Source organism: Choloepus didactylus, chromosome 3 (genome assembly GCF_015220235.1).
Source record: "Choloepus didactylus isolate mChoDid1 chromosome 3, mChoDid1.pri, whole genome shotgun sequence".
Classification (NCBI taxonomy): domain Eukaryota; kingdom Metazoa; phylum Chordata; class Mammalia; order Pilosa; family Megalonychidae; genus Choloepus; species Choloepus didactylus.
The window spans coordinates 50513694-50585782 of NC_051309.1; the positions used below are offsets into that span (position 1 = coordinate 50513694).

A 72089-nucleotide genomic window follows, 5' to 3' on the forward strand; every position below is an offset into this window, starting at 1 on the left:
TGCAAGTATTCACAGATCTGAGGAGTGAAGTCGACGGTTCTGCATTAATCATAGGAGATTTCAATATACACATTCAATAATGGATAGAACATCTAGACAGAAGATCAAAAAGGAAACAGAAGACTTGAATGATACTATAAACCAACTAGACCCTACAGAAATATATATAATACTGCATCTGGCAGCAGGAGGATACACATTCTTTATTTGTGCACATGGGTCATGCTCCAGAAGAGACAATATATTAGATAACAAAAAAAAATTCAATAAGTTTAAACACCTTGAAATCATTCAATGTGACTTCTATGGCCACAGTGAAATAAAGCTAAAACCCAGTAACAGATCAGTGGAAATTAAGCAGTGCACTCTTACAACTAATGGTTCAAAGAAAACATCACAAAGGAAATTAGGAAATATCTTGAGGTGATTGAAAATGAAAACACAATGTATCAAAACTTATGGGATGCAGCAAAAACAGTGTTGGGAGGGAAATTTATAGCTTAAAATGTTTGTATTAAAAGAGAAGAAAGAAATACCTGGAAAATTGAGAAAAATGAAGAGCAAACTAAACCCAATTCAAGCAGATGCAGGAACCAACAAAGATTAGAGCAGAGATAAATGAAATAGAGAACACAAAGAACAATAGAGAGAATCAATGAAACAAAAATTTGGTTCCTTGAAAAGATCATAAACTTGACAAACCTTTAGATAGATGAACAAAAGAAAAAAAGAGAGAGGATGCAAATAACAAAAATCCGAAATGAATGAGGGGACATTATTACCAACCCTAGAGAAATAAGAAGAATTATAAAACATCCTAGGAACAAGTGTAAGCCAACAAACTAGATAATCTAGATGAAATGGACAAATTCTTAGAAACACACTAACCAACTACAATTGACTCAAGAAGAAATAGAATATATCCACAAACCAACTACTAGTAAAGCAATTGAATCAGTAATCAAAAACCAACCAACAAAGAAAAGCCCAAGATCAGATGGCTTCACAGGGAAATTCTACCAAACAGTCCAAGAAGACTTACCTCTAATTCTGCTCAAACTTTTCTAAACATTGAAGAGGCTAGAACACTCCCTAACTCATCCTACAAGGACAACATCACCCTCATATCAAAGTAGAATACACACCACAAGAAAAGAAAACTACAGACGAATATCTCTCATGATCACAGATGCAAAAATTCTCAATAAAATACTAGCAAACTGAATCCAACAGCATATTAAAAGAATTATACAACATGATCAAGTGGGATCTATCCCTGGTATGCAAGGTTGGTTCAACATAAGAAAGTCAATTAATGTAATACACCACATTAACAGAATGAAGGGAAAAAAACCTACATGATCTGACTCCCAAGGATGTAAATCTCCCTAAAAATGTGGGATATGACTCCCAGGGATGAGCCTGGACCCAGCATCGTGGGATTGAGAAAGCCTTCTTGACCTAAAGGGAGAAGAGAAATGAAACAAAGTAAAGTTTCAGTGGCTGAGAGATTTCAAATGGAGTCAAGAGGTCATCCTGGAGATTATTCTTATATATCATTATATAGATATCCCTTTTTAGCTTTTAGTGTATGAGAATAGCTAGAAGTAAATACCTGAAACTGAAGAACTGCAAACCAGTAGCCTTGATTCTTGAAGAAGAGTGTGTAACTATCTAGCTTATATGCTGTTGTCATGTAATTGTGAAAACCTTGTGATTCACACTCTCTTTATCCAATATATGGACAGACAAGTAGAGAAATGGGGACAAAAAAGTAAATGAATAATAAGGGAGAATGGGGGGATGAGATGTTTAGGGTGTTCTTTTTTTTAATTTTTATCCTTATTTTTATTTTTATTACTTTTTTTAGAGAAATGAAAACGTTCAAAAATTGATTGTGGTGATGAATGCACAACTACATGATGACACTGTGAACAACTGATTGTACTCTTCGGATGACTGTATGGTATGTGACTATATATCAATCAAATTGTAAGAACAAAACTACGTGATTGTCTCAGTTGATGCAGAAAGGGCATTTGTCAAAATACGGCATCCTTGATTGATAAAAAACTTAGATCACTAGGAATAGAGGGAAACTTTCTCCACATGATAAAGGGCTCATATGAAAAGCCCACAGCTCATGTCCTACTTAATGGTGAAAGATTTAAAGCCCTTCTCAGTTACTCAGTGTAATAGTTTGAAGCTGTATGTACCCCTAAAAAACATGTTCTTAAAGTTAATCCAGTCCTGTGGGGACGAACCCATTGTAAGTAGGACTTTTTGATGAGGTTAATTCTGTTAAGGTGTGGCCCACCTCAGGATGGGTCTTAATCCTATTAGTAGAATCCTTTATAAGCAGAATGAAATGCAGACAGAGAGAGGGAAAGCCACAGGAAGCAAGAAGTGAATATCAATGGAATCCTGAAGAGAAAGCAAGACCAGGAGACATCAGCATGTGCCTTGCCATGTGACAAGCTAAGGAACAAGGACTGCCAGCAGCCAGCCCCAGAATGCCACAGTCTGAGGGTAGAAAGCATTGCTTTGATGATGCCTTGATTGAATTTTCCCTCCCTCAAAACCATGAGCAAATAAATTACCATTGTTTAAGCCGAACCACTGCATGGTATTTGCTTGAACAGTCAAGGAAACTAAAACACTCAGTCTCTCTTGGATGGCTTATAGTCCTGATATATATGGCCTGTGATTCCCTTCTATTCTCCCTCTGGCTATCTCACCTGTAGCTGAGAACATCGAGACACGAGGATTTCAACAATTTGAGCTGGTAAGAGGATTTGGAAACGTGGTTTCCACATTGAGGAAATGGCATGAGCAAACACCCAGGCAAGAAAAGCAAAGGGCAAAGCTGTAGAAAAGAATATAGATAGAACAAAGAATCAGATAGAATAGCCTCATATTTCATGGTTTAATACGTTTGATATCGTAAGTCACTTGTATTCAGCCCTCTTATATTTAAATCAATGTAAATGGAACCAGATGTTAGACATTACCTAATACCTTAAAATAGAATTGTGAAACCAATTGTATTTCTACAACAGACAATAAAAACATTATACATAACTAAGATCATTCAAGGCAAATGTTACCTTTTGAGAGTTTTTGTGATATTAATGTGTCCTTGAAAAGACTGACATTGTTAAACACATTATTTTTTAATGGTGGAGGTCGTTTCCCAGTTAAAAATCCTGCCAAATGAAATAACCATTTGTATGGAGTAAGAAAGTTAAAATTAAGAAGCAAAAAATAAAAAGTCTCTAGCCAGCATGGCCCAAATGGTGATATTTGGAATCCTTAGAATCACCAGGATTTGATAAAAACACATGAATCTTGCTGTGTAAAAGAAAATGACATATATTCATAAATATACATAAATATATGCATGCATACACATATAATAAAACTTACTAAAACATGTTAGAAAGAGAGAAATGTGATCGAAGCAAAACTAGTAGTAAACTCACTTGCATGCTAATGAAATGCTGCAGAAAAAAAAATGATGAATGCATGGAAATCCTGATTTTACCTATTCTTCTCCATGCAGAAACCTGTGTTGATTTAAGTCAGCCCACATTCATTCATCTATTCAATGACTGATCCATGGAACAAAATCATTTATCTTCAGTATTGTAAAGAGACTTGGGTGTGGAGGCTACCATTTCTACCAAGCACAATGCTGACTCAGGTCAAGTTTCTCTAAATATCTGCTTGTTCTATTTTGTAGTTTGGACCATAAGTCACTGCTGGTATATTCTCTAACTTAGTATTTGGTTTCCAAAGTTCATAAACTTGGGCAAGCTTTTTACTGAACAGCAAATTAAATTCAGGTTTAGTCGGGAAAACCTTTATAGGACTCTATTTCATGGCCTGTGAATTCAATCAACACTCAGAAATTAGGAAGTTGATTAGCTAGTATATGGATTATCAAGGTCATTTACTTCTCTTCTTTTGGCTGCCTCTCCTTTGACTATTCAATCGTCCATTTTCAATTCTACCAGCCAAGATGCCAAGTAGAGGAAAATCCAAAATAAACATATAAACAAGGTCATGGAATCACAGAAATAACAGATCAACAGTGTGCCTCTCCAAATTTGCTATTTATTACTATTGGTTAAAAATAACCATACAGTTCCCTCATCCTCTAAAAGATGAGAGAGAGAGAGAGAGAGAGAATAAAAAAAGAAAAAAAAATTTTCTGTATTTTCAAGACAGAAAATAGACAAAAAATTTGTTGTACAGTGTGGCAGTTTGGATCTATATGTACTCCAGAGAAACATGTTCTTAATCCATTCCTGTGGATGTGAACCCATTGTAAGTAGGACTTTTTGATGAGGTTACTTCAGATAAGGTGTGGTGTAGCCCACCTTCATCAGAATGGATCTTAAGCCTACTACTGGAGTCCTTTATAAGCAGAATGAAATACAGACAGAAAGAAAGCAAGCCACGGGAAGCTAGAATGGAACCCAGAAGAGAAGAGAGAGGTCAGGAGAGGCTGATATATGCTTTGCAATGAGACAGAGGTGCCCAGGACAAAGAAACAGCAGCAGCTAGCCCCAGAAGGCCAGTCTTCTAGAAGAAAGCATCACCTTGATTACACCTTGATTTGGACTTTGCCCTAATCTCAAAACCATGTGTTAATAAATTCATATTGTTTAAGCCAACCCATTGCATGGTACTTGCTTGGGCAGCCAAGGAAACTAAAACATCTAGGAATGTTGAAATTATTTACTGAATGAAAAGATCTTTTTGGGTTATCTGTCAACTTCATTGACAGAACATTGCTCACCATTACTATGGTGATCTGGAATCAGCAATTCCCAGTGGGCATATTACTATTTATGGTATTAACAATGTCATGGTCCTGGAACACTGGGGAAAAAACTACCCATAGTGAAATAGGATGATATGTTTTCTCCAACCCAAGAAAAACAAATATGAATTGTTATCCAGGTGAGTCGCTGAAGGTTCATTTCTAAGATTTTCCTTTGAATATGAAGATGAACAGGGAAGACTTGTAGTTTTTCAGTTTCTTTTTTTTCCCCTCTGTAAATCATGAATTGGTTTCTGTAGACTGGTCAAAGGTACATTCTTTGGGGAATTACTTTTACAGATGTGATTTAAGTGTATCCTGCCAGCATCCTGAAAGTTCAGGTTTAGCAAAAGTTTTCAATGTAGGTGACATCTCTTGAGATTTTAAAAACAGCATGATAAAAGTGAAAGCCTCTCTGGAATTTGCCATTTAATAACTAGAGGAAATACAGGTTATTTTACACTTTCAATCAAAAAACCATTTTTATAGATTTGTTAAAAACACAGCAAAAAAAATGTTTCTTTTAGACAACATCTTAAAATCAAGTACATTTTAGACTATGACATCTTTAAATCAAGTACATTTTATGTGAAAAGGTATAAGTCTCTAATTTCTACATCTGTCATCTAAGCACATCCTTACAACACATGTCTACCTAGAGACAAGAAACAGCAGAGAAATTTGAAGCAGAAATGGAGTAAGCAATTTATCTGTCTTAAGTGTCTTCTTTCGAATTCTATTAATTTATACTCAAGAAATTTTTTTATTAAGCCCTAACCTATGGCTAGATTCTGTAGATAATTAATAGTTTACCCCCTGAATTGATTTGGTTTTATTTCATGTGAAGGAATAACTAAATAGCTCCTGAAGAGCCAGACTTTTGTGTCTTTTATTAACGTATATAATGTTTGCAGCATTTTAAACCACACTGTCTTTATCAGTAAGTTTGGGCACTTCATTATCAAAACTCAAGCTTATTTACACAGGAAATTTATTATATCATTATCGCTATGTTTGTTTTATTGTTGCTCCCTTTTCCTTATCTCTCCCAGTTCAGGACCTTACTGTTTCAGACAAAGACAATTAAAGCCACCCAAAACTAGATTCCCCTGCCTTTGGTATCCTCACCTTCCAATTCATTTTAATTATTGCAAGCCAGTAAATTTTCAATCACTCATCTTCTTGCATTTCCAAGCTCTGCCTCTTACTATTCCTGAGACAAATATGGCCAGAGCAAGCAATATGAAAGCAGCCTCAGTGAGGTCTGCTGAGGTAAAGCCTACTGAATGAGCCCTGGGCACATGCTTGACCATCATTTTGAAAACATCTATTAATCTCCTACTCTGTTGGTATCTAATTGTTCAAGAATCAAAACCTAGGATTATTTCTAGTTTTCTGTATTTGTTCTCCACTTTCCCAGCAGAGATGTACTTCTATTCTCAACTTGAGCACTTTCACTAGGGGTCTTTGGGTTAGTCCCAGCTACTGCCTGGAGTCATGATACTAAGTACTAATCACCCAGGTTTTGTAAGAGAAATATCACAAAATACAAATGCCATTTGTTTCAGTTTGCTAAAGCTGATGAAATGTAATATACCAGAAATGGGTTGGCTTTTTCAATGGGGTTTTATGAGGTTGCAAATTTATACTTCTAAGGCCATGAAAATGTCCAAATTAAGGCATCAACAGGATGATACCTTCTCTGAAGAAAGGCTGATGTCACATGGGAAGGTACACGAGAATGTCTGCTGATCCTTCTCTCCAACCTTCTGGTTTCAATGCCTGTCTCCAAATGCCTCTGGGCATTTCTCTCTTGGCTTCTCTAAGCTATCTGAGTTTCATCTGTCTTTTACCCTCTCATTAGAGAACTCCATCAAGGGAATTAAGACCCACTTGAATGGAGTGGATCACATCTCCATGGAAATAACCTAATCAAATGTGTCATCCACAATTGGTCTGTCCCCACAAGAATAGATTAAAAGAGCATAGTCTTTTCTGGGGTACATAACAGTTTCAAACCAGCATAGCATTTTATAATGATGATGATGTAAACAAAATATTATTTTGAACAAATGACTGTTTTTAAACAGATTTTTGGTGAATCCTGAATGATGTTGGACAGAACAACCTGGTTGGTGAACTTGGAACTTCCTCCAGACTGTTTGGCAGTTAGTTAACTGGGATCCAGTACTCCCCTCCTCCCAAACTCTACTTCTCAAGGAACCAGGAGCTTCTAAGGTGTCTAAGTACTGGACAGCTGGTTTCCTATCACTCCACCAAATGGCTGGCACCCAAGCACAAACTGTCCATTTCCTCCCATGCAAGATTGCTCTCACACTTGCCCTGTGAAAAGACACCAACAAGATTTGGAGATCCTCTTCAGGAACTTGTATGAATATAAGCATTCCTGTACATAGGACACTGAAAGAAGTGGTGGGGGATGTGTACCTGCTCACACTTCTGCCTGTGAATTCCAACTTGCACACAATAATGCTTATGCTGAGATTCACTTTAAGATGACATTACTTGCGCAACTATTTTCAAGTCTGCCTTTAGTATCTATTGGTGGAATAAAACAAAATAGTCCAAAATGAATACAGAGCCAAAGAGAATCTTAAATTCACCAAAAATTTCAGTTATTACCAAGATTCAGATGAAACATGTCTGATTAATTTAGACAAGTGGGTTTCAACATCTGTGGTAGGAATCCCTGTGTGTCCTTGATACATCAGGAGTCCTGCAGGATGACAAATATTTTGTCTTGCATCTTGATCTGCAGATGCTTCAACAAGCAATTCTGAAAACTGACCAAGACGAGACATCATTGAAATTATTTCTACATCATTTTAACCAGCTATTCTTGCAAGATATTCTCAAGGTTAATTATTCCACTTCCATTCCAGGAAGTCAAGGAGAACATGATTTATTAGGTACTGCCACTTGCCAATGGCATCACATAACCCCAAATAAAGTACTTGAGCATTGAAATCACCCAGATCAGGTTTGAAATTTTTTCTAAATTTATTACTTTCCCACATTTCAATGAGTTAAAGTCACCTTGGAAATTTAGTTTAGTGGATTTCCTGGCCCTTCTCACTCTAGCTGACCCAGTAGATCAAGACTAAGTATGAGATAGTAGAGGACAGTCCAGGCCCCATATTAATGGTACCTCTGAGCTCCCCATTCATCTTTTTTACACAGAAGTACTGGGACCATTGCCAGAGAGATCAAAGGACAGACACAAGTCCTGCCTCAATTGCCTTTTAATGTATCCCTTGCATGTATAGGTGTTTAAATCTTAGAGCAGATATACTTACTCTCAGTAAAATGAGCTCCAGACACAGTATCAATGAATAGTAGAGATAGCCTATTCTTGGAGATAGGTCATTCCTGCTTTATGAAGATGCTTTTATAATGACAGTTCAGTCTGAGATGCAGTTTTCATTCATGTAATCAGAACAAACCAGGCAAGTGTATCAGCCTAAAGGGCCAGTGCTTAGGTGAGAAGTTGAATATTGGATTAAGTGTGTGGGCTGCATATATCATGGGCAGATTCACTAGTATAAAAGAGATATGCAGGACTAGACAAGGCATCAGGTTGACTATGTCTGAAGTATACTGGAAGGACTCTTCTCAATAGGGCAAGTCCTTGCTTGTTTTCTATTTTTATGGCTTCTTTCACTTAATGTCAAGTGAATGATAGTTTTATGCAAATGCTGATATTGGGGAATTCATACAAAATAAAGAATTTTGCAGTTCTAAAAAGATACTTGCTCTTTCATTTTTAGGCTCACAGCTCTAATTTGAAGTCAACTAATCCCTCCCCCTCCCCAGCAACTTTACTGTCATTTGAAAAAAGTTATTCAAGCAGCAAAGAACAAATGACAATGCAATCCATTTGAGGGATTCTTACTTTGAGATACTTCTCTAAAGGTTAGCCACAAGATTATCTAACCACAGGAGAGGCTGAAAACTAGGCTGTCACATTTGCAAAGTGTCTCACGCTTCGGTTATTTTGTAAGAGAACTTGTGGGAAAGGACACTGGAGGGATGTGGGCTCAAATTATCCCCACAACCATCTGTAGTGAAGGTAGTGGGACCTCAGGGATTGATGAGCTGATAAACTGACTCCTATAAAACTGTGAAGGGATTATACCTGAGGGGAATTCTGGCAAAATAGAATTTCTGAGCTACAAGGTACCTAGAGAAGTCCTATATTGTCCTCCCACGTGCATAAGAAGCATTACCTTTAGATGAACCTGAATGACCTAAAAAAAGAAATGGAGATTCCATACTTCTTGAGCAACCAGTATCTGTGGCAAACAACTTTCTATTTCATTATGTTCTGTCTTAGAGAAGCTAAATTCTCCATTTTACTATAAAATTAGGGAATTGCTCAGGTGTCACATAGGAGTTCATTTCAGTCCTGTGATTTTAAGGTTTCTAGCATTTAATAATCTTGGCAAAGTCCCTGAAGTCAAGTCTCAGAGTAGTTTTGGGACTTTCTGGTGATTTTTTATTCTCTATTTCTTACAATCCCAGGGGAAAAAGCAAAAATTAAGCCAGGGGTCCATTGGAAAAAAAATAATTCCATGTTCCATGGCATCCTGACCAACTCTTTTCTTATTACAATTACAGATAAAATTCCCTGCTTTTGTATTTAGTACTTTTCTCAAATGATAACTCAGTATTCTGGGCTCTAACTGTTATTCTTTTGTGATTCTCTGTGGTTAACTAACCCTCCTTTCATTTTTTCTCTGGGTCCTTTATTAAATATCTGATTTCAATCAGAGCTCCCCATCTGGTAACCATGGTTTCTCTAGATGCTTCCCACTTCCCCATCAAATGTTTCATTTTATTAGAGTCATCTGTCCTAAGCCAATGTTCCTTTATAAGTCTCAACAACAATTTTACCCTTATGTTTTCTCCCACTTCACCATGCTCAAATATACTTTAACACTTATAAATATAGTACATGTATTCCTGCTTAGATCATTTGGCCACTTTCTTTCCATGTTCCCAGTGTTTTCATATCACAACTATTGTTGTCTTTGGTCAAATTTACTTTATTGCATACATGTTCAATTCCCAATAGCATACTAAAGGTAAGATTGCTGAAATACAAGGTTACATGAATAACAAATAACAGATACAGGGGATGAACCTAGGTATTTTTAAATTTCAAAACTGTTGTTTATAATAATGTCACTTTTGCTTCCCTTCTTCAAATCCTTTTTGGTTCTCCATTTATCTTCACATGACTGGCTCCCACTCTATGTTTCCAGCCACTCTGTAGATTTTCATAGATCAATATGATCTTTGATGTACTTTTACACCTTTCTGCTTCTAATAGATATTGCTTTAAAAAATAAAAAGTTAAGTAAAATGAATACCCTTCCATGTCCTCATATAACCTCTAAATATTTGAAGGGATGAGCAATACAAGTGGTTTACTAGAAGATGTCTTAAATACCCTTATAATTTGATCACCTGGAGTCCAGATCTTTTTCTTCTTCGTTTATCTTCCTAATCCCTGGCAGAGGATGTATGCCTAATATGAACCGCACACACACACACACACACACACGCACACACACACACCTCAGAGGCACTGTCTGTGGCTTTGTAATTTGCCTCATAGGAAATGCTTGTTTGATTCAAATTCCATCTTCTTGCTATTATTACACACTCATCTCTTTGCTGCTATTATTTGTTACATGAATTTATGCTGGTACTTTAGTGTATTGCTCTGAATATGCCCTTACAATCTTCCTTCATTATTCATGTGTCTGGTAACAGTTATATGTGCCTAAATATGTATTTCAATATTTCATGTTCCCATAACCAACAATGCCAAAGGACAGTAAGCCTGGCTTAGGGTCTCTAAATGGAAAGGCATAATCACAATGCCAATGATTGACTTTCCATATGATGAAAAACTTAATATTTTAATAAATGTGGACTTAAGCTGAATGGATCCTCATTTTCAGTATTGAATCAAGACTGAATTCTGTAAAATGATTATAATAAACATTGTATTAGCTAGGAAAGGCTGATGGCTACAACATATACACTTCAAAATGTTGTATGAGACAAGCACAGTAAAGACAATTTCTTGCTCACCCAACAACATTAGGCAGGTGAACAGTTTTAGAGGGACTGACCCTACACCCCATCATTAAAAGATGGAGTCTCAAATCAAGGTAGCTGGAAAGGGCAATAATCATGGAAGCATATGCATGAGGAGTTTTGTTTCATATTCAGGCCTGTAAGTTGCATGCATCACTTGTGTGCTCTCATTTCTTTGGCTAGCACTCATTAATATTGTCATGCATATTTGTAAAAGACAGCTTGGGGAATGTCTAATTCTGCAACTAGGAAGAAGAACATGGATTTTAGTAGGCAAACTATGGCCTCAGTAGCAATACTGTTAGCTTGATCTGAATTTTAATGTCAATTTGATGATACCTCTTTAGTCATATGACAAACATGTTTAATACCTATTTGCCATAATCTTGTTCTGTCATTGGATACCAAACTTGTAGCAGTTGCAGATTTCAGAACTAGACTTTCATTTTTATCTTTCCAATTCAGTAGAGAAGTTGCCTGTGCAAGGTGTTACATAATTCTGCTTTCCTTTATGGGGATCATTAATGCACAATGGTGTACAAATCAGGAAAAAGTGAGCTGAAATGTATCTCCTTAAGTATATCCTTCCTGGATGTAATCATCTTCCTACAGAAATTACTAAATGCCTAGCCAATCTACAGGAGAATTATAAAGCAAAATGTTTCCTTTAGGAAATTAACTGATACTACAGCTAATTTAAATAAAGGCATCTTAGAAAAAGCTCCCTTCTTTCATGACAAGTGTATATAAAATGAGCTATAACTCATACAAAGTAATAATAAATTTTGATAAAGTTACAAGCAATGAATGATTTCTTGGATTATGTTGCACAGAATAACTATTTTACATGTCAGTATATTACCTGAGGTGTCTGCCATTGGACATTTTTGTTGAAAAGATATCAGCATTAGTTATGATCTCTTATGGTAGTTATAATGTAAGGCCATTTTATATATTAGGGAATTTGTTTAAAAATATCAATTCTATCAACATTTATTTCCTTAATATATTCCAAAAAATTAGGTTAGGTTTAAGGAAATGTCACTTCAGAAGCATGCAAATTACTCAGATTGCAAATGAAAATTAGTCTCTTTAATTGGAGTTGAAGATAAGACTCTTCTTTAAAATAATTGAGTTAGTATCAATTTTATAGGGTAAGTTTGAACAAATCTATGGGTCTATTAAATTCACAGTGCAGCCTTGTCATTTTTACATTTACATTTTAAGCATTTTTAATCTGTCTTCCCCACTCCTCTCCTCAGTATTTACCAGTGAAATTCCAGAGCTTAATCTGGGAAATTAAAGGCTGGCTTAACAGCTAGTAAAAGAAATCTCAGCAAATTAAGAAGGAGAGTATCTTCTGCTTTCACCTAAAGCTGCAGAAATGCAGATACAATTTTGCCGAACTCATGAATTGAGAACTTAAAAACAGTATCATTCTTACTTTCGTGTCCAGGTTGGGGAAAATGTATAATCCCTTTATTTTCTATTATTAAAACTGTCCTTGGAAGTGTTATTTGAACAAGGCATTTTTATGATTCCAGGGCTTCAGATGCAATGCCCTGTGAAAGTAAGATTTAACTCCTAAAATGTCTGTTACACAAATTAGTTGTCTTAATAGATAACATTTTGTTTCTCTGGTAATAATATCTAATTTGACTTTTCTATTTCAGAGAGGTAGAAAATAAATACTTGCAAGATTTCTTTGCTGAAACACAAAAGGTTTATTGATGCTTTTCTCTTCTCCCTCATGCATGGGAATAAAGTGAGATTCTTGACTGCTGAAGTTCTGATATGAATAAAAAGTCTGAAAGTTTATCTCATTGAAAATAAAAACAATGACAAGGATACTTAGGCTCTTCCTAAGTTCTCCCCTATTGTTGCCCATGTTCAGTCAGTCCACTGGACAATAATATATATATATATACTGAATACAACACAGAGATTATATCCTACAATTGCAACAACATGTGAAATTGTTGTATTCCTGAATATATGTGAGTGGAACAAATTATAGGTTGGTATTCATTACTGTCAATGGTGTACTCATACCTTAACTCATGTTCTTCTGTTTAAGCCTCATGCAAATTGAATTTCTTTGCCATTGTTAATACATGCTTCATCCTTTTTGATCAAGTTGTTCCCCTTCAGCCTAGAAAGCTCTTTCTTTTCTCTACTTCTCTTTCCATACTTTCTGTAATTTAATGGCCAGCTAAAATGCCACTATATTTCAAATTCTGTCTATCCTTACACCTAAACTGAAGCATTTGTATTATTCTCTGAAATCTCACTGTACTTTGTTAGAAACTCTTAAAATGATCTACGCTGTTCTAAAATTATTTAATTTCTATCTTATCTGGCACTATATTGTAATCACTTTGAAAGCACGTTTCATATCTGAATCTTTTTTAATCCTCTACAATTCCTACCAAAATGTCTTGTACATAGTGGGTTCTCAAATGTTGAAAATATGATTTAATTTCAAAATAATATCCTGTGTGCATTAGGATGTGTTTCCACAGGCAGAAAAATAATCTGCTGCATGATAGTAAAGAAATCATAAAGTCTCATAACATTAACTTGAAGAAGAATATTGCATATTTCACTGATTTGTTTTCACTGTAATCCTGGCTGTCTATGGACTAGAACTAGAACTAAGTAAGAGACTTAAGTGAGTGGTGGTTGGGCTGTCACAACTTATTAACTGAGATTCTACTTTGAATGCCTTGTAGCTTATTGAGAGGATGTGCCTCAGAGAGGGAATGAGAAAGGAGTAGCTAAATTGCAAATGGATTTTTTTTTTTGTACAAAATTCAAGATGTTGCTTAATTTTGCCTTTTAGATTTAATGTATGGAAAGAAAGTGATTTGACCTCAGCTCATTGTTCTCAACTGGCAGCTCCTGCTACAGATCAGATAGTTAAAAAAACAGGGAGGGGGGCATACCAGAAGAAAAGGGTAGAGAGGTAAATGAGAAGCAAGTGAAATTTTAACCTCAATTATGCAGTTTAAAAGTGGTTAACTGATGGTATGTTACTGTTCTTTGCTGTAGTCTATCTCATTTGACCTGTATATAGATGGATAAGAATTAGAAAGGAACACTTATTAAATACTTACCAAGAGGCAAGCACTCTGCTAAGTGATTCACTTAGATTGTTGTATTCCACTCTAAGAAGAACAATTTGTGATATAGGTAGAATTATTCTCTTTCTGTTGTTGAGGAAATCAAGGCCAGTGTCCACACTTCAGTCCATCAGTCCCCCAATTCTATGACCTCACCACTATAACATACTGAACAAACTCAAGTAGGATCTAAATATTAACATTTTCACCATATCTTTTTTTCCTTCTTACTTTTCTGACATTCTTTGATTGGACTACTTTGATCAGTTATCTAACTATAGTCACTAAGAATTCTGAATAATGACAATAATGTCATAATCATAGGTGACAGAGTAAATAGCATTTTCTCAAATACTTTCCCCTCTTAAGAAACTATGATAAAGTTAAAGCAAAAATAATACAAAGAGGCTTATAGTCTGATTGCAGAGACAGGTTCAATGAAATTTAAAGAAAATCAGGTGATGGGGATGAAACTCCAAACCTGCAGCTGAAAGAAGGCTAGATTCCCTCATTGTTTCAGTGATTTAGAGGTTTGCTATTGAGAAGAGTCAGAGGGTCACCCAATAGAGACTGTCTTCAAACATGTTTTCTCCCCAGCTTCAGAACTAGCTTTCTATATGAGCTGTTTGAATAACTCTTTGAACCTACACATTTTTTCAGTAGAAAAAAGAAAAGAAACTGATTAGAAATTTAAATTTCAGGAACATTCAACATTACAAAAGAGAGATTTCTTCCCAGCATACTGTGCAGAAGCTGCCAGTGAGGCTTAATATGGATAATGTCAAGGGTAATGGCCCTGACATCTACACCAGGATGGACCATTTGAAAACATCCAGAATGGCTGGACAGCTCAGAGTGAGTAAAGAGAAAATTTATACATCAATTCTCAATTATTCAATGTCCTTGTAGACAGTCAGTGACTTTTACTAAATTAGTTGCACATCCAATAGAAGGTGGGAAGAGTCATTTTGCCAGTGATTTTTTATTTGAGGCCCATTGTGTTCAGAGTATGGCAGTGAACTCTGGAAAGAATACATGAGCACTGAAGACAGTCCTAGAACTCATGCATCTTTCAATGAAATAGAAAAAAAATTAAGTGCACAGAAATGTGCCCATTATTACAATCAGTGCCTTTTGCCATGGAACACATGAGAGTCATCATCTGTAAATAACTATTTCTGAATGAATGACAGAATAAAAGAGTAAACTGTTTTCAGAGTTAATTTGGCATGTTCACAATCACCCGAAATTTTGCCCTTTAGAAAAACAAAGCCTTTTTTTAAAAATATGACATTAGCTTCTCTTGCTTGAAAGGTGATAGAATTTCTTGCATAATAGGACTTCTTAAATGACATTTTTTCACAGAAAAATTTGTAAAAATAATGTAAATTTGATTTGGAGAACTTCCAAATCAATCCTTGTGCTGGTTTGAAGCTGTAATGCACCCTATAAAAGGCCATGTTCTCTTAATCCGTCTATGTGAGGGCAGACCTATTGTTGAGTGGGAACTTTTGATTAGGTTGTTTTCATGGAGATGTGACCCAGCCCATTCAAGGTGGGTTTTAATTCCCTTGTTGGAGTCCTCTATGAGAAGATAAAAGACAGATGAAACATAGAGCTTGGAGAAGCTAAGAGAGAAATGCTCCAACACATTTTGGGGAGAAGGCCATTGTATTAGTCAGGGTTCTCTAGGGAAACAGAACCAACAAGAGATATCTGTAAATATAAGATTTTATAATAGTGTCTCAAGCAACCGTGGGGATGCACAAGTCCAAATTCCATAGGGCAGGATGCACGAGTCCAAATTCTGTAGGGCAGGCAGCAAACTGGCAACTCCAATGAAGGTGTTTGATGCAACCCTCAGGAAATGCTTTGCTGGCTAGCCAATGAAGAAGTGAAGGCCTTCTCTCTTTCTCCCTTAAAAGTCTTAAACTGTTGGGTTAAATCAGCTGATTGGACTCTCTCATTGCAGAAGACATGCCCTTCATTGATGTAATCAGTCACAGGTGCAGTCTATTGACTGATGATTTAATAAACCAGCCACAAGTGTCCTTGCAGTAACATTTAGGCCAGTGCTTGCTTGACCAGATACCTGGACACCATCACCTGGCCAAATTGACACATTAACCTAACCATCACAGCCATTTAAACCAGAGTCCAGGAGAGAAGGATCAGCATAAGTCACCATGTGCCTTCCCATGTGACAGAGGAACCCCAGAGACCAGCAGCCTTTCCTCGGAGAAGGTATCTTCCTCTTGATGCCTTAATTTGGATATTTTCATGACCTTAGAACTGTAAATTTGTAACTCAATAAAACCCCATTGAAAAAGCCAACACATTTCTGGTATATTGTATTCCAACAGCTTTAGCAAACTGAAACAAACTTCATTCATCAAAAGCCTCTTTTCTTGTCCACAGGGCTATACCTCATTCATCTTTCTACATATGTATATTACACACCTGTGCCAAGACTAGTGCTAGAGTAGCAAAATGACACCTCACATTAGGGAGCTTAACAGTCCAGAAGTGAGGAAGTCGATAAAGGAGGCATAAATTACAAATCATGGTTAAATGCTAAAGTAGAGTATAGTAGTGGGTGAGAGGGAAACCTGCTCTAGTCCCAAGTAGGGATTGGGATGGTGATGATCACATTCCAGACCTTTCAATTAACTGTCCTCATTCCAACAGATAATTGTGCTACTTCATGCTAGGTATTCATACTTATGTAACTCTCTATCTAATCTGATGACTTGCTTTTTGCTAAAACACAACAGATCTTGGACACTGTATCTCAAAAAACAGTCCAATCTGAAGTGATCATTTAAAACTTCAGATTCAATAGCCATATATGGAAAGTCAACCAGAATTACTATAGTTGAGGTAGAGTATATGAATCTTAACGAGCTCTTCAGATGGAACTACAGTTATATTCACTGGCTATGTTGATGATGCTTCTGTAAAAACCATATCCAATACCTGATTGTTTTAGGTAAAGCTCTGCTGCTCTGAATTCAACTCAAATATATATTTTCAATTAATTATTTTTAAAATGTGCTATATAAACTCAATAGCAAATGATGGGGTAAATACCATGAGAGGCACTTTGAAAGAAGCACCAGGGAGAATTCACCCTAATCAAAGAAAGTATTGTTAGATAGCATAGATAATTCCTTCTGACACAAATTACTTTTCCAGAAGAAAACATGAACTGCATTTGGCAACAACTATCATTGAAGTTCTCAGTGAATTCCAAACTAACTTTAAATATATTTGACTCTATGTGTTATGCCTATGTTTGAATTAACATAAATTAGAACACAACATAATAAGCAAAGAAGGGTTGGTCCTATGGCAGCAGTGTTTTTAGTGATACAAGAATCAGAAACTGGATTTGGACTATACAGTCCTGAGGTAGCTCTACCACCTACTGTTGCATAGTAAGCAAATCATTTAATTTCTCTGATCATCAAGTTCCTTAATCTTCAATATGTGGACAATAGGACCTACCAGACTTCATAGGAAGGAAAACCAAACTGGATAAAAACTATAAACAGCATAAACTCTGAAGTGTTATTCAAATATATAACATGAATAATTATTGTCACAATATTTATTATAAATAGCCAATACTAAAGATTATGATGGAATATTGAAATAAAAAAACATTAAACATTCTGAAATTTTATTCAAAGAAAAACCTTCCCACACTAAACATAAAAAAAGATCCAGATGTTTTCACAGTACTATCAAATTTTGGAAAAACAGATAACATCTATCTCATATAAAATTCTTACAGAAAAATAAATGATGCTACCCATCTTATTCATGAGTCTAGTAAAACCCAGATTCTAAAACAGGATAAGGAGAGTGCTCATGAATACAGATATAAATTATTAGATAACTGAATGTACCAATATATTAAAAAATAATATTCAGCTCAGAGACATTAAAAAAACTGGAAAAAGTCTCATTCCTCATTCATTTTTTTAAAGCAAGGAAGTCCGTTTCTTTATTAGAAAAGCTCTAAAAACTTGCATCAAAATAATAAAACTGCTATTTGTCAAGGAAGAGAGTGATATGCAGAGATTTATGGATATTTGTTTCCCTTCAACTTTAGTAATAGAAGGAGAGCAGTGTTCATAATGCTCCTGACCATACTTATGCAATTTTAAGCAACAGGATAGGATGCTGGAAAGTCTTGGGACCTGATGCATGGGCCATCGAGAACTCCTGAAGTTGTTTCACCTGCCACCTCAGGCACGATGTACCCAGGGTTATGAACACCAAGCCCAGGAACATGCTGGGCACTCAATCCAAAGAGGGTGATTTCAGCTAGGCCCTCAGGGTCTACTACATCCACCATTAGCTGGACCTGGCTCATCCACTCAGTTTGAATTATGGTTTAGTAAGAGTTGAAGGCCAGGTCCACCAGCCAGGCCTCCAGTAAAACCACCAGTGGGGACTTCTATCCCTCTGCCAGAAACCACCATGGCTGGATGCAAATTTGAGGTAATGGAAGTGGTAATCTAAGCAAGCTTTCAGGGTTGAGTGTTGCCTCCATTTGCCTGACCTTCAGCAGCAATGCCACCATCAGCCAAACTAGGAATAGAACAATAGAAGAAGGAATGCAAAAAAAAAACAAAGCAAAACAAAACCAACTTCAATCTCAACTATTGAATAGATTACCACAAACCCCACATTATAGGCTTGGAAGAATGACAGGTGTGCTTGTCTTCAGGCATAAAATATGTATACCTTGGACTCAGCAATCTCTGAAGGAAGACAGAGAAATAAAACCCACTATCTACAGAGTAACATGGATGAGAATTACAGTACACTTCCCATCAGTAACCATGCAAGCCAGGAAACAATGGAGTGGAATTTTTAAAGTGTTAAAGTAAAATAATAAATTAACAAACAAATTAATGTGTCAAGCCATATATCCCATGTAAAAATATCTTTCAAAAGAGATGGAGGGCAAGACAACGAAGTGGTGAGGTGTGGTTTTAGTTATTCCTCTGGGGCAGTGGGCAGATGGCCAGGAACTGTGTGAAACAGACACCTCATGGGAATCTGAGTTTGGACATGCATCATACAGCAGTCTCAAGTGCGTGGAGCAGCTGAGATCAATGAAATCTATAAGTTCTCACAGCCAGGGGGCCTGCGCCCCTCCCTGCCAGGCACAGCAGACTGTTTTGTGGCTTGTTACCAAGGGAGGAGGGGCCATCAGTGCTGGGAAGCAGAAGGAAGAACTGCAGTTGTGGAACTGATTAACAAACTCAGACAGCTGAACAATACTCTGGTCCAAATGAGACCACACACTGGAGAATCTGGGAGCAGTCAGCCTGGTGGAGAGGAGATAGGGCTAGCAAAAGCAGCAAAAACAAAAACAAAAACAAAAACAAAACAGAGCTTTTGGAGTTGGGGGTGAACATAATATGGAGAAGGGATGGGTTCAAACATAATCAGGCACCTATGCAAACCCAGGGGACCCTTCTCTGAAATGCTGGTTTTTCTGGTTTCTTGTTTTCTCCTCAATTGCTCTCCAACTCCTTGTCTTTTTGCATTTCAATATCCCATCAAAACTGTAAGGACAGAATTAAAGTGTTTTTCTTTAAATATTTTATACTGGGCCTTTCTCTTTGTTTTTTCTTTTTTTTAATCTTTTTCTCTTTTTTAAAAAATACATTCTAAGTAGCCTATTACAGAAAGCCTCAGACTTGCAATTAAGGCCTAGGCAAGAGCAGAGCTAAGATAGCTCTAAGAGACAAAGCAATTAGTCTAGTGGAGGAGAAAATTTGCTAAAGGACATAACTTCCCCAAGAAAAAGGGGGCATGGTCCAGCTTGAGTGGCAGCCCTCCTTCTGGGAACTCAGACCCCAGGGGCTGGAATTCAGAAACCAGCTTCAGTCAGTCACACCCCTGACAGGGTCAGGGTCACCAGGAGAACTAAAGGCCCCATACCTCCTAACACTGGTAGGGGAGCTGTGAGCTGGCAAGTGCCACTTGCTGGAAAAATAGGAAACGCACAGAATCAAAAGGCCTCACAGGAGGGTCTCATTCTCAAGGAAACTCCATACCTTCCTCCTGAGACCTGGGCTTCTCTGGACTGGGAAAACCTGACTGGGGTTGACCATATCTGAGAAGACCCTCACAAGAAAAGACTACATAGAGGAAGGGTAAGAAAGAAAACACAAGAGGAGAAAAACACAGATCAACTAAGTAGAACTTAGATTAGAGGCCTAGAATAAGCTGAACTGAACACCAAAGGTAAGAGAACAAAGCCCACAAACAAGAAAACCCTAGGTATAAGAGTGAAAACAAACTCCAGAATAAACTAATCAAGAAAGTCAGCTTAAGCCTAGACAGCTTAAGATAACTAGGAAACACGAAAATATGGACCAGCCAAAGGAACAAATGAATAGTTCAACCGAGATAAAGGAGCTGAGGCAATGAATGCTAAATCAATTCAATGAACTGAAGGAAGAACTAATTGAAGATGTTCAAACAAATCTCCTAAATCAAATAAAAATTCAAGACAATGAATTGAGAGAAGATATAGCAAAGAGATGAAGGATATAAGGAAGACACTGGATGACCATAAAGGAGAATTCATAGACTTGAAAAAACAAATGGCAGAACTTATGGGAATGAAGGTCATAATAGAGGAGAATGAAAAGACAATGGATGGATACAGCAGTAGATTTCAACAGGCAGAAGAAAGGATCAGTGAATTGGAAGACAAGACATTTGAATTCATACATACATACACAGACACACAAAAACACATGGTGAAAAGAATGGAAAAATACAAGCAGGATCTTGGGGAGCTGAGTGACAACATGAAGCACATGAATATACATGTTATGGATGTCCCAGAGGGAGAAGGGAGGGGAAAGTGAGTAGAGAGAATAATAGAAGAAATATTCACTGAAAATTTTCCAACCCTTATGAAAGACAGAAAATTACAGATTAAAGAAATACAGTGTACCCCAAACAGAAGAGATTCCAATAGACCTACTCCAAGACACTTACTGATCAGACTGTCCAATGTCAAAGACAGAGAATTCTGAAAGCAGCAAGAGAAAAGCAATCCATCACATACAAGGAAAGCTCCATAAGACTATATACAGATTTCTTTGCAGAAACCATGGAAGCAAGAAGACAGTGGTATGATATATTCAAGATACTGAAAGAGAAGAACTGTCAAACAAGAATTCTATACCCAGCAAAACTGTTCTTCAAAAATGAGGGAGATTAAAATATTTTCAGACAGACAGACATTGAGAGCATTTGTGAATAAGAGACTGGCACTAAAAGAAATACTAAAGGGAGTGCTACAGGCTGATAGGAAAAGATAGGAGAGAGAGGTTTGGAGAAGAGTGTAGAAATGAAGATTATCAGCAAGGGTAAAAGGAGAGGAAGAAAAAATAAGACGTGCCATATAAAATACAGATGACAATATGGTAGAAGAAAGTATTGCCCTTACAGTAATAATGCTAAATGTTAATGGATTAAACTCCCCAATAAAAAGACACAGACTGGCAGAATGGATTAAAAAACAGGACCCATCTATATGCTGTCTACAAGAAACTCACTTTAGACACAAGGACAAAATTAAGCTAAGTGAAAGTTTGGAAAAAGATATTTTATGCAAATAGAAACCAGAAAAAAGTGGGAGCAGCTATAATAATATAGACAAATTAGACTTCAAAAGTAAAACAATTAAAAGAGACAAAGAAGGATACTATATATTAATAAAAGGGTCAATTAATCAAGAAAACATAACAATCATCAATATTTATGCACGAAGCCAGTGTCCCAAAAATTCATGAGGCAAACACTGAGAACACTGAAAAGAGAAGTAGATACCTCTACAGTAATAGTTGAAGATTTCAATACAACACTCTCATCAATGGAGAGAACATCTAGACAGAGATTCAATAAGGAAATGGAGATGTTGAATTGTATGATAAAGGAACTAGACTTGACAGACATTTATAGAACACTACACACCAAAACAGCAGGATACACATTTTTCTCTAGTGCTCATGGAACATTCTCTAGGATAGACCATATGTTGGATAACAAAGCAAGTCTCAACAAATTAAAAACTACTGATACTGTAAAAAAAACACTTTCTTGGAACATAATGATTTGGAAATAAATAACAGGCAGAAGATTGTAAAATTCACAAATACATGGAGGCTAAAGAACACACTCTTAGAAAACCAGTGGGTAAAGGAAGAAATTACCAGAGAAATTAGTGAATACCTTGAGGCAAATGACAATGAAAACACAACATATCAAAACTAACGGGATGCAGCAAAGGCAGTGCTGAGGGGGATATTTATTGCCCTAAACACCTATACTAAAGAGAAGAGAGAGCAAAAATTGAGGAATTAACTCTTCACCTGGAGGAACTAGAGACAGAACAGCAAACTAACCCCAAAGCAAACAGAAGGAAAGAAATGACAAGGATTAGAGCAGAAATAAATGAAATTAAGAACAGGAAGACAATAGAGAGAATCAATAAAACCAGAAGATGGTTCTTTGAGAAAATCAGCAAAAGTGATGGACCCCTAGATGGGCTAACAAACAAGAGCAAGAGAGAGAGAGAGACAGAAGATCAGAAACAGGAAAGGAAACACAATTACTGACCCTGTGGAAATAAAGGAGATAATGAGAAGATACTATGAGCAACTATATGCTAATAAACTAGACAACTTAGATGAAATGGACAACTTCCTAGAAAAGCATAAACAACCAACACTAACTTGAGAAGAAATAGACAACCTCAACAAACCAATCACAAGTAAAGAGATTGAGTCAGTCATCAAAAAAAAAAAAAAAAAAAAAACTCCCAAAAAAGAAAAGACCAGGACCAGATGGCTTCACATGTGAATTCTACCAAATATTCAGGAAAGAGTTAGTACCAATCCTGTTCAAACTCTTCAGAAAAATTGAAGGGGAGGGAAAGCTACCCAACTCATTCTATGAAGCCAACATCACCCTAATACCAAAATCAGAAAAAGATACTACAAAAAAAGAAAATTATAGACCAAACTCCTTAATGAATATAGATGCAAAAATCCTAAACCAAATACTCACAAATCAAATCCAGCAGCACATTAAAAGAATACTATACCATGACCAGTGAAGTTTATTCCAGGTATGCAAGGCTGGTTCAACAGAAGAAAATCAATTAATGTAATACACCACATCAATAAATCAAAGTGGAAGAACCACATGATCATTTCAATTGATGTAGAAAAGGCATTTGACAAAATTCAACATCCTTTCTTGATGAAAACACTTCAAAGGATAGAAATAGAAGGGAATTTTCTCATTATGATAAAGGCTATACATGAAATACACACCTAAAATCGTACTCAATGCAGAGAGACTGAAAGCTCTCCCTCTAAAATCAGGAACAAGATAGGGGATGGCCACTGTCACCATTGTTATCCAACATTGTGCTATAAATTCTAGCTAGAGCACTTAGGCAAGAAAAAGAAATAAAGGGCATCCAAATTGGAGAGGAAGAAGTAAAACCATCACTCTTTGCAGATGACATGATATTATATGCAGAAAATCCATAAAAATCTACAGCTGAGCTATTAGAACTAATCAATGAATACAGCAATGTGGCAGGCTACAAGATCAGCACGCAAAAATCTTCAGTGTTCCTATACACAGGTAATGTGCAACAAGAGGAAGAAATCAAGAAAAAATTTCTATTTACAACAGCAACCAAAATAATCATGTATTCAGGAATAAACTTAACAAAGGCCACGAAAGACTTATACAAAGAAAACTGATAAAAGAAATTGAACAGGACTTAAAAAAATGGAAGAACACACTGTGTTCATAGATTGGAAGACTAAATATAATTAAGGTGTCAACTCTACCTAAACTGATTTATAGATTCAATGCAATACCAATGAAAATCCCAACAACTTATTCTGCAGAAACAGAAAAACTAATAACCAAATTTATTTGGAAAGGCAAGGTGCCCTGAATAGCCAAAAATATCTTGAGAAAGAGGAATGAAGTGGGAGGTCTCACACTACCTGACTTTGAAGCATGTTATAAAGCTACAGTGTTCAATACAGCATGGTAGTGGCATAAGGATAGTTATTCTGACCAATGGAATTGAATTGAGTATTGAGAAATAGACTCTCGCATCTACGGACAATTGATCTTTGACAAGGCAGTCAAGCCAAAACAACTGGGACAGAGCAGCCTGTTCAGTAATGGTGTTTTGAGAAATGGATATCCACTTCCAAAAGAATGAGAGGACTCCTATCTCACACCTTATACAAAAACTAATTTGAAATGGATCAAAGACCTAAACATTAGTGCTAAGACCATAAGACTTTTAAAAGAAAATGTATGGCAATTTCTTAATGATCTTTTGATAGCAGGTGGTTTCCTAGACCTTACAACCAAACCACAAGAAACCAAAGAATAAATATACAAATAGGATCTCCTCAAAATTAAACACTTTTGTACAAAAAAGGACTTTGTCAGAAAGGTAAAAAGGGAGCTGTGCCAGTTTGAATGTATTATGTCCCCCCAAATGCCATTATCTTTGATGTAATCTTGTGTGGGCAGACCTATCAGTGTTAATTAGATTGCAATTCTTTGAGTGTTTCCATGGAGATGTGCCCCACTCAACTGTGGGTGATGACTCTGATTGGATAATTTCCATGGGGATGTTGGCCCACCCATTCAGGGTGGGTCTAAATTAAATCACTGGAGCCATATAAATGAGCTGACAAACAGAAGGAACTCAGTACAGCTGAGAATGGCATTTTTTTATTTTTAATGTAATTTTATTGAAATATAGTCACATACCATACCATCATCCAAGGTGTACAATTGCTCACAGTTTCATCATCTAGTTGTGTGCTAAACACCATGATCAATTTTTGAACATGTTCATTACTCCAAAAAAATAAAAATGAAGAATAAAAATAAAAGTAAAAGAGAACACTCAAATCATCCCATACCCCTCCTCCCCTTCATTTGCTTTTTGAAATTTTTAATTGAAATGTATTCACATATCATACAATCATCCAAATTACAAAACAGTTGTTCATAGTGTCATCATAGTTGTGCATTCATCACCACAATCAATTTTTGAACATAATCATTACTCCAAAAAACAAAAACAAAAATAAAAATAAATGTAAAAAGAACACCCAAAATGTCCCATACCTCCTTATCCATATTATTCATTGACTTTTTATCACCATTTTACTACTCATTTGTCCATACACTGGGTAAAGTGAGCGTGAGCCATAAGGTTTTCACAATCACATGGTTATACCCTATAAGCTATATAGTTTTATGATTGCCTTCAAGAATCAAGGATTTTGGATTGCAGTTCAACAGTTTCAGATATTTCTAACTATTCTAATGAACTAAAAACTAAAAAGGGCTATCTATATAATGCATATGAGTTACCTCCAGAATGACCTCTCAACTCCATTTGAAATCTCTCAGTCACTGAAACTTTATTTTGTTTCAATTCTCTTCCTCCTTTCGGTACAGAAGGCTTTCTCAGTCACACAATGCAGTGTCCAGGTTCATCCCCAGGAGTAACATTCCACATTGCCTGGGAGATTTATACCCCTGCAAGTCATGATCCACCTAGGTAGGAGGGCAGTGAGTTTACCTGCCAAGTTGGCTTAGAGAGACAGGCCACATCTGGTCAACAAAAGAGGCCCTCTGGGGATGACGGTTAGGCACAATTATGAGTAGGCTTAGCCTCTCCTTTGCAGTAACAAGCTTTATAAGGGCAAGCCCCAAGATCAAAGACTCAGCCTACTAAGCTGGTGGTCCACAATGCTTGTGAGAATATTAGGAATTTCCCAGCTGGGGAAGATTAACATTTCTACATTTTTTCACAGCCCCTCAAGGGAGCACTGCAAGTACTTTTTATTCTCTGCCCAGATTACTCTGAGTTGTATTGGGGTTTCGTGCTAACCAGTACAAACAACAATGTCTTACCCTCTAGCCAAGGTTCCATGTGATTATGGCATTTGAGTAAACTGACCATACAAGTTAAATTATATAGCGTGCTACAGAAAATATGGATTTTGCACCATATAACCATCTCTTTCTTTGGCCCCACACAGAAGCCAAAGTTTTAAAACACATTTAATATCATCCTCTCCCCTTTAGTCTGATTTACCCCAATCTCAACCAAGTCCATTTCATTCATATCTCCAATCAAGGTCTGATCTCCTTTTCAATCTCTTTAACAGTTGATTCATGGGGCAATGCCAACACTCACAGCTGCAGAACACTGGTTCTGAGTCCCAGATGCCACACAGACACCCAAAGCTCCAGGTTCTGACCACATCACACACAAACAGCTCAGAATCTCAAAATTTAGAAATAATTTTTACAACTCATGAATAAATGTGACTGCTGTAAGAGCTTACAATCTAGAAAACTTTATGTAAGCCCACCCCTTTTTGTATTACCATATACTAAATGCTTTTATATGTAGATGATATTTTCATTGATCCTTTCTGTTTGATTTGGCCTAGATTGATGCAATATTCAGGATGAATACAACCTCTACCTGATTGATTACACCGTTTTTTTTTCCTTAGTGTGTGAGTCTTCCAGTACTTTTAAAGGTTTACTCAAGGGCTTAAATCTCATCCATATAAAAACCTTTTTAGTACGAGTTCTCTCATGTCATCTAAGGTCAGAATGTTGACTTAAGTCTTTCACATATATGACATTCATAGGGTTTCTCCCCAGTTTGGTTTCTGTTCATGCTAAGTTTACAAAAATAAACAAAGTTTTCCCCACATAGATGATATTCTTCTGGTATCTCTGTAGATTGAATTTTCCCATGTTTCCTAAAGGTAGATGAAAATGAAGGCTTTCCCACAAAGGTGACATTTATAGGATCACTACCCACTGTGAATTTTCTCATGTTGTTTCAGGGCAGAACATTGATCAAAGGCTTTCCCACACAGGTGACATTCATGTGTTTTCTCTCTAGTGTGAATTTTACTGTGTTGCCTCAGGGTAAAAAACTGAGTGAAGGCTTTTCCACATACATGGCATTCATATGGCTTCTCTCCAGTGTGAGATTTTTTATGTTATCTCAGGCTAGAATAATAAGTGAAGGCTTTCCCACATATATGGCATTCATATCATTTCTCTCCACTGTGCATTCTCTCATGTAGTCTAAGAAAAGAATAAAGATGGAAGGCTTTCCCACATAGATAGCATTCATATGGTTTCTCTCCAGTGTGAATTTTCTCATGTTCTCTCATGTTAGAAGCCCTAGCAAAGGTTTTCCCACATAGATGACATTCGTAGGGCTTCTCTCCAGTGTGAATCATATCATGCTTCCTAAGCATAAACCAATAGATGAAGGCTTTCCCACATAGATGGCATTGATATTGTTTCTTTCCAATGTGAGTTCTCTTATGCTGTCTCTTGGCAGAACATAGCATGAAAGCTTTCCCATATAGATGGCATTCATATGGTTTCTCTCTAGTGTGAGTTTCACTGCAAGGTGTAAGGGCTGAGCTTTCAAAAAAGGATTTACCAATTAGATGACCTTCATATGACATATTTTTATTGCATATTTGCTTTTGTTTATTAAGAGATGACTGGTCACTGAGGTCTTTTCCAACAAGATTGCTTACGTGTGATTTCTTTCCATTGTGAGTTAACACCTGTTGAGTCACTCTGGATCTGTAAAATCTTTTGGCAATTCACTACATATGCCATTCTTTTTAATATGAGAATTCTGTCAATGACATAATGGGAGACATGTTTTTCCTGCAGTTATGTTGTATGGATAGCATTTCTTGTTTTTTAAGACAAGTTTCCCTTGCCTGAATTCTGGGATTGGAAATATCCAATTCCTTCTCTCCACAGTTCCTCTTGTTACTCCAAGTGGGAAGTTTCATCTGATTTGAAGATCAGATGCCCTGGTTCCACTGAGACCAGGTGACTGATATTCGCCAGCATCACATCCCTGAACAACTTTTTCTGAGATATGTCCAGCAGGGACCACTCTTCCTAGGCGAAGTCTGTAACCACATCTTTCAATTTCACTATCCCCAGTGGCTGCATTGTCAGTAACTCAGCTGACAACTATCTTCCTCTGAGTTTTCAGTCACTACAAGATAAGCATGTGGAGTGCTGAGATATCCCAGAGCTGTGGGTGCTTCCCCAGTGGATCCTGCAGGGACAAAGCCCAATCCTCAGTGTGGAAGGAGCACCAGTGTCTGGGGAACTGAACCCCAAGATGTTTCCTAGGAGGTCTGAGAGTGGTATTTTGAAGAGGAGTACAGCCAAAAGGGGCACTTTGAAGAACTCACTGAACTGAGAGAGGAGCTTCAGCTTACAGAGACATTTTGGAGATGGCCTTTGAAAGCAGACTTTTGCTCCAGGGAAGCTAAGAGAGGACAAATGCCCCAAGAGCAACTAAGAGTGACATTTTTGAGGAGCTGAAGCCTAGACAGGAACACCCTGGGAGAAAGCCATTTTGAAACCAGAACTTTGGAGCAGACACCAGCCACATGCCTTCCCAGCTAACAGAGGTTTTCCAGACACCATTGGCCATCCTCTAGTGAAGGTGCCCGATTGCTGATGTATTACCTTGGACACTTTATGGCCTTAAGACTGTAACTGTGCAACCAAATAAACCTCCTTTTATAAAAGCCAATTCATCTCTGGTGTTTTGCATTCCAGCAGCATTAGAAAACTAGAACAGCAGCCTACACAATGGGAGACAATATTTGAACAACCACATTTCAGATAAGGGTTTTATATCTCAAAATATATAAAGCGATCCTACATCTCAACAACAGAAAGACAAACAACCCGATTCAAAAACGGGCAAAAGACATGGACAGACACTTTTCTGAAGAAATACAAATGGCTCAAAAACATGAAAAAATGCTCAACTTCACTGGCTATTAGGGAAATGCAAATCAAACCCTCAATGAGATATCATCTCACACCTACCAGAATGGCCACTATCCAAAAACAGAAAATTACAAGTGCTGTAGAGGGTGTGGAGAAAGAGACATACTTATTCACTATTGGTTGCAATGTAGAATGGTGCAACCACTCTGGAATACAGTGTGGCAGTTCCTCAAGAAGCTAAGTATAGATTCGCCATATGACCCAAATGTTCCATTACTAGCTATATACTCAGAGGAACTGAAAGTTAAGACACAAATGGACATTTGTAAACTGATGTTTATCGTGGCATTATTCGCAATAGCCAAGAGATGGAAACAGCCAAAATGTCCATCAACAGGTGAGTGGATAAACAAACTGGTACATACACACAATAGAATATTATGCAGCTATAAGACAGAACAAAGACATGGAACATATGATAATATGGATGAACATTGAGGGCATTATGTTGAGTGACGTTAGCCAGAAACAAAAGGACAAATAGAGTATGGTCTCACCAAAATGAACAAACGTTAATGGCCAAACTTTGAGAGTTAAAAGCTGATAACACAGGCTACCAGGAGATAGAAAGAGGGTAGAGATTGGGCATTTGATGCTGAAGGACTACAGAATGTTCATCAGGATTGATTGTATAGATCCAGAAATAGAGAACATAATGCTGCATGATGGTAGCATAATATTGTAACTTATACTGAACCAAGATGTCCGTGAGTAAAGCTGAAAGAGGTGGACTAGGGGCATGGATGATACCTGAGGTAAGAATAGAAGATAAAGACTGGGACTGTTTAACTTAGCAAAAACTAGAGTGGTCAATGATTGTGACTAAATGTACAAATGTAAAACTGTTCTTGCATGTGGGAGAACAAATGAATGTCAACCATGCAGGGTGTTGGAAAGGAGATGGTAATGGGGAAAATATATAATCAAAGCAAACTGGAGTCTATGGTCAACAGTAACATTGTAATATGCTTCCATTAAATGTAACAAAGGCAATATACCAAAGCTAAATGTGTATGAGAAGGGGATATAAGGGAGGGATATGGGATTCTTGGCAGTCTTTTCTGAGCCTACTATCATATTGTATGATATTTTATTCTTCTTTTTATTATCTTTTCTGTTATTCATTAAAAAAACTTTTTTTCTTAGTAATCAGTATGTTCAAGTGCTGACTGTGGTGATAAATGCACAATTGTATGATGATACTGTGAACAACTGATTGCACACTATGGATAATTATATTGTACATGATTATGGCTTACAAAATGGTATGTAAAATATAAACAGGGATAAAAGTAGTGGAGAAAATATGGAGAGAGGGATGTACATATTTACTGTTGGTTAAGAGGCAGAATGGTATAGCCTTTCTGGAGGTCAGTGTGGTGGTTCCACACGAAGCTAAGTATGTGGGTGCCATAAGGTCCTGCAGCCTCATTAGAGGGCATTTACCTGGAGGATTTGAAAGCAGGAACATGAATGGACATTAGTACACTGGTGTTTATGTAGAGAGTATGCATGATTGGCAAATGGTGGAGGTGGCCTAAGGGTACATTATTGGATGAACAGAATGCTGTGTGTGCTTACAATGGAATACTGAGCAACTGCAAAAAGCAGTGAAGTTATGAGACATGCAATGAGATGAATGGAACCTGTAGACAGCATTTTGAGTGAACTATGCCAGAAACAAAGGCAAACTCTATAATGCCTCACCAATATGGACTAACTACAATGGGTAAACTTAGAACTGAACCTTAGAGCACAACTTATCAGGGGAATAAGCTCTTACAGCAGTCACATCTATTCCTGAATTGTAATCGCTATCTCCAGATTCCAAGATGCTGATCCCTTTGTGTATAACCTGATCAATCCCTGGAACTTTGGGTATCTGTGTGTCACCTGAAACTCAGAGCTAGAGTTTGGCAGATATGAGTGTCAGTATTAGCACATACAGCAACTGTTAAGAAGCTGAAAAAGAGTCCAGATTTCAACTAGAGATACAAATGAAGCAGATGTGGTTAGGACTATGGTAAATCGAGCCAAAGAGTAAAGGACAATACTGACTGCATTTAAAACTTCAAATTCCATGTGAGACCAAGGGAAGAGATATTTAGTTGGTGCAAGAACTATATTTCCTAAAGAATTTAATTTGTACAGTTTGTTCAAATACAATAACTACATGGAACTTTTAATAGGAAGTAAGACCTGATAGGTTCGCATAGGTTAGTGTAAAATAGTGACACATCTCAAAGTAGTTTGGACAGAGAATAAAAATACATATACAGGGTCCACCCTGAGGAGCTGGGGGGACAATGCAGAGGTGTTGGGCTTCCTCACCTGGATTGTTGCTGATGTTCTCACAAACACTGAGGACTGGCTGTTTGATGTGCCAAGCCCTCCTCTGTCATGGAACTTGCCCTTATGAAGCTCATTACTGCAAAGGAGAGGCTAAACCTGCTTATAATTGTGCCTAAGAGTCTCCCTCTGAATACCTTTTGGTTGCTCAGATGTGGCCCTCTCTCTAGCTAAGCCAACCCAGCAAGTGAACTCACTGTCCCGCCCTGCTATGTGGGATCTAACTCCCAGGGGTGTAAATCTCCCTGGCAACACAGGATGTGACTCCCAAGGATGAATCTGGACCTGACATCATGGGATTGAGAATATCTTCTTGACCAAAAGGGGGATGCAAAATGAAACAAAATAGAGTTTCAATGGCTGACAGATTCCAAATGGAGTCTAGAGGTCACTCTGGTGGGCATTCTTATCCACTGTATAGCTAACTCTTTTCAGGTTTTAATGCATTGGAATAGCTAGAAGCACATACCTGAAACCATAAAGCTGCAACCCAGTAAGTAGCACTGACTCTTGAAGGCGAATTTATAGCAATGTAGCTTACAAACAGTGACAGTGTGACTGTGAAAATCTTATGGATTACACTCCCTTTATCCAGTGTATGGATGGATGAGTAGAAAAATGAGGACAAAAAACTAAATGAAATATAGGTTGGGTGGGTGATTTGGGTGTTCTTTTTACTTTTTATTCTTATTTTTACTTTTTCTGGTACAAAGAAAATGTTCAAAAAATAGATTGGGGTGATGAATGCACAACTATATGATGGTACTATGAACAACTGATTTTACACCTTGGATGACTGTATGTTATGTGAGTATATCTCAATAAAATTGAATTTTAAAAAAAGTGAAGGGGATGGGAGTGGAGGAGACTTTCTCAGACATACCACAAATGAGGAAATTCATTGCCAGCAGAAATGTTAAATGTCATTATTAAAGAAAACATATGATAGGGATCAGAAACTTGCACCTATACAAAGAAATGAAGAGCAATGGAAATGAAATTTTAAAAAAGCAAAACATGGTCTTTTATCATGTTTGTATTTGTTTTAAAAAATGATTGTCTAAAGCAATAATGGGAACAATGTGGTATGCATTTATATGATAATGGCACAACAAACGGGATGTATATGAAGGTAGACTTAGAATATTTTAAAATGTACATTGTAAACACCAGGATAACCATTGAAAAAGTACAGAGAGACATCAAACAGTTAAAATGAAGCAAAGAACAAATATAATGAAAAGAAAACAGCTAGCAAGATGATAGTTTTAATCCAAATATATCATTAGTCGGCTGAAATGTGAATAGTCTAAGCAAAGCAGTTAAATAATGGAGATTGTCATATTGGGTAAAAAAGCAAGACCCAACTATATGCTGTCTACAAGAAACCTAGTTTAAACATAAAATTTTATCCTAAATTTTAAATCATATCCTTAGCATGGATGCATTTTACTGTAAGTTATACCTCATTAAATTTGACTTAGAAAAACAAAGTAAAAACTGATTAATTTGACAAAATCAAAAGGAACCAGTTTTGTGCAAATAAGAATACCATAAGCAAAATGTTATTAACAGGGAAAACTGTGTGTATAAAAGGGGGGAGTATGTGGGAATACTGTACTTTCTTCATGTTTCTGTAAAACTGAAACTGCTCTAATAAAATAAGTAATAAAAATAAATAAATATTTTAAAGAAAATAGTTTCAGCCAAATCCATAAATTTGGCAGTTTTCAGTCCAGTCGCCAATTTAGACCACTGATTTGAAAAAGAGTAAGTCTCCAGAACGGAGAAGCTTGAACAATATAAGATGTCTTCATCAGTTCAAGCCCCTCTTAAATTTGTAACCATTTGCCATTATCATTATACTGCTTAACACTATCTAACTGTGATATAAAGATGAACAGGACAGTCTTCCTTCACCCTCTTCAGGGAACATACCATCCTAGAAATAAAACAATCCCACGGTGGAGTGGTAAGGGCTCTTCCATCACAACTTTTACCACTCTAAAGTTAAAAGATTAAAGATTGGGAGAGATATTTTCAATGCCTAAAACTAACTAAAATAAGTTCTAATCTATAATATACATGGGACTCCTGAAAATCAACAAGGGAAAGACAGGAAACCCAAAGAAGAAGAGTGGATGACAGCTGTATGTTGGAAAAGGAGGCTCAACCTCACAACTAATTAATGGTAAACAAATTACAATGAGATACCACTCTATATGCATCAAATGGACAAAAAATTTTAAAAATTTATAAAACCAAGTGTTAGGAAGTACAAGGGAAAATTATACTGCCAGGTTTTGTGAGAAGTCCTGTAAATTGACTCAGCCATTCTGCAAGCAATCAGGAAATACTTGTGAAATTATATGTGCATGTGGAACACCTCTGTCACCTGGGAAGGCACATGGCTGACATCCACTGCCTTTGTCCCAGGATTCTGGTTACAAAATGGCTCTCTTGAAAGCATCTCTGGGATTCTGTCTCTCTTAGTTTCTCTCTCTCAGCTCCTGTGCATTATTGCTTGATCTCCCAGTCTGTTTCTCTCTAAGCATCTGGGAGTCCCCTCTTAGCTTCTCTGGGGCAAACTCTGGGCTTCATCTCTTAGCTCAGCATCTCCAAATGTCTTTCTGTCTGCATCTCCAAGCGTCTGGCACTGTGTCGGCACCTGAGATCTCTCAAGGACTCCAGTAAACTAATCAAGACCCATCTTGAATGGATGCAGTCACATCTCCTAGGGAATAATCTAATCAAACGGTGTCACCACATTTGGGTGGGTCACTCTCCACAGAAACAACATAATCAAAAGACACACCCATAGTAAGTCTACACCCACAAGACTGGATTAAAAGAAGATGGCTTTTGCAGGGGACATGATAGATTCAAACCAGCAAAATTGGCAAGAACCAGTTATACAGCCACACCTAAATGTTAGACAAGGGTGGAAACTGAGGTAATTAGTAGGATAGCTGTGTCTTAATGTCACCTCTACACTGACAGTTTCTTCATAGAAAGGGTAAACAAGAGACTGTAATTATAAGATAAGAAGAGGAAAGAAATAGAAATATAAACATGGGTCATATATTGATAAGTTAAAGTAGAATTCAAAACAAAAGATGAAATTCCAAAGGAGAAAATATAGAAACAGTAGAGCCAAAATATAGGCTCTTATAGATATATACTTTTTGAACTAAAATTCAAAAATATACATAAGTTTTAGAGAAATTGAGTGGCATTGAACCTAAAAGAAAGTCTTCAAGAAAAAGGAGGCAATAAAGAGTAGCAACTCATGAAGAGTGTTATAAGGAAAATGAACAGAGGAAATAAACTGATGGGAATTGATGACTATAAAACAACTGTTACTTTATAATAATGTGAGTTTAATAGTCCTGAGGACAAATATATGAAAAGGAAAGAAGGAATAAGTGAATTGTGAGAAACTTCAGTCAAAGTAGATTTTAATATGTATAGATAACAGAATTTTAAGAAAAAAGAGAGGGAGTGTACACAAGAATGTTGAATCTTGAAGATATGGTGTATTCAAGGGAATGTTGTTGGGATTGGCAAATTGGAATGGCAGGAAAATATTTTAAGTTTCAGCACTAAATTGGTATAGTGCTATGCATGAAAATATACATCAGTAGAATAAAAGACAACAAAAATAAGCCTTAACACATTTGGAAGTTGTGTATATGATAAAGGTGACATTTCAAATGTATATAAAAAGATGGATTTTTAAATAATAGATGCTAGGACAAGTAAATTACCATTTATAAAACAAAATTATGATTTGATTGCTTTTATCAGTCTTTCTTTTGCAAGCATTTTATTCTAATCATTTGCCAAACTCCTACCTTTGTCACCCTGTCTGTGACTTTGCCTCATCAGTCCTTGTGATAGTTAGGTTCATGTGTCATCTTAGCCAGGTGATGGTGTCCAGGTGTCTGGTCAGGCAAGCACTGGCCTAACCGTTACTGCAAGGACATTTGTGGCTGGTTAATAAACCAGAAGGCTGGTTTATTAAATCATCAGTCAATTGGCTGCAGCTGTGACTAATCACATCAACGAAGGGCATGTCTTCCACAATGAGAGAATGCAACCAGTTGGATTTAACCCAATTGGTTGAAGGCTTTTAAGCAAGACAGCAGACCTTCACTTTTTCTTCAGCTAGCCAGCAAAGTGTTTCCTGAGGAGTTCATCGGACAACTTCATTGGAGTTGCCCTACAGAATTTGGACTCATGCATACCTAAAGTTACGTGAGACACTTTTATAAAATCTTTTATTTATAGATAGCTCTTGTTGATTCTGTTTCCCCAGAGAACCCTAACTAATATAGTCCTATAGGATAAGTTCTCAATAAATCAAAGATTTAAATATACAAAATGAAAGCACATAAAACTACTAAAAGAAACCATAGAAAATATTCTTAAATAATCTCACCTAGAAGTTATTAGGTTCATTCACTAAAATCAGATTTAAAAATATATATATTAAATAATCATGAATGACAAAACTTTATAGAGATAATATCAAAGGCAAACAAACAGAGAAAAATGCTGGCAATTAACATCACAGGCCATGTACAAATCTCCAAAGGCTTTGAAAAAAATTCCCCAAAGTAAAAATGGGCAAAGTATATAGACTGATAATTCATGAAAAATTGAATATGACTATCCCTTAAAGATGAAAAAAAATCAATCATAATAGGAAAAAGAAAAGTCAAAACAATATTGATAACATATAGTTTTTTCCTAACAGACTGGGAAAGAACCTGAAATTTGAAAAGACACTGTGTTAACCAGGACAGCATCAGAAAACAGGTATCTAAATAAAAGACAATTTGTAAATATCTATCAAATTTACAAATACATATAATTTTTACCTTCAGATATTCTTGCACACAGATGCAAAATTTTATACACAGGAATACTTATTGCAACATTGTTCATAATAGCAATGGCTGCAAAATAAATGTTTATCAATGAGACACTGGTTGAATAATTTATGGTACAGCAATAAAATGGATTATAATGCAAACATAAAAATAATGAGGATGCCTTCTGCGTACCTATTTGCAATAGTCTCCAATTGACAACTGAAAAAGAGCTAAGGGTGCCATATGAAAAGGGATGAAGGAATAAGCAAATTGTGAGAAAGCTTAAAGTAGATTTTAATATTAATAGAAAACAGCATTTAAAAAAGAATCACATGTACAGTTTGCTTCTATTTGGGTAAAACAGAAAAAATGAATATATAAGCATATTTACTTATGGTACATGATGACTTGGAGAGAGTGAATGGGAAGATTTTTATACCTTTTGAATTTTGAACTAAGAAATAAAATTTTGAAAGAGTAAAACTCATTCTGGGTTTGGCTTGGAGATGTTAAGACCTGGAAAAGAGCTATGAAAAGAAGTTAAATAGAGCAACTACATGGGTAAGTATAACTGTAAATACTATTGTTTCTTCAGTCTGTAATTCTCCCTTTTACTTTGGATAGGATGTAAAATGCAAAAGCATAAAAAGTTATGATAAACCTACAGTTATGGACACAATGTATATGATATAATTTGTGATAAGAACAATGTATAGGTGAGGGGATAGAGTTTGTATATGCTATTGTTGCCAAGTTAGTATCAAGTCAAATGGGGTTTCTTATAAATTTAGGATGTTAAATTAAGTCCATCGTAACCAAAAAGAAAATATGTGCAAAAAAATACACAGAAGGAAATGAGAAGGAATTGTAAAGTGTTAATTACAAAAGACCAACTAAATACAAAAAAAGGTGATAATGGGAGAGGTAAGAGACAAAAAAGGTATAAGATTTACAAAAAGCAAATAGCAAAATGTCAGAAGTAAGTACTGCATTATCAGTAGCTACTTCAAATATAAATGCGTTAAATTCTCTAGTCAAAAAGCAGAGATTGGTAGAATGGATAAACAAGTATTACCCAATTATACACTTTTTGCAAAAAACTCACTTTAAATTCAAAAGACAAAAGTACACTGAAAGTGAAAGGATGGAAAAAATATTGCATGCAAATAGTAACCAAAAGAGATAGAGGAAAGCTATAATACTATCAGAAAAAAAAAACAGACTTTAAGATGAAAACTGTTAAAAGGAACAAAGAAGGATACTATATATTGATAAAAGGGTCAATTCATATACAAGATATAACAATTATAAATATATATGCCCTTAACAATAGAGCCCCATTTATATGAAGTAAATACTGACAGATTTGAACGGAGAAACAGATGGTTCTACATTAATAATAGGAGACTTCAACACATCACTTTCAATGATGGACAGACCATCTAGCAAGATTATCAATAAAGAAATAGAGGATTTAACAATTCTATAAACTAACTCAACCTAATAGACAAATGAAAAACATTTCATCCAACAACAGCAGAATACACATTCTTCTCAAGTGTACGTACATTATTCTCTAGAATAGACCATATCTTAGCAAGACCAAAGCAAGTCTCAATAAATTTAAAAGAATTAAATCATACAAAGTATCTTCTCCAACCGACAAAGGAATGAAACAGAAATCAATAACAGAGGGAGACCTGGAAAACTCCCAAATATGTGGAAATAAATCAATACATTCTCAAACAACCATATTGGTCAGGGTTCTCTAGGAGAACAAAATCGACAGAAGATATCTGTAAATATTATGAAATTTTTATAAAAACTGCCCCATGAGACAATACGGATGCATAAATCCAAATTCCATAGGGCAGGCTGCAAGCTGGGAACTCCAATAAAGGTTTTCAATGAATTCCCCAGGCTGACTGAAACAGAGATGGAAATTCTCTCTTCTGACTGTGGAAATCATCATGCTCCTTTTAAAGCCTTCTAATGATTGGATGAGACTTCTCTTACTGTTGAAGACAACATCCTCAGTTGATTGCAGATGTAATCAGCCAGAGATTACATCTTAATGATGGTTTAAGACCGGGCAATGTCCTCACAGTAACAGTCAAGCCAGTGCTTGCTTGACCAAACAACTGTGTAACATAAATTAGCCAAGTTGCCACATGAACTTCACCCTTCTTTACAACCAGAGGGTCAAAGAAGAAATCATAAGAAAAATTAGGAAATATCTGGAGATAATGAAAAGAAAACCACAAAATATATCCAAACTAAAAGTTACAGCAAATGCAATGGTCAGAAGGAAATTTATAACTATAAATGCTAACATTGAAAAAGAAGATCTCAAATCAGTAACCTATCCTCACAACCTAACCTAGAAAAAGAAGAGCAAACAAAACCAAAGTGAGCAAAAGGAAGGACATAATAAAGATTAGAAGGCAGATAAGTGAAATAGACAATAGAAGAACAACATAGAAAAGCAACAAAACCAAAAGTTAGTTCTTTGAAAACATCAATAAAATTGGCAAACCTAGACCCTGACTGATAAAGAAAAATAGAGAGTATTGAAATAACAAAAACTCAGAAACGAAAGCAGAGACCTTACTACAGACCTCATGGGAATAAAAAGGATTGTAAGAGGATACTATGAACAATTGTATGTCAACAAATTACAGATCTCTTAGATTAATGGACAAATGCCTAGAAATGTGCAAATTACCCAAACTCACTCAAAAAGAAATAGATCTCAACAGACCAATAACAAGATTGAATCAGTCATCAAAAACCTCCCAACAAAGAAAAGTCCAGGTTCGAATGGCTTCACTGGTAAATTATACTGAACATTCAAATCTGAATTAATATTCTGCTCAAATTTTTCCAAAAAGTTAAAAAGTAAGGAATGCCTCCTAACTTATTCTATGAGATCTGAATTATATTAATACAAAAAATAGATAAAGATAGCATTAGAAAAGAAAATTATAGATCAATATCCTTTATGAATATTGATAGAAAACCCTCAACAAAATACTAACAAATTGAACCCAACAGTCCCTAAAAGGAGCATATACTATGATCAAATGGGATTTATCCTTGGAATGTAAGGTTGTTTCAACATAAGAAAATCAATCAATGGAGTATACTCCAATAAATAGCATGAAGGAAACAAAACAAAACAAAACATGATCATCTCAATTGATGCAGAAAATGCATTTGACAAAACCCTGCCCCCTTCTTGATGAAAACACTCAGAAAATTAGTAATATAAAGAAACTTCCTCAATATGATAAGAGGCATGTGAGAAGCATTTTGAAGGTATATCATATACACAAACTTCCAAATGTGTTAAGGTTTATTTCTGGAGTCTTTTATTCTGTTGACATGTATCTTCATGCTTAGCACTATACCGATTTAGTACTCAAAATTAAAATATTTTCTAGTAATCTCAATTTCCTAGTCCTAAAAACATTATCTAAACACAAAGTATTGTTAGAGGAATTTGAAGCCTGTGGTACATACACTGAGGGGAAACATAGAAACAACAAACACCATACCTAGTCCAACTATTAAGTAAATTAAATCAAATCCTCACACTAAAGAATTAGCAGCACAAAATGACAAGACAAAGAAATAAAAGGCACACCATTGCAAAGGAAGAAATAAAACTGTCTCTATTCACAAATAAAATGATTGTCTACATATTATTTGTTTTAGAAATTCCAATTTAAAAATATATTATGTTTATAACAGTAAAGGGAATATGTTTGTTGGATACAGAGTGTGTGTAGATAAAATTAATTTTTAAAATAAGCAATAAGAAATTTAAACGATTTATGTAAAAGATGTAAAACATTTTATAATAGTAAAAGACATAATTTAAATGTCAAGGGGAAGGAAAATAGTCAAATAAATGGTAAAATCTCTAGAATAAAATGATATACAGGCACCACATATCAGACTTAACAAGAATAATAATTGTTTGTAAAATATTAGTGATATGTTTAGTTAAAAAGAAAACAGGGAGCAAAATAGGCATAGTTTAGTGTTGTTTAATACATATAGAAAAAAAGACTGGAGGTATATACACCAAAATAAAAATAACAGAAATTTTTAGATAGGAAAATGAGTAGTTATTTTTCATCTTTGTTCTTTTCACAGTTTATAAATGTCTGTGATGGTTAGGTTCATGTGTCAGTTTGGGCAGTGATAGTGCCCAGGTATTTGGTCAAGCAGGCACTGGCCTAACTCTTACTGCAAGGACAATTGTGTCTGGTTAATAAACCAGAAGGTTGTTTTATTAAATCATCAGTCAGTTGACTGCATCTGTGGCTGATTATATCAACGAAGGACATGTCTTCCACAATGAGAGAATTCAGTCACCTAGATTTAATCCAATCAGTTAAAGACTTTTAAGGGAGAGGAGAGAGAACTTTCACCACTTCTTCTTGGCCAGCCAGCCTCTCTGGGGAGTTCATCCAAGACCTTCATTGGAGTTGCCAGCTTGCTGCCTGCCCTACAGAATTTGGACTTGTGCATCCTGTCCTACGGAATTTGGACTTGTGCATCCCCACAGTTGCGTGAGACACTTTTATAGAATCTCATACTTACAGATCTCTCCTATTGGTTCTGTTTCCCTAGAGAATCCTAACTAATACAATGTCTTATAATGAAAATGGATTGCTTTTTAAATCAGAAAAAAAGGAATAACACTTTTGAGACACATACACACACATTAAAAAGGTAGAATATTGGAGAAAGGTATTGGAATAATAGCCTGATAGCTGCATTTGGGGACAGTAAGTATGCCTAGTTCTGTTTATTTAGAAGAAGTGAAAGAAATGGCTTCCATTGGGGAAAAAAAGCTCCATGGAATTTAGCATCTTAAAGAAAATTCAGCTATAGGCCCAGTCTTTTTATATATTAAGTAAGGTCTGTTGCTTAGGGCCACAAGTTTTTTCAAGAGACTTTGAAAATATTTAAGGTCTGAAAGATATGAAGTATGAAAAATACATAATTAAAATTAATTAATTTGAAGTAAACGTCTACACAATGTTAAATGTAAACTAGACAAAAACAATTTAACTCACTTCATATTTAGGTACAGCAGCATTTAATTGGAATAAAGGCTCATTTTAACAAGTTGACTTCCATGCAGGACTGGGCTTCCAAAAGTTAGAGTGCCTAGGGCCTACAAATATCATTATAAGGCTCTGATGCTTAGTTCAATAAAAAGGTCTTAGCTTAAGAAATATAGATACTATAAAACAAATTAACAGTCACATAAATTCATGTGTTAATTTCACAAATTTATTCACTCTACCAGGCTGAGTTACAACAAAATTATAAAAAATACACAGCAATGAAACTTCATATGGTTGCACCTGATAAATATGTGATCATTTAATGCAATGCCCAGCATAGAAAGAGGACTAAGTACTATATATTTTGGTATGTTTAGAATAATCACTAATAGATAAAGTGCTCTTTAGGCTTACATTCATTTTAAAAGGTGGTGTGAAAAATCAGGATAAAGTTTTCATTGTCATTAAAAATACTTTATTTTAGAATTTGTCAGTATCCTAAATCCTCCTTCGTAGTCTTTCTCTAGGCTCCTTTAGTGAAAGGGCCAATCACTCCATTAGGAATCTAACTACTGAAAAATAATTTGAACAGCCAAGATTTTAAACAGCTTTTACTTCACTAAAACCATTAACTGGAAATTTTAGTTATCTAGAATTTTCTGTGTTCCATTTGTGGCAGAAAGTGGCAAATTGTACACAAACAAACTGATATCAAGGAGTTCTATTGCAAACAACTGCCTCTATTGTCCTCATCTACAATGGGAAACCTGTTTCAGAATAGAAGTTTCAAAGAGCCAAAAAAAAAAAGATTGACTTATTTACTGATATTAAAGAGAGGAGATGAGGGTAGCATTAGTTTGTTAGTTTAAAGTTTTCAACAATGACTGAGTCACAAAAGACAGAATCTGCTCAATGTTTTATCAAAGACACAATTAATCAGAATACTGTTCTCTAGGCATTCTGTTTAACCAAGAGTTTCCAAAATTTCAATTCAGTTATAGACAATGTCTATACTGACGTTCACAAACATTCTATTTCCTTACAGATTTGTAATACCCACTATTAATCATTTGATTATCATTCTTTATTAGACTTGAAGGCAGCTGTGAGTTTAGTAGCCAACCTTGGTCAGAAAAAGATTTGAAATCTTTCAAATTGTTCTTGGCTTGTAATTCATATTTGCAATTATATTTACTATGAAGTCAATATAGAACCTTGAACACATTTTCAGTTATTGTTTTATTATGATGACTGCCACTTCCCATAATTATACTCAACATTTTAGAATGTTCTCAAACAAAAAACAAAAAAAAAAAACATTTCCAAACAAAACAATGCGAAGCAATGGGGAAAACAAACGTTTTTCTGTTTGATAAAGTAATTTTAAATTTAAAATAAAGAGGATGTTCTCAAATATCAATGTGCAACAGAGTCAACTAGGGGAGCCTATGCAACATAAAATACCTGAGACCCAATCCAAACAACATACTAATAAAGATGGAAGTGAAAGAAAACAAAATTTACTTGGTTTTTCTATAGGTGAAAAGTATTGGCAGAAAAAAAAAGTTTAATATATATATAACCCAATGGAGATACTGGAAGGTAAAAGAAAGTTCTTTAAATCAAACTCCTTTGCGACTGCATCACTCATTCTCATCTCTTATATGCTGCTGATCTCTGTTGGAGATCCAATTCAATCTACAAGTCATCTTTTTTCCATATTAATGGCTCATTCTAAACATACATTGGTTTCTAAAACTCAAGAATACATGATTTTTGGATAGAATTTTGACAATTAAATATACACAAAGGGTGTTTTGTAACATTCTGCTTTTTATATTCCTATACTGACTCAAACCATTGCCACATCTCAGAAATACCAAAAAGCAAGGTAAAGAATGGGAAAGGACCATAATAATGATAATAAACTGTAGACTCAATTTCTAAATGAAGAAAGATACAAAAGATAAGAACTTCTCAACCTGAAAGGCTGAGATTGAATTATAACTGAAATTATTGTAAACAGAAGATATGTAGAAGATGATTAAGGATATTTGCTGAATCCTGGGTACACAGATGTGTTTCTTTGGAAGTCGATTACTGGTTTCATAGATGAAGCAAAGCAGCCGGCCAACTGGTGATTAGTCTATAAGCAAAATGGTTTAAAAAAAAAATATGGGCGAATTTAAACACTCTTGACCAGCGTCAGATTACGAAGGAAAATTAAAAGATACTTAGGTGACATTTCTATCCTATGGCATATAACGTCGTGCAAAATAGTGGCAATGTCTCAGTAGTAGCATTTTCAAAGTATAAAAAGCATCAAGAGTGAACTAGCAATATGTTTTACATTGGAAATAACATAGATCAACTCTAATTTTATATGTAAATTATATATTTCAAAAATAAAGTACAAATATATAGTATATATATAAATATATTTCAGAAAACCACTCAGTCAAATATCTTTAGCTGAGATTATTACAGTCATCACTGGATAAAGAATTCAGGCAGAATACAATCACAGAAGCCAGGATACCTGTTCTGTTCTGAATGCTAATTGTTTGTGATTTTTTTTTCCCCAGGAAGATTGAACATGTGCCATAGAAGAGTTTCTATAACACTCTATCTGACCCTTCTCGTCATGCATCAAGGCATAAACTTAGTCCTTTTTTTAAATCCTTGGTAGAGTAAAAGGATGGAGTATTTGTAATTGCACAAATGTGACTTGATGCCTTATTGGTATTCATAGCTCCTCTCAAGTCTCTGGAGTTAAGGCACACTTAAAATGGTCAGTCCTTATTCAAACCTGGATCCATGGCAGCTTTCTTCCCAGTTCCCATCTGGGAAAACCATGTATGTCATAGTTAGAAGAAATGGTAATATGCTCACATTTCCTTCTGTTGCTTATCCCAGGACCTGAGAATTCTGAATGACATTTGGCCCAAACCAAAAATTTTATTCCACATTGATTTTGCCTTTCCTGGGAATGTTTATTCATTTCAAAATCTGTACCCCCCCCCACCATCAAAAAAAAAAAAAAAAATCACCTCAAGATTAAAGACTAAAATCAATGCCAAAGTCCATGTATCCTCATTTGAATCAGGTTCTCTGAGCATTTAGTGACTTTCCAAAACACTGACTGATTATAATTTTATGCTTTATTCTGAGGTCATTTTCTCATTTTAACTCCTTTGGGCCTCCATAATTTTATAAATAGTGTCCTTATTATCATCTGCCTCTGGCTTTCCTCACAGAGATTTTGCTGAGAGACCCAGTATAGAGCAACCTATTTTTGTGCTCTCTTGTGGAGCCTTATTCTCTTGCTCTCCCTCATTGTGAATTTGTTCTGGTCTGTCAGCTGCCTGATATTTTGATGTCTCTCTCTATTAACTAACTCTTGCCTTTCAACCATTGAGCTCCATATCTTTGTTTACTGCCTTCCTTGTTACATCTCTTGTCTTATTGCTTCAGTCTGTGTGTCAATAGAATCCTTGGCAACTTCCTGTATCTTTTATCATCCCTCCTTCTCCACAGACTGCTTTTCCCAAAATTGGCTTTCCAAAGATAGCCTGTCAGCAGCTCAAAGTGTGGCTGAGCACAGGGATTTTTATCATTGGTCTTCTAGACTGTGTTCATTTTAATTACTATTAAGAGGCAACAAGGCTGCACAGTGTCACTGAAAAAGCACAAGGAATAATTCCTATCAAAGGTGCGTGAAATCCCAAATGAGAAGGATTCATTTTCTATGATTTTCAAAACTTCATATTTTTAAGAGATCCTTATCACATTACAAATATCCTCTTTTGTCTTCCCTTACTTCTTTCTGCATATCCCTACTTTTGTGTTTATCATAGTTCATATTTTATTGTACTTTAAATTGTAATTAATTTTATGTTTCTCTGTCCCATGAGATATAAGCCATTTACACAGGAATCATGTTTTAATTCTTAGACCCTAGTGCCTAGGGTAACACAAGATGCTGGTAGGTCTCAATACATGGTTGCTGAATTAACAAGAACAAAATACAAGTGGAGAAGTGAGAAATTTAAGCTATTAACTTCTAATGTATTTGTTTTTAACTGTAACACTAAGGAGTGTCAGTTAAAGAAATTAGTTCAGTTGATGTAACAGGAAAACCCAAATAACAATGGGTGACACAATATGGTGACTTTTATCATGCAATGAGTCATCCAAAGGAAGGCAATTACTGGAATCAATTTAGAAGTTCAAGGACATTAGGCCTAAAGTCTCGGTAATACTCCTGGCCTTCCTCTAAAGGTTGTAAGGTAGTTGCTTCTGTTTGAGTTGTCATGGGCACATTCCAGGAATAAGAAAAGAGGAAGAACCCAGAAGGATGAGAAGCCAGCATCTGCATCAAGAGAGCACAGTTTTCCCAGAAACTCCTTCAAATTTCTGTTTTTGTCTCACTGTCCAGAATTATAGCAGATTGTCTCCCATAGCAACAAGCAAGATGAGAAAATGAAGGGTGAGGGATAGCCTGTTTGTTTTTTATGACAACAATATTGGGGCTTAGATAGTAATAAAGAGAGGAGAATGAATATTGAGAAAGCCACAATAAATCTCTGTCATGTCACAGAAGGGGTGTATAGTACACTGAGGAGGATATGAGTGGTGGGGTTGTCTCAATGTAAATGAAGAGAAAAAGCATTAAGGCAAATGATGGCTGCTCCACTGTCCTGCCCAGGAATGGCTGACAGGAGCCACGTGATTTGATCCATCAGCTTTGAAGCTGACTGAAGCTTGGGCTTCTTGGAAATTGTAACACATCTTTCCATTTTTTCATTCAGCCTCTTCATGAGTTTCATAAATAAAGTTTTCCCAAACACCTTCTATAAACCTGGCACTGTGATACAGTGAGTAGTATAATGAAATGCCTGCCTTCAAGCTGCCCACTTTATACTGAACTCCACAATAAAGAAGTTGGCATAGGGTCCTACAGTGGTACACTGAAGGGGTACTTAACTTATACTGGGTCTGTGCTTCTGAAGCAGAAGTGCAGTCTGGGAAGGGTTGTCATAAAAGGTGACAATGGAGCTAAGTCTTACACAGATGAAAAGGAGGCACGAAATGAAGAATGGGGAAGGCTTTTACTAGCATAGAGACGGTTCCAGTTTGCTTGTGTTGCCTTTTTCAAAATACCATAAATGGATTGACTTTTATAAAGGGGGTTTATTTGGTTACAAAGTTATAGTCTTAAGGCCATAAAGCATCCAAGGTAAAGGCATCAACAATAGGGTAGCTTCACTGAAGGATGGCCATTGGCATTCGGAAAACCTCTGTTAACTCGGAAGGCACGTGGCTGGCATCCCCTTGCTTCCAGGTTACATCTCAAAATGGCATTCTCCAAAATCTTGCTCTTGGGGTGTTTTGTCCTCTCTTAGCTGCAGCTCCTCTTCAAAATGTCACTCTCAGTTGCTCTCTGGGGTCCCTCTGTTTGTGAGCTCTTTTGATAATACTCCAGTGAACTAATCAAGACCCACCCTGAGTGGGTGGGGCCACATATCCATGGAAACATTCATTCAAGAGGTCACACCCTAATCAAAGGTGTTACTAGTCACATCTCCATGGTAACAACCCAATCCAAAGATTCCAATCTAACCAACACTAATACATCTGCCCCCACAAAACTGAATCAAAGAGAATGGCATTTTGGGGGACATAATACATCCAAACTGGCACAGAGAGTAAATGGGTAAAGGCAAATAGAGGCAAAGAAAGCCTAAAGCATTATGGGATTGTAATTATTTCAATATCACAAAGCACAGAGTTCAATGTGTGATGACAATGACAGAAAGACAAGGTAGAAGAGAGGTAAGCAAAAACCAAAGGGTCTTTTTGAATAATGAGACACAATGATTTTAAGCTGATTAATTCTGTTTCAGGAATATTATTCTGGTTTCATTGGGAGCAGTTTATTAGAAAGGGGTGAGACTGGAGGAGTGAATCTAGTATGAGGATTGTTCAGTTGTTCAAGTGAAAATATGAGGGCCTAAACCAAAACAATATCAGAATTTGGGAAAAAAAAAAGGGGGGGGGCTGATTCCATAGATATTAAACAAGTCAAACTGAAAGAACACATCCACCAGATGTCTGTGGGGGGAAGCCAGAGGAGGCAGCAGGATTGGTGAGGGTGGAGGTGGAGCAGAAATGAAGATGGAAAACAAAAACAGCTCCCATTTCTTCACTTACCAATAGATTCCAAAATGATGGTTTAGCTGATTTAATAAAGTTAGCACATGTTTGGGGCAGTCTGGTACTTTAATAAGATATAAAAATATGCACACCTGTTTATATTAATGTCTATACATCTGACTCAAGCACGACATGAGGCAATCTAAGCCACGCAGTCGTCACTCAGCCATTGAGGAAACTAATAATGTCTTCTTGAGTTGTGGATGAAAAGCCAATCCTAGACCAAACCTCAAGGACCAGGGGATTAATTTGAAACACCAGATTTATTAAGCAAAGACCAGGCCTGTTCACACCATGTTTCCAAAGTGAGTTACGTAGTAGCTTTCAAAACTACTTAATGAAATGAGAAACTTATTACATTGGCTTCTGTAGCACTTAAAGTATAAAATCTGGTATCTAAAGAATCAGGAAAAAATTCTTAGATCGTAAGGAAAATGATGCAACTTCAAAACACCAGTACAATTAAATGATACTTAAATAAAATGACAATACACATAAAAATTAGATTATGATCCCAGGTCCAGAGAACACCAACAGAAATGGTGAGTTTGAAGCATGTAACAGTTTCTAAAATTAGCCTTCTAATTATCATGCTTTTATATTATTCATAAAGGTACCTTAAGGTTCACGAATCAGGTATCTCCAGCCCTTGTCACTGCTGTTACCAGTTCAACCTTACCAATACAAAGGGATCTTTTAATATGCTATCTAGTTTTGAAACAACTACATAAAGAATAAATGTCCAAAATAACTCTGGTTTCCAAACGAAAAGAGCATCCATATTAAATGATCTCCCTACTCTTTTCCCAGAGATTTGTTTTCCCTATGTTTATGTGTTGGGTGATTATTTGACCTTAATGACAACCAAATCAACATATTAGCATAAATAAACATACATGACTAAAATAAATCCATAGCATAGTGGTTATGAGCTCATTCTCAAATTAGAAAGACCTTAATTAGGATTTTGGATTTTCCACTTACCAAGTTTCTTAGCCTCTCTAAGCCTCAGTTTCCTTAATAATAATATAGAAATAACAATACCTAGTGCATAGGGTTGTTGTGAGAAATAAATGCTCATAAAGCACCCAGACCAAAATCTTGCATATAGTGAATGTTCAATGCGTGTTAATGCTGAGGATAGGAAGGACCATGCATTTTTACGACAGCCCTGTGAGACAGGGATTTACATTCCCTTTTTATAGGAGAAGAAATTGTGACCTGCCCAAAGGTAGCAATGCTAGTAAATGTGAGAACCAGAATTCAAACACAGGTCTCCCATGGCAAGTTCATTGCTCTGATTTGTTTCTACTCTTTTTAGAAGACATGCTTTCAATAAGCCAGAAATTAATGCATATCTGTGCTGGTTTTATGGCTCCAAAATTAAATGAGAGAAGGAGCATGCAGAATAAAATAAAAGCAAAAGTAGTCTATTGCAAACAACTCAGTATTGCAGTACTGTAAATTATTACGTTTAGAACACAGAACCCATGAGAAACGGTTAAAACAATCAAGATAATTTAACCTGGAGAAGAGACAGCAGGGGGAAACATAATTGCAATCGTCAAATTTACAGAAATGTGGTTGAGAATATTATGAGCACTTTCCTTTTACAAGGTTTAATTATCCCCAAAAGAATAAAATTTAAATGCAACAAAAAGTAACAGTTACAAAATATGTACTCTGCTGCCAATTTTGATAGAGAATTTATGGGGTTGGGAATGATTTCAGGGCATTCTTAACTGGTGGCAGGCAGATGGATGCGAGGCCAACTTATGATTCATGGATGCATTATTATGCTTATGTTTTCAATTTCTGTATCTATAAGTGCTACTGGATTGCAAGAAAATCTCAAAATTGGGATCCTTTTTTTTTCACACAATGGACATTGCAAAAGCAAAGAGTAGTGTTTGAATTCTCATTTTAATTACTAAAATGCCAAAAAAGGAACTGTTCACAATTTGGCATTTAACAAAGGTATTATTACCAAAGAATTTATGATTATCTTATAAAATTTTACCTTGGCATATAATTTCAAATTTACTAACTATTGGATATTAAGGTGAACTGGAGAAGTTTAAGAATTAGATAACCCTTAAATATACTTCAAGCTTGACTTTCAAGCTGAGATAAGCATGGGCAAAGTCAAGAAAAAATTACATGTGTATTTCTAGATAAATAATTATGCACAATATGGACCAAATCAAGACAGCATAAAAAGGAGGTACATGACTATCTAATAGTAAAATGAGATTTTAAAAAGAATGTGTGAATTTCACATAAACGCGTAATTATGCAATCACACTAGGGGGCACTCTTATCACTGAAATGATGAGTGACATTTTAAAACACGTGGTACTCTCAGCTGGCCACAATGAAAGATTTTTCCAAGAATGCAGTTCCTCCAACAAGTGCTTATCTCTTAAAAATGTCTGCTGGCAATGTGTACAGTCTCCATTGCATCCAACTGTTTGCGTTGTTAAGACTATCAAGTTAGTTTATCAAGTAAAACATTTTCTGCTGACAGGAAATACTTTATTTTGAAAACATTTGTATACTTAGACTGACATCTGTCTCATTCTTTTCTTTAGTTGGGCTGATTCCTAAAAATAAACAGTGTTTAAGAGTATATGCATTTTTAATGGTTTAATTTTGAATTTTATTTTACATTTTACAAAATTTCCTACCGGACCTTTATTTATTTTTTTTTTTTTCAAATTCCCCTACCCACCCCCCACCCCCACCTTGAGGGATTCTCAAAGTTACCTAAATTTAACACTCACACTGAAATTCTAGGGTATTTCTATATTTTCTCATTACCTGGTAGGAACTCTGAAACCCAAAAGCTCTCTTCAGAAAGTTCAAGATTCAGGTTTCTAAAAATATAGTTCAAAAATTACTGTTTGACTTCAGAGAAATAGAAAAAGGCAAAAGGTAGAAGTGGGCTGTGCTATCCAGAGAAAATCACCAGAGAAATTTACTCCATCACCAATAAATATTTTTACACAGATAACACTTGATTAAAATAAACTTTACGAAATAACTCAAAGCTGAAATAAAAGCATCAGAGTGGGAAAAGGTAGAGGGCATAACTACCTGTCTTCCTTATAATGGTAGAGGAGTCTGTAACCTTTTTTTGAAGAGTTATCACCCACCTTTTTTTCTATCAGCTACTTCCATTAGTAAACGACCGCCTGTGCCCAGGCTCAAACAGGGAGAGACCTGGCCAGCGCCCACCCAATACATGTATACGAGGAGAGTCATCAGCTTTCCTCGTGTGTATGAGTTCGACATGAGTTCAGGGAAACAGGAATAGACCTCTCTCTCTCTGTGCTATAAGTCAAATCTACCAGCATATTAATAATACGTCAGATCCTCCTAACAGGAGTAAATCTTTTATTCTACAACAAGAAGAGGGTTTAAAATGAAAAGGCACCTGGAGAAAATGATAGACTGATTTACTACTTGCATACTAAAGTATACATAAATGATAGGAAGTCCTAGCTAAAGAGCAGATTTTAACATAGTTTTTGAGGTTGTGGGGGATGGGAAAGAAAAAAAGGAACAGGAAAAAAAGAGGAAAGTCTAGAGAAGACTAAATCCTGCAGAAAGCATACACTGAGATGAGAGTGAGGTGACTAACTGTTGCCTCCTTTACTCCATCTGTGACATGAAATAACTACCGTTTCGCTGAAGCAAATGTGGCCTTGTTCAGTGAGAGGCAACATCTGATGTAGACCAATCTGGTATAGGGTAAAATTGCATAAGTTTCCACTAATTGCAATCAGAAAACTATGGCATTGGGCTTCTAGGTGTTCCACTCCATCAGAAGCAGACCCTGACTGACCCAGTTGCTAGGAAACCGAGATAGTTTACCCTTGCCAGGACTGGAATGGTTGCCAAAGTGCCAACAAGTGACCCAGAGTTTAGCTGCGGCCCTAGTGCCAGCTGAAGACAAGGATACAAATCAAGAAACACCAAAAGTCTGAGAGGAAAGTAGTTCTATAGCATTTAAGATTCCAGGATTAACAGAAGGCACTGAAGATACCAAGTTAAGGACAAGATTACTGCATTCATTCATTCATTCATTCAACAAATATCTAATGAGCACCTAATTATGTGCCAGGAATGTTCTTAGGGGCTTAAGATAGAACAATGAAAAAACATTGACTTAATGCAACTCAAATTTTAGCAGAGAGCTGGGATAGGGGAGGGTCGGGTGTCACCGGCCGAGCCCACGCCCTCCCTGGGAGCACAGTCTTGGCCCAGGGTTGCGTCAGGCTGGGCTGGCCTGGGCGAGGGCTGCCCGAGGATCGGGTTACTCACTATAAACAATACCCACCCAACACCAGTAAAATTTATTCCTACTTTGAATCCCGTGGAAAGAAGACAGAAAACTCCAAAAGAAGGTGAAATACAAGGAAACAGTATTTTATGGGTTGCAGTACATTCTTAATAAGTACTTAAAAGGTAAAGTGGTGACCAAAGAGAAAATCCAGGAAGCCAAAGAGGTCTACAAAGAGCATTTCCAAGATGATGTCTTTAATGAAAAGGGATGGAACTACAGTATGATGGGCATCTTCCAATAGAAGTAAAAGCTGTTCCTGAAGGCTCTGTCATTCCCAGAGGAATGTTCTCTACACAGTGGAAAACACAGATCCACAGTGTTACTGGCTTATGAATTGGATTGACACTATTCTTGTTCAGTCCTGGTATCCAATCACAGTGGCCACAAATTCTAGAGAGCAGAGGAAAGTATTGGCCAAATATTTGTTAGAAACTTCTGGTAACTTAGATGGTCTGGAATACAAGCATGATTTTGGCTACAGAGGAGTCTCTTCCCAACAGACTGCTGGCATAGGAGCATCTGCTAATTTGCTTAACTTCAAAGAACAGACACAGTAGCTGGAATTGCTTTAATTAAAAAACACTATGGAACAAATCCTGTCCCAAGCTATTCTGTTCCAGCAGCAGAACAGAGTACCATAATAGCTTGGGGTAAAGACAATGAAAAAGATGCTTTTCAACATATAGTAACACAGTTTTCATCAGTGCCTGTATCTGTTGTCAGTGATAGCTATGACATTTATAATGTGTGTGAGAAAATATATGGTGAAGATCTAAGACATTTAATAGTATCAAGGAGTACAGAGGCACCACTAATAATTAGACCTGATTTTGAAAATTCTCTTGACACCATATTAAAGGTCTTGGATATTTTAGGTAAGAAGTTCATGATTACTGAGAACTCAAAGGGCTACAAGTTGCTTCCACCTTATCTTAGAGTTATTCAAAGGGATGGTGTAGATATTAATACCTCACAAGAGACTGTAGAAGGCATTGTGAGCAGCCACCTTCCGGATTTGGCCTAGTAGACAAGCTGCAGCCTGCCCTTGAGTTCCCCCCGCCCATCGAGTGGTGCCAAGATGGCGCCCACATCCTGCTTCCGGCTTCTGATGTATGTAACCACCCGCTGTATTCACCAATCATGCTTGTGTGCGTGGCGTTAGCCCATTGGATACACGCAAGGTTTATAAGAAAGTTCCCGGGCAAAGCTCGGAGAGACAGCCCACAAGGAGCCGTACCTGACGGCCGCATCGAGGTTGTTCTCCCCCGAGGTGTCTCGCCCCGGGTGGAACCTGTAAAGATGATGATTGCCTAGTCCCATTAAAAGTTTATCTGCTTTACCACCGCGAGTCCTGAGTGATCACAAGTGCTCCGGGTAAGACGTTGTCCGCACCCTCTCTCCCCTTATCTCTCTGGTCCCCATCGCCGGCCGACCGAGGACTCGAGGCGGGGCGGAGAAGCGCTGGACAAGGCATGAAGCAAAAAAAGGAAAAAAGAAAAAAATGGAGTATTGAAAATGTTTCCTTCAGTTCTGGTAGAGTTTTGCTACAGAAGTTTACAAGAGATCTGTTGACTTGTTCCTTCAAGTGTGATTATGTTGTAACTAGTGGCCTTGGGGTTAATGTTTTCAAGGACTCAGATGCTGATCCCAATAAAAAGGGCCCAAAAAGGCCAATTATCTTTACATAGGACACCAGGAGGAAACTTTGTTATACTTGAGAAAGGAAAAGGAGATCTTGAGGACTATGGCCATGATCTTCTACATACTGTCTTTAAGAATGAGAAGGTGAGAAAAAGCTATTCATTTGATGAAGTAAGAAAAAATACAAAGCTGAATATTGAACTGGAAGCAGCCCCTCATTAGGCTTTGTTTTATGACTGTGTGTGTGGGTGTTTCCATACATAGATAATATTTATTGTACAGATACGTGGGGTTTTTTTGTGTTTTATGATACATTACAGCCAAACTATTTGTTGGTTTATGGACATACTGCCCTTTAAATTTTTCTTTTTTTAAGTAATCTCAAATTAGCAAACTCAACCACGTAAAAGATTAATGCTAAAGTAAGCTTTGCAGGGCCCTTTGCCAATAGGTAGTAATTCAATCTGGTATTGATCTTTTCACAAATAACAGAACCAAGAAACTTTCATATATAACTAAAGATCACATACAACAGATCTGCAAAAAATTTTGATTGCTTTATATATATATTTAACTTGTGTTTCCATGCAAACAAGATTCTGTAACATATATTTAATGTTTCTGTGATTTAAAAGTCTTTCCAACTTTTCATTATTTTTATGAGCACAGACTTTCAAAAAAATACTTGAAAATAAATACATTGCCTTTTGACCATTAATCAGCAAATAAAACATGGCCTTAACAAACTTGTTTGTGTTATTGTACAGTTTGAAAATTATGTCAGGACATACCCTGTAGAATTACTAACTTCACTGCCCCCTTGTAGAATATGTATTAATCATTCTACATTAAGAAAATAATAGCTCTTACTGGAATGTTTAGGCACTGTACAGTGATTATATACCTGGATCATTGTATTGTACCAGTAAAATGCCAAATGTGAAAGACCTATATTGCAATTTTATATGTCAGATATTGCCTGTGGCTCTACTATGCACCTCAAGATTTTAAGAAGATAATGTCTCTAGAGAGAATTTTTGCTTCCACTATAGATAGAATCTATATATAAATGTAAAATATTCACAAAAGTGGAAGTGGCATATTTTAAAGTAATTACACTTCAGAATTTATTTTTCATATTCAATAGTTGATATGACTTAAATGAATTACTGGAGTGGGTAATGAGTGTATTTGTTTTAAATGTTTTGATTCTGTTATATTTTTCATTAAAGTATTAAACTGAATATTAAATTGTAAAAAAAAATTCTAGCAGGGTAACAGGAACATAAAAAATAATGAGAACTAAATTTTAAAATGTTGTCAGACGAGATGGACTATGGGGAACAAAGGAAAGCAGAGCAGGATAAGAGAATTCTGGGACACAGGAAGACAAGAAACAGATTGTAGCTGCAAAGAAGATGGATAGGTTTGGCCTCATCAATAATGTTTCATGTTAGGAAAGCCATGAAGATAAGGCCAGAGAGCCAGCTATGCAGGAATCTGGGAGAAAAAGGGTTCCTAGAAGAGAGACCACCCAATTGGAAGCCTCTAAAGTGGAAGGATGCCCGGCTAGTTCAAGAAACTGCAAGTACAAGCCAGTATACTGGAATGGGATGAACAAAAGAAAAAGTGGTAGAAGAGGTAAGAAAAGTAACAAAGGGACCCAAGTATGTAGCTTCTATTGGGAAAAAAATGCAGAGGGTTTTGACATAGTGGAGAAAAATGGTCAGAGTTAACAAATTTTGAAAATTGATCAGACAAGATTTTCTGACAACTTAAATGTTGGGTATGAGAGAACAGGAAGAGTCAAGCATAATACAAAGATTTTTGATCTGAGCACCTGAATGGATGGAGTTTGCTGAGACAGCGAAGAATGTGGGAAAAGCAGGTTTGTGGGAGAAAATAAATCTTTTTACTTTGAATATGTTAATTTTGAGATGCCCTTTAGAAATATCCAAGAGGAATAATATCAGATAAGTAGTCAGCTATATCAATGTGGAGTTCATCAGTATGGAATTCAGTAAGAAGACTAAGCTGCAGAAATAAGCTGGGAGCTGTCCACTCATGGATATTATTTGAAGTCATGAGATATATGAGGAAGTGAATGCATATAGAGAAGAAAGAATTCCGAGAACTATATATGGAGTGGACAGCCTCTTACATGGTCCCATAACCCCCAACTTTCACTGTTCATGGCCTTGTGTGACCCCTCTCCTGGAGTGTGAACAGGACCTGTAACTTGCTTCTAGCCAAAAACATACCACAGAATAAGGTGACAGGATGAATGAAATTACATGTGTGTGATTGCATGATTACATTATATTATATTGCAGTGCTGCTCTTGCTAGAGTTTCTTCTGCGTTGGCTGGCTTTTGTTAAACAAGCAGTCGTGTTGGGAAGTCACTTAGCAAGGAATTGAGGACAGCTTGCAGCCAAGAGCCTGCTACCAGACACTACCCAGAATGAAAAATGATGCCCTCACTCCCATAGTTTCAAGGAAATAAATTCTGCCAACAACCTGAGTAATCTGGAAACAAATCTTTCTTTAGTAAAGCATTTGGATGAGGCCCTCCCTAGTCCCAGCTAACACTGACTGCAGACTTGCACAGGACCCAGTAAAGCTGTACCCACACTTTTGATCCATGGGGATTATGTAACAATGAATATATATTGTTTAAGCCACTAAGTTTGTGGTAATTTGCAACACAGCAATAGAAAACTAATATAAGCCCTGAAATGTAGAGGCCAGGGAGATGAGAAAGAGCCAGCAAAAAGACTAAGGGGGAGAGGTCAGTGAGGTAGGAAATCAAGAGAAGCATTTCTTGAAGAGGCTTATCACCAGCTTTCTCAGAGAAATCTACAAGAGAGATAAAGAGCAAGAGGAGAGTTGAGTCCACTGAACTGCTAGAGGTTGACAGGTAATCAGCAGTGAAAGGGGACATGAGATGCCAAGTCCAGCTACCTCGACTCCAGATAGATAGGGGTCCTCTCTTTTGTCTCTTTCTAGAAGAAAGAGGTTCAAGGCAGTAATTCTGCCTGGGAATTGGTAGAAATCAGAAAGTGTTTCAGCTCTTTCTGTTCTCAATCTTCTTTCACTAACTGAAAGATTTCCAGCTGATTTTTAGCACTGATGAATTTTCCTGCAAATTTATATTTTAGGATTGGGGTGGGTGGGTACTGGTGCCTGTAACCTGGCTGGCTGTTAACTATTAGGTAAATGACATTCAGCCTTATTAGGCAACTGACAGACCCAATTAATGACAGTGCTATGCTATTTCACTGTTTATACAGCTTTGAAGGTTGGTATTTCAAAACTGGCTAACACTTAATACTAATCAAAGTCTGCTCATTTTAATTGCTAAGTAGCTAACATAACCTATTTTTAAACTTTTCATTATTATAAGACATGCTTAGATTGGCCTTTAATTTATTTAAAAAAATCAATACAACCAAATCTAATGAGCATGTTTTATATGCAAGGCCCTGAGTTAACTGACCATAGCTGGGTGAAAGATGCTTTTTGCACATCTGTAATTTGTATGCAAACTTATACTATTTATAAAGTACTGTCACACAAAGACTGTGTTATATCCTTATGTGATGAGTATTCAGCTTTTATCTAGATTTATCTAGGGTGAACATCCCATTTTCCTACAATGCTTTGGAAGCAAGTTCTCCTCTTCATTCATTCAATGAAGATTTATTGAGCACTTAGTTTCATAGAGGGGCAAGTTGGAAAAAAAATGGACAAGCATTCAAAGTTCTTGTTTCATAAGAATGATACTATCAAAAATGTGTCCCTTTTCTTTTACATCCTCAATATATTTCATTAGTGACTTGAACCTCTGCCTACCCTAGGAATACAACTCCACCCCTTTCTTAAGCTTTTCCTCAAGGTTCTCTCCATAATCAAGGCAAAAAGATTAAAACAATTCTTTCTGTGCTTCACTGTGTTCAGTTTAGAAAGTCTTCATTTGTCTCAGTAATTTGCTTGGCACTGTGAGACAGAGCAGTGTAAGACCAGGCCATGGCATGGAGGAGTTTTCATCTTATCTTATTACTAACTGCTTTCCTATTCTTCTTTTTCTGCCTCTGCCTGTTAGAATGTAAGCTCATTCAGGGCAGAGACTCCTATTAGCCTTTCACTGACGTAGCTTTTAGTATACAATATGTGCTCTATAAGCATCAGTTGACTGATTAGCTACTTTAGAAAATGATTTGATGTAACTTGTATGAAAATGGAAATATACAGTTAGACAAAAAGAAATTCACTGCTAGATAAACATATGTAAACTACAGCTAAATAATAACGGGCCTGCATAATGTCTAACCCTAGGTTGTCACACAACCATTTGTTTAATGAAAGGGAGATGATAACTATTTTTCAAATATACCAATTTAGCCATTATATTTGAAAATTAAGTCTAGCCCTGTACTTTTGTACAGCTATTATAAAAAGAGAAAAACAAAATTTCCAACAAAAGAAAATATCCTGTTTTATCAAAAGAAAAACTTTATCCTGGGTGAGAAATTCTGAGAGAAATTTATTGCAAGGATCTTTAGTGATATCATATAGACTATTATTCCTTGTGCTATTGACACATATACCCATCAACAATAATTAATTAATTAGGACAAAGTGGTGAGCATTTTCAAAGCCAAGAAAGCACCCAAAAAGGCTGTTAAATGAACAGAAATGCCATGTACTTTCCAAAATGTTTAATATATTCCCATAGTACATATATACAACATGTAAAATATACTGGAATATTGTCAATTTTCCATTCCCCAAAAGGATAAGACTTTACTGCATTTTAATATGAACTACCATATGAAATTCTATGAGTAAACAATTTTTAGACAAAAAGTACTACAAAAATACATAAATTAATGACTAACATTGTACAGAAGGATAGCTATTTGCCAAGAGTAGTATAATTAGTGAGAACAAATTCTCAGACTTTGCTACTCACAGGTTAAATACGGCCTGCCACTACTATGGCAAGATGCTTAATCCACTGACTCAGTTGAATGCAATCATCAGGTGGTCAGGCTTTTTACTAAGCGTCCATACCCTGCAGGACCATAACTGATTGGACATGAGGTTGGCATCTAATCCAAAGCCAGTGAATCCATTAAGCTGGCTTGTGATTTGAAGAGGTGTGGCTCGATTTTAAAAAAAGAGAGATTTCCTGGCTCCATCTGTTTCTAAGAAATGACAAGAAAACGAAGCAGTAGGCTCTTGGAACTGAAGATTCCAGAAGGCATAAAGAAAGAGATAACGCCAAGTTCAAATACATCATAAACCTAGAGAGCAGAATTGCCATCAGAGGTGTGGTGGTCTATGACAGGATTCGAGAAGGTAAGTTCCCCCCTCCCAAGAGGACTTGGTGCAATTAAATATAAATTCAGTTGTATTCTAACAAGAAAACACCTTTATCTTGAGATAACAGGAACAAGTAACAGTTGCTGGGAACCAGAAAGCTGAACTAGTGCAGTTGTGTATCTAAGGTAAACCAAACTAGTTTAAACATATTCTTAAACATGTATTGAATCTCAGCATCTCTTAACCCAGATACCAAAATTAATTCCAAATTAAGTATGGTATAGACTCAACAATTTTTTATCTGTCATAATAATCATTAGATTCATTTTTGTTTATTTTCATTATTTCTTTAATATACTTCTTATTGACATTAATTCCAAAAAATACTGGACATAGAATAGATCTTAAATGTTTCATAGCCTGATACCCTGGTCTAATTTCACCAAAGGGCAACTGAAAATGCCAAGGTTGGTTTCTTTGCTCAAAGTCATATTACAAATATTTCTACGCAGTGTGTCAGTCAGTCTACCCAACCCCTTTGTAGATCAGGAAACTGTAGAGAAGATGGAGTGATTGTAACATAAGTGCTTTACAACAGAATAATGGAATTACCAGCCAATCTTTCTCTGCACTGACCTATTATTTTTTACATACCTGTAAATTCTGGCTTGTAATTTTTCATTACCTGTTTTCACACCTCACTAGCAAGTGAACTCCTGAGGGCAGGAATGAACTCTTATCATAACCCCTTGTTTGTTGTTTGTTCTACAAATACATGCTAAGTTATTTGAAAAGCAAAATATAGGTAATTTCAAACTTAATATTTATTGACTAAGAATTGCTCAAATATCAGAATTAACCCTACAAACCCTGTTTCACTACTTACATCCTGTCAATCTTTCTCATGATTTGGTAATACTGAGGGACCACCCTGAGTGCATTTTTTCTTGGGTAATATTTTTCTTCTTTTTTTAATTAACATTGTTTTAGTTTTCCAGCTGCTAAAACAAATATCATACAATGTGTTGGCTTAACAACAGAAATTTACTGGCTTATGGTTTCAGAGGGTAGAAGGTTTGTTTCCTCCCAGGGTTGTAATCTTATGGCTGGCCAGCAATTTGGGGAGTTTTTTGACTTTTCCATCACATGACAATGTATATGGTGGTGTCTTCTCCTTTCTCTTCTACCCCATTGACTTTCACCTTCTGGCTGCTCCCAATGGCTTCTCTCTCCATCTGACTTTCATTCTGCTTGTAAAGGACCCTAGTAACCAAGATTAAAACCAACCTGATTCAGTTGGGCCACACCTTAAGTGAAGTCATACCTTGAAGAGATCTTACGTACAATGGTTATACACCTATCAGAATGCAGACGAGACCAAGAACATGTCTAAACTGGGTTACATTATTCAATCAACCACAAACATAAAACTTTTTTAAAAAACATAGATCCCTTTCCCCCTCCTCCTATCCCCTAGTAACTTCTAATCTACTTTCTATTTCTCCTATTTCCAGTCATCTCTTAAAATATATTCCCTATGTGCCTTGCTTATTTCACTGACCATAATAATATCAAGGTTATTCCACACTGCAGCATGTCTCATAACTTCATTTTTTCTTATGGCCAAATAATATTTCATTGTGTATGTACCACATTGTGTTTATCCATTCATTTGTTGATAGACATGAGTTGTTTCCACATATTGGCTATTGTGAATAATGCTCTAGAAACATTGGAATACAAATAACTGTTGTGATCCTGTTTTCACTTTCTTTGGGTGTATACCTAGAAGCAGAATTTCTGAGTCATATGGTAATTCTATATGTAATTTTTTGAAGAACCACCATCCACAGTGTCTATAACATTTTATATTCCTACCAACAATGCATAGTTCCTCAACTTCTGTCCATCATTTCCAACACTTGCTATTTTCCATTTTTTTAGTAGTCATTCTTGTGGGTATAAAGGGATATCTCATGGTTTTGATTTGCATTTCCCTAATGGCTAATGATGTTGGGCATCTTTTCATATTTGTATTGGCCATTTGTACATTTTCTTTAGAGAAATGTTTATTCAAGTCCTTTGCTCATGTTTTTAAATTGAGTTGTTCTTTTTTTGTTGTTGCATGTAAACTTTTTTTTATGTTCTAGATAGTAACCCCTTATCCAATATATGGTTTGCAACTATATTCTCCCATTCTGTAGGTTTTTCACTTTCTTGATAATTTCCAAAGATTCAATTAATTTTAACAATACTTTTAAATTGTTTATTTTGAACTAATTTAGGTTTACAGAAAAGTGGTAAAATTAGTAAAAGAGTTCCATTATATCCTTCACTTCCCCTAATGTTAACATCTTTCATAACCAAAGTAAAATTATCAAGAACAGGAAATTAACATTGGTACAGTATTAGTAACTAAACTCTAGAACTTATTTGATATTCACTGGTTTTCCCACTAAAGTACTTTCTGTGTTCTGGGATCCTATCCAGGATCTGGCATGGCATTTAGTCTTCTCTAATCTGCCACAGTTCCTCAGTCTTTGTTTTACTTTCATGACTTAGAAACATTTTAGTGATCAATCAATTTGCAAAATGTCCCTCACTTTGGGTTTGCCCAATGTTTTCTCAAATTGGAATGAAGTTACTCTTTTGTTGGCAAGGATACCACAAAAATGATGCTGTGACCTTCACAGTATCACATACCAAAGGGTTCATGATATCAATAGATGTCTTATTACTAGTGATGTTCAATTTGATCACTTAATTAAGTTGGTGTAAAACAAGTTTCTCTACTGTAAATTTGCTATCTTTTTGTAGTTGAAAAATATCTTGGGAACACACTTTGAAGACTATCCAAATCCTGTTTTTCTTCAATATCTTTGCCAATAATTTTGCAATCCATAGAAGATTGTGTCTACAATGCTTATTACTATGGTTTTTGCCTGATTGTGATTTTCTATTTCCCCATTTTGTCTACATTTACATTTATTAATTTTTTAACTGGAATTCTGTGAGGAAAAGCTGTCTCTTCTCTATGTATTTGTTTATGTATTGAATTATTTATTTATATCAATAAGGAATCAGTGATATTTTATTGTATTCTAAGGGTTAAAATCCAATACTATTATTATTTATTTTGTTATTCAAATTGTTCCAGATTTGACCATTAGGGGCTCCCTCAGATAGGCTCATGTATTCTTTCAAAAGCAATCATCTTCCTATGAGCATTTTCTTACTTTCTGGCACCACAAGATATCCCAGACCTTGACTTAACCACTTCTGTAAGGAACCATGGTTCATTTTATTGGGGAATGGTGTTTAGAGACCAAGATCAAGGTACTAGGTGCACTCATTGTTACTGGAGTCATTGTTTCTGGGCCTCCCAGCAGAAAGAGCTAAGTTATAATATAGCATATGAACCCTCCAGACCCAGATATGTATATATTTATTTATCATTATGTATGTAGACTTAAAAAAGTGAGTTTATAGTGATACCTCTGATTCCAATACACCACAGGATTCATTTTAGTCTTCCCCCTTACCTTATCTATAACTTCATTATCTAAACTGGGGTACATAAATTAACCTACCAAAGTTCACCTCACATGCCAAACACATTAATTCCATCACAACATGCCAAAAATCTTCAGTCATTTCAGTAACAACTCTAAGTCCAAAGTCTCATCAAAATCAGTTATGGGTATTGTCCATACTAGGGCAAAATGTCTCTCCTTTTGTGGACTATGAAACCCAGAACACAAGTTATCTCCTTCCAAAATATAATGATGGGACAGGCATAGAATAAACATTCCCATTTCCTAAGGGAGAAATTGGAAATAAAACAGAGGTCATGGGTCCCAAGCAAGTCTGAAGTCCGGTTCCAATCATTTAGGTGGCAGCCGAATTCTCCTTGAACAGGGGTCAGCAGGTCCATCACCTCCAAAGGCTTGAGTGGGAACCCCTCTCTGAACCCAAGGAGATTTCTTTGGTCCAGTACTCTTCTTCCATGATTCTGCCCTTGAAGCCATTTTTCCTTCCTATCTGTCTCATCTCTGTCTCTTTCAACTCTGGCTAGCAGCGCTTCCATTTATACAGAATTCTCAAGATCCATGTTGGCTTTGCATGTAGTTCAAGGGGATCCATGCCATTAGACCAAGGATTTTACTTATACCCTTCTGAGACAAATACATTTTCAATCCTGACATCTTCTAGATGGCTAACTGAATCCATGTTCAGCCACATCTTTTTAGCAAAGGGTGGTTTAACCACACCTTCACAAGGTGTTGAATTCACCTCCTGGGAGCTCAGGAAGGGCCCTAATAAAGCCATTTCAGACCCTAGTCCCAGAGCACGCTATCTGGATAAGCTGAGAATTTTCAAAATGATTAATTGTTAGTTTCTTCATGTGTAAGAGTTCAGTTACCAGTTTATTCCTTTCCTCTCACATTTGTTTACAAGATGCAAGGAAAAACCAGGCCACACCTTCTATACTTAACTTAGAAATCTCTCAACTAAATATCCAAGTTCGTCACTTAAAAGTTCTGACTTCCATTCAACATCAGAATGCAATTCCAGTAAGATCTCTGCTACTTTTAAAAAGGATCACCTTTCCTCCAGTTTCCAATAACACATCCATCATTTCATTCTAGGGCCTTACCAGAATTACATTTAAAGCCCAAATTTCTACCAACAGTCACTTGAAAACAATTTAAGTTTTTTCTGTTAAGTACCTAAACGTTCTTCCAACCTCTATCCATTACCCAATTCCAAAGTTGTTTCCATGTTTTTAGGTATTTGTCATAGAAACTCCCCACTTTCAGGTACCAAAAACAATCTTAGTTTGCCAGGCTTCTATGACAAATACAACACAATGGGTTGGCTTAAAAATGGGTATTATTTTTTTTTTATTAGAAAAGTTGCGGGTTTACAGAAGAATCATGCATGAAACACAGGATACTCAAACCCCACCCCATCACCAACACCTTGCTTTGTGTGCAACATTTGTTACAATTGATGATAGCACATTTTTATTATTGTACTAGTAATTAAAGTCCATGGTTAACTTAGGGTTTACTGTGTAGTGTAGTTCCATGGATTTATTTGTTAAATTTCATTCTGTTACTATATACACAATCTAACATTTCCCTTTTAATCCTATTCAGATATATATTTCAGGGTTGTTAATTGTGTTCACAATGTTGTGCTACCGTCACTACCAAAACTTTTCCATCATTCCAAATAGAAACCCATATATTTTAAGCGTTAACTTCCCATTCCCTATCACCATCCTGTCCCCTGGTAACCCATATTTTAGATTCTAATTCTATGAGTTTGCTTATCCTAATTGTTTCAAACCAGTGAGATCACACAATATTTTCCCAGTTGTGTCTGGTTTATTTCACTCAAAAAGATGTGTTCAAGATTTATATATGTTGTGGCATGTATTAGGACTTCATTCCTTTTTATGGATAAACAGTATTCCATTATATGTTTATAACACATTTTATTTATCCATTCATTGGTTAATGGCATTTGGGTTGCTTTGGGCAATTGTGAATAATGCTGCTATGAACATCGATGTGCAAATCTCTCAATTCTTTGAGGTATATAGCTATTTTTTAATTTACTGAGACTTCTTCTTTGACTCAACATACAGTCTATCCTGCAGACTGATCCATGTGTATTCTTTTTTTGTTGGGTAAAGTGTTTTATACACTTTAGATCTATCTGTCAGATCTAGTTGGTTGAGTATATCATTCATGTCTTGTATTTCCTTATTCATCGTCTGACTATATGTTCTATCCATTACTGAGAGTGATGTGTTAAAGTCCCCTACTATTAATGTAGAATCATCAGTTTCTCCCTTCAAATTTGTATTTGCTTCATATATTTTTAGGCTCTGCTGTTAGGTGCATATATATTTTTAATTGTTACATCATCCTGTCGAATTGTACCCTTCGTCAGTATATAATTACTGTCTTTATCTATCCTTTGTAGCTATTTTTGACTTACAGTATATTTTTTCTGATAATAGTATAGCCACCTCTGCTCTTTTTTGGTTTCTACATGTGTGGTATATATTTTTCCCATCCTTTCACCCTCAACCTACTCGTATCTTTGAATTTAAGATGAGTCTGTTACAGACAGCATATAGTTGTGTCATGCTTTTTTATTTTTGTAATTAAATTCAGCTTTATTGAGATATATTTACATACCATACAATCATCCATGGTGTACAATCAGCTGTTCACAGTACCATCATATAGTTGTGCATTCATCATCCCAATCTATTTTTGAGCATTTTCTTTACAACAGAAAGAATAAGAATAAGAATAAAAAATAAAAGTAGAAAAGAACACCGATATCATCCCCCTCATCTCACCCTATTTTTTCATTTAGTTTTTATCTCCATTTTTCTACTCATCCATCCATATACCAGATAAAGGGAGTGCAATCCACAAGGTTTTCACAATCACACTGTCACCCCTTGTAAGCTACATTTTATACAATCGTCTTCCCGAGTCAAGGCTACTGGGTTGGAGTTTGATAGTTTCAGGTATTTACTTCTACCTACTCCAATGCATTAAAATCTAAAAGGGTTATCTATATAGTGCATAAGAATGTCCACCAGAGTGACCTCTTGACTTCATTTGAAATCTCTCAGCCACTGAAACTTTATTTCATTTCATTTCACATTCTTGTTTTGGTCAAGATGTTCTCAATCCCATGATGCTGGGTCCAGATTCATCCCCAGGAGTCATTTCCTGTGTTGCAAGGGAAATTTACACCCCTGGGAGTCAGGTCCCAGGTAGGGGGGAGGGCAGTGAGTTCACCTGCCGAGTTAGCTTAGCTAGAGAGAGAGCCTACATCTGAGCAACAAAGAGGTACTCAGGAGGAGACTCTTAGGCATAATTGTAAGCAAGTTTAGCCCCTCCTTTGCAGTAACAAGCTTCATAACGACAAGCCCCAAGATGGAGGGCTCAGCATACCAAAGTCCTCTATGTTTGTGAGAATGTCAGCAACAATCCAGGTGAGGAAGCCCAACACTTCCTCATTTTCCCCCAACTCCTCAGGGGGGTCTTGCATATATATTTTTATTCTCTGCCCAAATTATTTTGGGATGTGTCACTATTTCACACTAATCTATACAAACCTACCTCATCTCACTTCCTATTCAAAGTTCCATGTAATTATGGTGCTTGAACAAACTGACTGTAGAAGTTACATTGTTTAGAAAATAAACATCTCTTCCCTTGGTCTCACATGGAAGTTGAAGTTTTAAAACACAGTCAGTTTTGACCTTTACCCTTTGGTCTGGCTTGCTCTACTCTTAACCATATCTGCTTCATTCATATCTCTAACTGAAGTCTGGGCTCTTTTTCAGCTTTCTTTTTTTTTTAAACAGTGGCTGTATGCACTAATACTGACATTCATATCTGCTGAGCTCTAGTTCTGAGTTTCAGGTGGCACACAGATGCCCAGCGTTCCAGAGACTGATCAGGTTACACACAAGGGGATCAGCATCTCAAGAGTTTGGAGATAGCCGTTACAATTCAGGAATATATGTTACTGCTCTAAGAGCTTACAATCTAGGAACAATTACAATAATCATTCCCCTGATAAGCTGTATTTTAAGATTCAATTCTGAGTTTACACATTGTAGTTAGTCCATATTGGTGGGACATTATAGTGTTTGCCTTTGTTTCTGGCATACCTCACTCAAAATGCTGTCTACAGGATCCATTCACCTCATTGTGTGTCTCACAGCTTCACTCCTTCTCATAGTTGCTCAGTATTCCATTGTATGCCCACACCACAGTTCACCATTCTGTTCCTCAGTCAATGTACCCTTAGGCCACTTCCACTGCCTCCATAAACACCAGTGTGCAAAGGCCCATTCATGTCTCTGCTCTCAGATCTTCCAAGTATATACCCTATAATGGGGTTGGAGGATCTTATGGCACCCACATACTTAGCTTCTTAGGGTCATGCTTTTTTTTATTCCATTGTGCCAATCTCTTCCTTTTTACTGGAGAGATTAATCCATTTACATTTAAAGTCATTACTGATAATACAGGACTTTCTTCTGTTATTTTGCTATTTAGCCTTTGTAAGTCTTATATCTTTTTTGCCCCTCACTTATGTTAATATCTACTTTTATATTTATTTGCTTTTTATTTTGTACCATATTGAGTGCATTCTAATTTCTATCTACATATATTTTTCATCTATTTTATTGTGGTTACCATATTAAAATTTAACATCCTAGGTCATCAACATGGAGATGTAAGACAGCTACTGAATATCTCTCCCCAGAGTTTCAGCAGAAAAAGAAAAAGACAAATCCCACTTGTTCAGAACTCTGGAGGAAGGTAAAGACTAGAGAAGGATCCAACAAACATTGTATTGAAGAAAGAGAAAAATATCAGGTAGGAAACTTCTGTCCCAGACTGGCCAGCCTTCTTCCCTCCTCCTCACTGAGTCCCATGCAGGTCAGGAAGTTCCCAGAGAGAGCAGCTAAGAGGCCTCCCACCTCCTACCAGGGACACAGACTACAAAATCTTTACATGAGTGAGACAGAACCCAACATATATCCAGACACAGAGATCCAAATCTACAGAGACCCACAGCAGGACTCAAGCCAATGAGGAGGGAAAAATACAAAAGACCAGCAAGGAAGAGTTTCCAAATGGAGGTTTAAAGAGGGAACTGCAGAATCTTCCCTCAAAACAGCAAGTAGCCAGGCAGAGACATCTGAATCATCTGTGTGGGAACCTTGGGAATAGGGGAGAACATTTAAATTCCCAGGTCAGTGAGGGACACAGAGTCTAAGAAAACATGGCCAGAGACTGTAACTCCTGGTGCCCATGCTCCACCCTTGAGGGAAACAGCAGTAGATAGCCTGATCCTTGCCTTGGGGCTGGCAGCACACTGGGGTGCCTGTGGAAATCCTCTGACCCAAGTACAAAGTGGGACAGAACCCTGTGCTGAATCAGATTTTGGCTGGCAAAGTGAGAGCACAGGAGCCCCACAGATTTAGTCCCACATGGTCACACACTGTGAGAGTCCAGGAGAGAAACAGTTTCTGAGAACAAACAAGTGAATAGCACCATCTGCTGTGAATGCCAGAAAGTGCAGGAGAAGAGGGCAGAGTTTTTTTAGAGCCTCTCCAGAGTCTATCCCAGACCCATAGGAGCTGGTCTACACCCCATGAATGGATACCTAGCCCTGTTTTGGCTGAGAAATACTGATGATCCAGCTGTCTAAACACCATCCTAATACAAACCCAGGCAACAACTAAATCCTAGACAGAAAGAAACCAAACTTCAGAATAGACCCATCAAGATAATTAGATGACCAGATAACAGCAAAAAATCATAAGGCACACTAAAACTCAAGAAGAAATATCCCAGTCAAAGGAACAAATCATAAAGTCAGAGACACAGAATCTGAAACAACTAATCAAAGATAAAAAAATCTCCTGAATCAATTCAAACAAGTGAAGTAAAATATGTATAGAAAGATAAAAGATATTAAGAAGACACTAGAAGAGCATAGTGAAGAATTTAAAAGAATACATAGAAAAATAGCAGGCATTATGGAATAAAAGACAATATAGATGAAATTAAAAATATACTAGAGACATACAAAAGCAAATTTGAAAAAGCAGAAGAAAGAATCAGTGAGCTAGAAGACAAAGCAACCAAATTTGAATAGACAAGAGAACAGATGGAGAAAAAAATGGAAAAATTTGAGCAGGATCATGGAAATGATTGACAACACAATGTGCACAAACATATACATCATGTATGTCCCAGAAGGAGAAGAGAAAGGAAAAGGACAAGGAAGAATATTCAAAGAAATAATGGCTGAAAATTTTCCAACCCTTATAAAAGGCATAAACATGCAAATACAAGAAGCCCAAGGTACTCCAAACAGAATAATAAATCCAAACAGACTCCTCCAAGACACATACTAATCAGACTGCCAAATGCTGAAGAGAAAGAGAAAATTCTGAAAGCAGCAAGAGAAAAGCAATTCATCACATACAAGGGAAGCCAAATAAGACTAAGTGCTGATTTCTCATCAGACACCAAAGAGGGGAAAGGCAGTGGTACAATGTATGTAAGATACTGAAAGAGAAAAATTGCAAGCCAAGAATTCTCTATCCAGCAAAACTGTCCTTCAAAAATGAGGGAGATTTTAGAATATTCACAGATAAGCAGAAGCTGAGAGAGTTTGTTAATGAGAGACTTGCCCTATGAGAACTACTAAAGGGAGTTCTGCTGGCTGAAAAGAAAAGACAGGAGAGAGGCCTGGAGGAGGGTACAGAAATGAAGATTAGTAAGGTAACTAAAAGGATAAAGAGATAGAGAAAATAGATCTGAAAAATAAAAGCCCAAAAGATAAGATGGTTGAAGTAAGTACTGCCTTTACAGTAATAACTCTGAATGTTAATGGATTAAACTCCCCAAACAAAAGACATAATTTGGTAGAATGGATTACAAATATGATTCCTCTATATGCTATTTACAAGAGACTCATTTTAGACCTAAAGATACAAATAAGTTGAAAGTGAAAGGATGCTTATTCCACTCAAGCAGCAAACAATAAAAACCTGTGGTAGCTATATTAACATCAGAAAAAATAGACTTTAAATGCCAAAAAAAGTTTTAAGAGATAAAGAAGGACACTATATATTAATAAAGGGGGCAATGCACCAAAAAATAACAGTAATCTATAATTATGCACCTAATCAAGGTACCCCAAAGTACATGAGACAAACGTTGGCAAAACTGAAGGGAGTAACAGATGACTCTACCATAATAGTAGAGGACTTCAACACACCACTCTCTTTGATAGATAGAACACCTAAACAGAGGAACAATAAAGAAACAGAGATGGTTGTTTCCATCTTTTGGCAATTGTAAATAACGTCACTATGAACACTGGTGTGCAGTCTGTGTCCCTGTTTTTAGATCTTCTGGGTATATCCCAAGTAGCAGGATTGCCAGGTTGTAAGGCAACTCTGTTAAGACTGCTTTTGACTGGAGGAAAAAATCTGGGAAGAGGGGCACTCTGGAGAGGACTTTCCCAAGTCAGTCTTAATCAGCCAAAACAGGGCCAAGGACTCACAAAAGGGGTGCAGACTGGCTTCAAGGAGCCCTAGGGAGGGGATTAAGAAGAGTGTCAAGAGCTTCTTGAACAGCTCTCCAAAGCTGAGCTTTCCTGGTCAGCCTCAGCAAATGTAGCCCATCAGCTAACTGTCCCCAGTAGCTCTGAGGAAGCACTACATCTTTAAATCTCCATTGCCTCTGCTCCTGTCCAGACAGGGTTGAAACAACGGCTGCCCTCAGAGCCAGGTCCCCAGCAATCTGAAGTCACTAACCAAAAGCCATGCTCAGTGATTGGCTGTGCTCACTCACCTCTGGTCTTGGGGAAGAGGATTTTTACATCCCTTTCTGTCGCCAGTGAGCTAGCCATGGACTGGACCCCATGGAAGGCTGCACAAGGGTGGAGGATGGGAATGTGTAGCTGCCATGTAGAGAGAGCAATTTACTGTCTTTACCATAATCCCAATCTTCCCTAGAGTTTCAAAATAGTTGTTTTGGATAGTTCCTGCCTGTTTAACAGTTCTTTTGGTAGAAGGACTGAGTCCTGCAGCTCCCTACACTGCCATCTTCCCCAGAAGTCAACCATGAGAATTTATTGTCTCACAGTTTGGGAGTCTAGAAGGCTTGATTCCTCCTGGGGTCAGTAGATTTCCGGTGCTGGCTTGCAGGCAATCCTTGGGTTTCCCGGGTTTCCCCCTGGTATGTTAATGTCCTCTCCTTTCTCTTCTAAGTTCTCACTGACTTCCAACTTTTCCCTCTGGCCTTCTCCTTAAATGGCCTCCAGTAACCCAGGTGAAGACCCACACTAATTCAGTTTGCCAAACTTTAACTAAAAATGTCTTTAAAAGGTCCTAATTGCAATGAGTTCACCTTCACAGGGACATGGATTAAGATTAAGAACATGTCTAAATTGGAGTACATAATTCAACCTACCACAAATTTTTCAGGGTTTCTTAGTTACTTGGGTAACCAGCTAACTAATTCATCGAGTTTAAAAATATATATTAATTATTTAATTAAAACTGCTGCAATGGGATAAAACAAGGTACTTCTCTTCCCAGAATATATGCACGGACAATCTAGTATAGATCTCATAAGAGCTCTAACAGTACACAGTACTCATGATAGTATCTTTGAAAGTACAAATAGGTAAATTCTACATTTGCTCTATCCAATACAGTAGCCAGTTGCCATTTGTGGCTACTTAAATTCAAATTTAAGTTAGTTAAAAATTCAGTTTCTCAGTCACACTAGTCACATGTGGCAGTGGCCACCACAGTAGACAGTGCAGATGTCTCCATCATCACAGAAAGTTCTATTGGACAGCACTGCTCTGCACTGTAAGTTCCATGAGGCTAGAATCTACTTTCCATGTGCCAGGCACAGTGCCTAACAGGCAGTAGTGACTCAAGACATATTTGTGGAAGGAATAAATAAATGGAAGATAATATAAGGAAAGAAATCTGGCTACATGTATTCAGATATGTTTATTACAGAATTTTTTATAATACAAGTCACTGGAAATAATCCATACATCCAATAAAATGCAATCAACAAAATAAGAATGTATTCTTATAAGGGCATATTATATATTTATTAAAAAGGACTGTGCCAGTTTGAATGTATTATGTCCCCCCCAAATGCCATTATCTTTGATGTAATCTTGTGTGGGCAGACCTATCAGTGTTAATTAGATTGTAATTCTTTGAGTGTTTCCATGGAGATATGCCCCACCCAACTGTGGGTGATGACTCTGATTGGATAATTTCCATGGAGGTGTTGGCCCACCCATTTGAGGTGGGTCTGAATTGAATTATTGGAGCACTATGTAAGATCAGACAGAAGAAGCAAGTTGCTACAGTGAAGAGGGACACTTTGAAGAAAGCACAGGAGCTACAGATGAGAGAGAGTTTGAAGACAGCCATTGGAAGCAGACTCTTGCTCTGGAGAAGCTAAGAGAGGACAAATACCCCAAGTGCAGCTATGAGTGACATTTTGAAGAGCAACTGAGAGTGACATTTTGAAGAGAAACTGAAGCCTAGAGAGGAACGTCTTAGGAGAAAGCCATTGTGAAACCAG

The 72089-nt window shown here is 36.5% G+C and overlaps 1 pseudogene; it reads left to right on the top strand.

The window, feature by feature from the left end:
* Window positions 1-29756: 29756 nt before the first annotated feature.
* On the top strand, window positions 29757-53792 carry LOC119530255 (annotated as a pseudogene).
* Window positions 53793-72089: the final 18297 nt, after the last annotated feature.